At 42.0% G+C, this 60,948-nt stretch overlaps 1 protein-coding gene across 1 annotated transcript; it reads left to right on the plus strand.

Moving 5' to 3' along the window:
- The first annotated feature begins 14,739 nt into the window (after nucleotides 1–14,739).
- Nucleotides 14,740–60,622, plus strand: LOC136124994 (tumor necrosis factor receptor superfamily member 10B-like). The gene is made up of 9 exons (XM_065879854.1): nucleotides 14,740–14,922; nucleotides 22,899–23,001; nucleotides 40,253–40,366; nucleotides 41,134–41,245; nucleotides 42,277–42,530; nucleotides 43,062–43,134; nucleotides 43,596–43,749; nucleotides 59,048–59,123; nucleotides 60,309–60,622. Exons 1-9 carry the CDS (start codon nucleotides 14,740–14,742, stop codon nucleotides 60,620–60,622), a joined length of 1,383 nt encoding a protein of 460 aa, XP_065735926.1.
- The last annotated feature ends 326 nt before the right edge of the window (nucleotides 60,623–60,948 follow it).

Consider the following 60,948-nt stretch of genomic DNA (forward strand, 5'->3'; position numbering starts at 1 on the left):
AGACTGGACATGGCTGAGGAAATAATCTCTGAGCTTCAGGTTACCTCAGTAGAAACCCCCAAACTAAAAAGCAAAGAGAAAAAGACTGAAAAAAACAAAACAAAACAAAACCCAGGAGAGACTATCCAAGAACAGTGGGATAACTAAAAACTATAACCTAAACATAATGGTAATACCAGGAAGAGAAGAAAGAGAGCAAGGAACAGAAGAAATATTTGAGACTATAATGAATGATGATTTTCCCAAATTATTGCCAGACACCAAGCCACAGATGCAGAAGCTCAGAGTCTACCAAACAGGATAAATGACAAAAACTATACCTAGACTACAGAAAATCAAAGTTAAAGAAAAAATCCTGGAAAAAACCAGAGGAGAAAAAAAAAAACCTTACCTGTAGGGGAGAGAAGATAAGAATTACAGCTGACATCTGAGAACCCATGCAAGCAAAAAGAGAGTGGAGTGAAATGCTTAATGTGCTCAGAAAAAACCCCCACCAAACTAGAATTCTGTACCCCATAAAACTATCCTTCAAAAGTGAAAGAGAACTAGAGACATTCTGGGACAAACAAAAATTGAGGGAATTTTTTGCCAATAGAATTGTATTGCAAGAAATATTAAGATCTTCAGAGAGAAGGAAAATGATATACTGACTCCAAACACATGCATACACCTAAATCTTAAAGCCCTTTACTCCCCACTCTCTGATTTTGATAATGACTCAGCCAGCTCTCAGGTTAGGAAACCTTTCTCTCTCTTACGAAACGTATCTTATCACCTCCAGTGTTATAGTGAGCATCTCTCTCAGATCCGTATCTGCCTCCACTTTCCTCTTTCTCACTGGTGCAACCTAACCATGAGGACACAGGCCAAACAGTGCTCGGGACAAGTCCGAGTTCACACATCTAGTCCACCATCCACTGAGAAAACAATTTTGTCTTTATCAACAATTATCTTAGTGCTGGTTTGACCAGGGCCCACACAGTGAAAACTGGCTCTGGGAGCCTATAACCTGGGCAGTCCCTCAGCATGACATTCACTTGCCTCTGTTCTGTTGCCAAATTGTTGCAGGAGACAGAATGTGGGGCACGAGAGGATGGTCACATCCCAGGTCTCAGGTGAGTCCCTGGGACAGCCGCCAAGTGTGGGTTCTTGGCTTCAAGCAGGAAAGAATTCAAGAGTGAGCCGTAGTAATGAGAAAGAAGGTTTATTCAGGGAGATACCCACTCCACAGACAGAGTATGGGCCATCTCGGAAGGCAAGAGCGGCACCAGGGTATGGGGTTGTCAGTTTTTACAGGGGTGGGTAATTTCATAGGCTGGTAAGTGTGAGGAATATTCCAGCTATTTGGGGGAAGGGGTGCGGATTTCTCGGAATTGGGCCACTGCCCACTTTTTGACCTTTACGGTCGGCCTTGGAACTGTCATGGTGCCTGTGGGTGTGTCATTTAGCGTGCTGATGTGTTACAATGAGGGTATACTGAGGCTCAAGGTCTACTGGACTCGTCCGCCATCTTGGACCTATTTGGTTCTAATCAGTTTATGTTGTGCCCTCGGGCTATGTCATTCTTTTAAAGGCTGTGCCCTGCCCCCTTCCTGTCTCGAAACCATCGGTCATATTTCCCACCACCCACGTTAATACCCTCTAGAACAGGACAAGAAGTAGCCCTGTGCAGGGCCTGTGGGGCATCGGGGACAAGGCATGGCCTTTCCTTTCCTCAGGACAGTTCCAGCCACAGGGAGCTGAGGCAGAGACACAGAGACACCCCCCCCACCCCCGCCACCTCCAAGGTTGCCAAGGTGAAAAGAGCCTGGAGGGGCTGCAAAGCAGAGGTGACAATGCCACGGGTGGCAGGGACACAGGTGGACATGGAGGGGAAAGTCCACACAGACAGGATCACAGATAAGAACAAGGTCAGAGAGATGGGAGGGAGGGGTGAAGTGAGGGAAGAGGAGGCTTCCTAGTTTGAGGTCAGCCGTCTCTGCTTGAGGGATGCAGGATGTATACATCCTTGGATGTGTGTGTGTGTGTGTGTGTGTGTGTGTGTGTGTGTATGTGAGAGAGAGAGAGAGAGAGAGAGAGAGAGAACCAAATGTCAGAGGTGACGTAAAGGAAAGAAGGAAGATGAGAAGAGAGGAGGCCCTGTGTTCCAGTTCTTGGGCGGCATAAGACTCCATGGACCCTAGCTCTTCCCAGAGATGAGGGTCAGCTGGGAATTTCCTTGTCTTTTTTTTTTTTTTTTTTTTTTTGCCTCAAAGCAATGCATGCTTTAGACTCTTCTAGAACAAAATTTGATCCTCACTCTAGCTAGGTTTGTTGGATCAAGAATCAACTCAAACAATCTCCTTTATCCCCTCTAGAGCATACAACCCTTAAAACTGCCTTGCTTATCTTAAATTAAGCTGTAATTTGGTAAACTGACATCAGCTTCAGATCTGTCCTCAAGGTCTTCCTGTGGCTTGAGATCTGATTCTGAGGTTTATGACTTCTTTTTAACTGTGTAAAAAGACCACAGGGTGAGAATCCAGGCATCAGGCTTCTCATCCAGGGCCAGACACTAAACAGCTACACGATCCTGGGAAGTCATTTCCTTTCCTCTCCAACCTCACATTTACCCTTATTCAGGTAAATAAGGGTAAATGTGAATAAGGGTAATTATGAGGTTGGAGAGGAAAGGAAGTGACTAAATGACCTCTCAGGGACCCTCCAGTGGTGGCCCAGTGCTGCCTGACTGCACGCCTCAGAGACCAAATGTTCGCCTGGGGAGTGGTCAGCAGGGGACCCAGTTCCCAACCTTGGGGCTGCTCATCTGCCTGCCCCTCCACCAAAGAGCTGGGGGACCTCCAGCAGGCCACGTCTACCTATCTTCGTCTCACATTGCTCGTCGGACAAGGACAATCAGAGATCTTACCCAGCAGGGCTTTTGTGAGAATTCAATGAGTGTCTATGTGTATAAAGAGCTTGGCCCGTGGTGAAAGCTGTATTTCAGAACAAGCTGTCTTTAGTGTAATCATTACTCAGAAAGCTGATTTTAATTCAAAAAAACCCCAAAAAACAAAAAAACCGCATCCTCCAATAGTAATATCATAACCCAGGGCCTCACCTCTGTCAGAGGAAATCTATAGAGGAATCACATCACAGGCTCTCTGGAGGTGGGGCGAGGCGAGGGTGATGGGATCGCAGGCCATTTTCTTTTGGTTATTTAGGTCCCTGGTCTCACTTCCTCCACAGACGGTGAGCTCCCAGGAGCAGGGAAACATGGAGTCGTTTGTTTCCTTCCCCCAGGGCCCAGACTTTCCCAGAATGAAGAGCTCTTCAAGTATTGGGTTGACCAAAAAGTTCGTTCAGTTTTAAGTAAAAATGAGACACATTGTTTCATTTTCACCAAGAACTTTATTGAACAACATGTTCATTAACCAAATGAACTTTTCGGCCAACCCAATACTTGGTGGGTGAATAACAGCACCCTCCCCAGGACACAAAGGAGGTGAGCCTAGGGTTGGCCTCAGCATCCTGCCTAAGGACAGTTTCCAGGCTGAAGCTCAGGAAGGGACCCGACAGAGACCCCGTAGCCTCTTAAGGGAATGAGAGGAGTTCCAGGAGGCTGAATGCACGGCGAGAACTGGAGAAGAAAAGCTGCCCAGAGAGAGCTCTGGAGACGTGCAGTGTGTGGGTGCACGCGCGGGAGGGACCCACCCCAGGCTGAGAAGAGACCACTGGAAATCAGCCGGCTGACAAGGATCGAGGCTCGTCCGTGGCTGGCACTGTTCATGCTGCCATTAACCAGAGTGGACAGACTGCATAATAGGGGAGCTGCCTAGATATCAGTGGTTAACTACTGACTAACCCTTAATACTTAACTGAACTCCAATGACTTAGGAATGAAGTTCTTCTAGCTTAACACTGAAATTGTCTTTATATTTTACCTTTAAAAATAAACATTCCTATTTTCCCCCTCTCCCTCTCAGCTCCTCTCTAGAGACTTCAGACACAGTACACTTTTCCTCTCTGACCTATAGTTTCTCATCTGTAAACTGGAATTAGCTCCCCTCCCCTAAATGTCCAACGTGGCTGTCTAAAGTGTTAGCACACTGGGGTGTTAAGTACAACGCAGACCCTTTCTTCCTTTTCCCCCCTTCTCACATACACCTGAAGAGGAACCAGCAGGAGATGCTATTCCCAGGGCAAAATATACCTGCTATTATAAAGATGGTCATGGGCTTCCCTGGTGGCGCAGTGGTTGAGAGTCCGCCTGCTGATGCAGGGGACACGGGTTCGTGCCCCGGTCCGGGAGGATCCCACATGCCGCGGAGCGGCTGGGCCCGTGAGCCATGGCCACTGAGCCTGCGCGTCCGGAGCCTGTGCTCTGCGGCGGGAGAGGCCACAGCAGTCAGTGAGAGGCCCGCGTACCGCAAAAAACAGAAACAAAAACAAACAAAAAGATGGTCAGGCCAGAAATATCAGAAATGTATTCCTTCTGAATCTCATTTTCTCTATATTAAACACAGGTTAAAAACCATCCCTATCTCCCTGAGTTGTTAGGAAAATTACACTGAATCGCAGGTGCCCAATCCCTGGGTGAGTGCAGGACACAGCTGCCCAACGGTACATGCTCCATGCATGTCACTGGCCCTACTCCTCCAGCCCTGACACAGAAGGTTGGAGCCACGCTTCTCTCCATCCCTGGCTGAGGGGAAGTGGTCCAAGGACAGGGACTGAGGCCTTCTCAGCAGAGGCCGTGGTGACCAGCCACGTGCAGCCTCATGGATGGATACCTTTACCCTCCAAACAGCACCTGTGCAAGGCGCTCACCAGAGGGACAGCTGAGAGCACTTGGGCTCACCAGGCCCGAGACCCTGCACTGCCATCCCTGACACCACCGGATGTTGGGCCCCTCTGAGTTCCTCCATGACACCCCCCCCAGCACAGCACTCCACCCTGTGCTTCAGAAGCTCCTGCCCCACCCCAGGGAGCCCACAGCACGGTGCCAATACATGCAGGTGGCAGCCACTGCGGGGCTGGGGGGTGGGAGACCACGTACCCTGTGGCCCTCCCAGCACCAGCGTGACCGACACCAGCCCTGAGGATGGGATTCGTCCTCCCACACAGCCTCACATAGCGCCCACACAGCTCTCAGCAGCTTCAGAGGGCCCTGCAGACGTTCACTTCCTCCCGTTTTACAGCAGGAAGCAGGGGTACGCAGGGTCCCAGAGCTGGAAGGGGCAGAGCAGGCCTGCAGTCTCCAGCTGCAGTCCCAAGACTCCTGTGGCCTGACTGAGCCTCTGAGCCTCTGAACCTCACAGTTCCCACTTTGAAAGAGAGAGAAACCTGGGGTAGAAGACCTACAACAGAAATGGGGCCCCATCACATGTGCAGAACGGGGACCTGGGTGAGGACCAAGCTCAGCTCTGCAGCTCATCTCATGTCATCCTTCCAAGAGCCCAAAGACATGGGCCTCATCTCATGCCAGGCAGGGCTGGGGGCGGTAACTGGCCCTGGGTGACACCATTCAAGTGCAGAGCTGGGACCGCTGTCCCCCTGTCCCCTCCCCTGCTGCCTAACCTGGGGTCTTCTGGCCACCCACTCCCAGTCTCAGAAATCTCATGGATCCTTGGAAATCTCTACTGTCACCGAGGAATCAAAACCACAGCACTGCGGTGCCCCATATTTACTTTAGACAAGCAGAGAAGTAAAGTTCAGTGTGGCAAGGGTGCAGGGAAACAGGCACACTTGTGGACTCTTGATGTGAGTTAAAATGGTCCAGCCTTCTTTTGGAGAACAGTTTGTTGTTATCTAAACAATTTTAAAATCATTTATGCCACTGATGAAACAATTCCACTTCTAAGGAGTTATGTAATAGACTGGTACACAAGTCTATATGGATGTGTGATATATACAAGTGTATTTACTACCACGCTGTTGGAATTAGCAAAAACACAAATAGGATATAGTTGAAACAACTATTCAGAACAGGGGAGAGTAAAAGTGTGGTTCATTCAAACAATAAAATACTCTGCCGTTATTTAAAAGAATAAGAAACGGCTTCCCTGATGGCACAGTGGTTGAGAATCCGCCTGCCGATGCAGGGGACGCGGGTTCACGTCCCGGTCCGGGAAGATCCCACATGCCACGGAGCGGCTGGACCCGTGAGCCATGGCCGCTGAGCCTGCGCGTCTGGAGCCCGTGCTCCGCAACGGGTGAGGCCACAACAGTGAGAGGCCCGCGTACTGCAAAAAAAAAAAAAAGAATAAATCAATGTACTTATAAAAACATCTAATATAATTTGTTATTGGCTTCAGATTTTCCAGAATGATGGCGCATATAAATGCATAGAAATGGCAGGATTTATTGGGGGCCCAAGTGGAATTTTTTTCCATAGACATTTAAAATTATTTGTTAATTAATGACCAATTTACCACTGAATTGCTAAGACGATTTTATGTATAAGCAAAGGACTGTATTTTACTATTGTGAATTAACTTTGGCCTCTACAATTTTATAAATTTAAAGCTCTACATCATAGAATATTTTGGACATGTTAGACAGTTATTTTTCTTTCTTTTTTTTTTGAATTGAGGTAACACTGGTTTATAATATTACATAGGTTTCATGTGAACTGCATTATACTTCTACTTCTATATACACTACAGCAGGCAAGTGAGATCCACAAGAAAGAATGTGGCCTGGATGTGATTACAGAGCTCAAACACTATTTTATAGATAAATAAACTGTGTATTATTTGTTTTCATGACTCTCTGAATGTCTCTCCATGGCAATAGGGCCCTGATTTCACAATTCCATGTCACTATCCACATTGGGGCAAGGCTGTGCTTCCTGCCACCAGGCTCAGACATATGTCCAGGTCACCCTAGACTGCCCCATCTCTCTAGTTTATCAGGACTAAGCTGTTTCCAAGCCCCCATCCCACTCCTCACAGTTCCCAGCATCTTCCTCTATTCTCCATCTCATCCACCAGGATCAGGGTTGGGCCTCTGATATCTGTAGGCTGTTGCCATGGACTCCACAGTGCTGTTCCCAAGCTCATGTCCCTCTCCTCTTCCTCGAGCCGCACAGAATCATGGGAGGCATTTTGTTCACTGAAAGGAACTTGGCATTGGCCTTGAGTAAAGTGCAGAATCGGTGCCTGGGCTCTGTGAGAGGATTTGAAGACAATGCGTGAGGGAAAAAAAACTCTGTTGCTATGTCAGGGATGATATTATCAACATAGTTCAGAATTAACAATGCAAAAAATTTTTTAAACAAAAAAATCTTTATTATACAATCTTTCTCCTTTGAAAGAAAATGCAATCAGGAGTGAGCGTGGAATCAGAAGCAGGACTGGTGTTTGTTGGGCTGTGAGCCTCAGCTACTTTTGCCAAAACATGCTAACTGGATGGGTCTGGTGCCCTGTGCACTGGACTGCTGGCCCGATTCCATAATACAGGGCAGCTCGCATGGGCCAACCGTGCCTGTGCTCAGCGGGCAAGGCTGACCCACCCTCCTGTCCTCATGGGGCAGTGGGAGGGGCAGATTAAAGACATATTTCCATGGATTACACTTCAGAGGGGTGCTAGGCAGGAGAATGGTGCTGATTTTCTTGATTGCAGTCCAACCCCACCTCCTCTTCCATCTTCCTGGCCTCCTCCAATCCTCCTGGATTTAACACCAATTAATCCTCTACTCCAGCCCCTTACCTAGTTCTTCCAAGAATTTGTTTTGTTCTTGGCTAGAAATGGGAGGGAAAAAAAAACCCCAAAAAACTTTCTGGTTTGTTCAAATACTCTGATCAGGGATTTCCTGCTTAAAAATACAGGATGTAGCAGCAGAACACTACATTTTATTCTCTTTTACTTCCTTTTAATAGTTAAAAATATCACGAGGTGCTTTGGCCGAAAGCCAAACTTGTTCAAACTCTGTGACTCTACCCTATAAAGCGATAATCACACAGAGACTCTGCAGAGCTCCACCCTCTCACCCCACCTCACACAAACCCCAGACCCTAGCTGGGACCTAGGCCAGGCTGCATTTCTTGGTCAGTCTGCTCAAGATGGACACTTATGTAATTCTTATCTTCTTATAAGCAGAAGCAGAAAATCTGGAAATTATTTTTCTAAAGCAAAGCAAGGCACATTCAGGGGATGGTTAAAACGGCAATAGTTTCCTACTAATTACTTTTCTAGATCATTGTTTTTCTAAAATCATGATATTGGATGCTTAATACATGGTACCATTCAGTAAATTCATTCTGTTACTGCTGAATCACAGTGATTACTGTAAATGTTGGTAAGCAGTTGACTCTTCAGGAAACTGGTTGGAATTTCCCTTTCAAAAATGTTGTCTCGGGTCTAAAAAAATTTAGTATTTTTCACGGTAGTGCTTGCTTACAAGCATTTGGTTTGTTGGGAGAAATAATTACATTAAAGTAGATTCTATCATACTTAAAAGGCTTCTCTTATAAACAGGGTAGAGCATTGTATATTTAAAAACAATATTTATATTTTAAGTTAGACATATTTGCTGTGGAAGATTAAAATGATACATATATACAGAAATCTCACTGTTTTTCCATTATCTAGATATATCACCCTCAGCATCTTAGTGCATTTCATTAGACATAGATGAATAAACAGAAGGGAGGGACAGAGGTGGGAAGGGAAGAGTGAGGTTGAGTGATTCAATGGTATCCGGTCCTCATTGCATCATGTACACTGTAATTGTTATCTATTGCTGCCTACATATCTCCTGAAAATGTTGAAGCTTAAAACTACAAGCATTTATCTGACTAGGGCTGGAGGTTCTACTGCCCAGATGGCCCATCACATGGCTACTAAAGAAGCCTCCATTGCTTGCTGGCTCTTGGCAGGAGGACTCAGTCACTTGCTGCAGGGATTTCTCCATAGGACTGCTTGAATATCCTCATGTCAGGGTAGTTGGCTGCCCCAGAGAGAGTGATCCAACAGAGAGAGGAAGGAGGAAACCACAATGCCTTTAATGATCTAGTCTTAGGAGTCACACACTGCCACTTCTGTTGTACCCTACTCATTACAGGCAAGTTACTGATTTTAGCTTATGCTCAGCTGAACCATTTGAAGAGAATGATAAAAAAAAAAATCTGAACTTCTCCTAAAGCCACAAACTATATACTCTATTCAATCCTCTCATGTTTTCCTCCTGCCATATTTTGATCATGCTGTGTATCATTAGTTATCTTGCTACAACATTATTTTAATAACTCTCTAATATTACACTATCATTTACTCAACCAGAATCCTATAGGGATTCTTGCAATGTGCTTGATATTTTATATAACGCTTCAAGAAACATTTTTGTACATAAATGTTTTTATAATCTATGATTATTTCCTTAGGTTAATTCTTTAGACTAGTAGGGTAGAGCAAAATGGTCATTAGTGTGAGAAAGGTTTTGGTGACCCAGAGAAATGAAGCAAGAGCCACTTGACAAGACATTGCCTGAACACTCTCTAGGAGGCTTGGAGAGGGTTAGAAATCCTGGGACGTGATTTGTTATTTATTTATTTTGAATTTTATTTATTTATTTTTTATACAACAGGTTCTTATTAGTTATCTAGTTTATATATATTAGTGTATATATGTCAATTCCAATCTCCCAATTCATCCCACCACCACCACCCGTCCCCCACTTTACCCCCTTGGTGTCCATACGTTTGTTCTCTACACCTGTGTCTCTATTTCTGCCTTGCAAACCAGTTCATCTGTACCATTTTTCTGGGTTCCACATATATGCGTTAATACATGATTTGTGGAAGTCATGTAGAAATAGTAGAAATTAATAAATCGGGTCTACAAATGACCCAATTTCATTCCTTTTTAAGGCTGAGTAATATTCCATTGCATATATGTACCACATCTTCTTTATCCATTCATCTGTTAATGGGCATTTAGGTTACTTCCATGTCTGAGCTATTGTAAATAGTCTGCAATGAACATTGGGGTGCATGTGTCTTTTTGAATTATAGTTTTCTCTGGATATATGCCCAGTAGTGGGATTGCTGGGTCATACGGTAATTCTATTTTTAGATTTTTAAGGAACCTCCATACTGTTCTCCATAGTGGCTGCACCAATTTACATTCCCACCAACAGTGTAGAGGAGGGTTCCCTTTTCTCCACACCCTCTCCAACATTTATGATTTGTAGACTTTTTGATGATTGTCATTCGGACTGGTGTGAAGTGATATCTCTTTGTAGTTTTGATTTGCATTTCTCTAATAATTAGCAATGTGGAGCATCTTTTCATATGCCTGTTGGTCACCAGTATATCTTCTTTGGAGAAATGTCTATTTAGGTCTTCTACCCATTTTTTGATTGGGTTGTTCCTTTTTTTTGATATTGAGTTGTATGAGCTGTTTGTCTATTTTGGAAAGTAACCCCTTGTTGGTCACATTGTTGCAAATTTTTTCTTACAGTCTGTAGGTTGTCTTTTCATTTTGTTATGGTTTCTTTTGCTGTGTAAAAGCTTTTAAGTTTGATTAGGTCCAATTTGTTTATTTTTGCTTTTATTTCTTTTGCCTTGGGAGACTAATCTAAGAAAATATTGCTATGATTTATGTCAGAGAATGTTTTGCCTATGTTCTCTTCTAGGAGTTTTATGGTGTCATGTCTTATATTTATGTCTTTAAACAATTTTGAGTTTACTTTTGTGTATGGTGTGAGGGAGTGTTCTAATTCCACTGATTTACATAAGGCTTTCCAGCTTTCCCAGCACCACTTGCTGAAGAGACTCTCCTTTCTCCACTGTATGATTCTTGCCTCATTTATCAAAGATTAACTGATTGTAGGTGTGTGGGTTTACTTCTGAGCTCTCTATTCAGTTCCATTGATCTATATTGTCTGTTTTTGTGCCAATACCACACTTTTGCTTACTGTAGCGGTGTAGTGTTGTCTGAAATCTGGGTGAGTTGTGCCTCCATCTTTGTTCTTTTTCCTCAGGATTGCTTTGGCAATTCTGGGTCTTTTGTGGTTCCATATAAATGTTAGCATTATTTGTTCTAGTTCTGTGAAAAATGTCACAGCTAATTTGATAGGGATCACATTAAATCTGTAGACTGCTTTGGGTAGTATGGCCATTTTACCAGTATTAATTCTTCCAATCCAGGAGCGTGGGATATCTTTCCATTTCTTTAGATCATCTTCAATTTCCTTTATCAATGTTTTACAGTTCTCGGCCACCTCCTTGGTTAGGTTTTGCATATATTAAATATAAATGGCCTGAAAGAGGAACCAGAGGAAGGAAGTGGATGAGAGAAAAGACACTGAGAGGGAGTTGATGATTCTGCCTTGTTCTTGAATGAGCTTAGCCCCTGCCTCCCATTTGCCCCACCCACCACTCTGGCCACCTTCATCAAGGACCTTAACAATTAGAAATAACAGCCATGGGGGCCTCCCTGATGGTCCAGTGGTAAAGAATCCACCTTCCAATGCAGGGGAACAGGGTTCGATCCCTGGTCAGAGAACTAAGATCCCACATGCCACGGGGCAACTAAGCCCACGTGCCACAACTACTGAGCTCACGCACCTCAACTACAGAGCCTGTGTGCTGCAAACTACAGAACCCACGTGCTCTGGAGCCGGTGCACCACAACTAGAGAAGAGAAAATCCTCACGCCGCCACAACTAGAGAGAAAACGTGTGCGCCGCAACAAAGAGCCCGCGTGCCACAACAATCAGCCAGAGCACCGCAACAAAAGATCCCGCATGCCGCAACTAAGACCTGACGCAGTCAAAAAATAAATAAATAGTAAGTGAATAAAAAAATATTAAAAAAAGAAATAACAGCCATATGGGAAGCTTAAATAGTCCCAGTGAAGAAAAAATGTATTGGGCCAAGCTTATGTCTCCATAAGATCAAGATCTATGATCAGTGAGCAAACTGTGTTAGACAACGTATGTAAGACACAATGTGGAAATTAAAGAGATAGCTGAAGTAAAAAATAGGGAGGTGGAATAAGAAAGATTTTATAGTAACAGAGTTGTCTGGTCAGAATACATGCAGTCTGCAAACGGAAAATAAAATAGAAGGTAATACATGTTTGTGTCAAGTGAGTAGGAGAGATAATAGCTACTATATTTCCAAGAAAGAAGAAATCTTTTGAATGAGATGGAATAAAGAATGAACCTTAAGGTAAATGCCATCATGATGGAGAAGATAAAATAGGACACTCCCTTTAAGAACGAGGTATAAAGTTCCAGTTATAAAGTAAATAAGTCCTAGAGATGTCATGTACAGCATGGAGACTATAATTAATAATACTGTATTGTATATTTGAAAGTTGCTAAGAGAGTATGGTATGGAATGGCCATCAAGGATCCCTCTGAAAATGTGGGCACAGGATCCAGAGAAGTCTGCTAGAACTCTTGATAGCCTGATGTTCCATTATGCCAGGAGCAACTTCTGCTCTAACTCTAAAACAGAAAGCAAGTGTGAAAGATACGACCATGTCCATTTAAAGAAGAAAACTGAGGATCAGAGAGGCCAAAACTTAGTCCCAGGGAGTAAAGAAGGTAGAGCAGGTGCACACCACTTCACTGCCTGGATGTAACATGCCCACTACATGAAATTTCATTAAATAGTTTATATATATGTATATATATATATTTAGTTTTATTGAAAACCCATAGTATCTTGAGATTGGACAAGTCGTGGTATTTCTAGCACGTGTTCTGAATCCATTACTACAATAGTGTATTTTCATCCACCCCTTTCCTGAATCCCAAGTCATCTTTGCCCTTTTTCCTAGGCTGTACATATTCAGGTTTTATGGTCTTCCATTACTCGTCTGTGGTTTCTCGGGTTTCCTCTTTCTTCTCTACTCCTGTGGGCGCACTTCGTCCTTTCCCTGCTGAATCACTGTAAAGGGTCTGCTATTTGACAACTGTTCCTTTCCTCTACATATTGAACCCAGGACACCGGATCCATGCATTTAGCGTGTTTTGCTGCCACCAGCTGAGGACCATAGCCAGACAGCCACCAACCCTGCTCTGAACCAGGCTCCTTCTTATAGATTTTTCCTTTTAATAGAGAAGCATTTCATAATAAGGGTTCTTTTCTCTTTCTTTTTATTTTGTGTCATCAAGTCTGAAATGTACTGTAACAAACTTTCCATGGAGCTTTTTAACGAAGTATTTGTACCTGCATTGTATTATCAAATGTTCACACCTCCTATAGGATAGAGAGCCCAGGACCACCAAATCACACAGTGTCAGAGCCAGCCTTTTCCTCCCAGTGCCAACTGACAAATTATTTTCACTGGAGCCGCCGGTTTCCCACTTCCTCCTTGGCATGAAGAAGAGAGGAGGGACGTGGGCTTGAGAACAGCACAATGGAGTCCTTGGCAACAGCCTACAGATAGCAGAGGCCAAACCCATTCCAGGATGAGATGGAGAGCAGAAGATGATGGGAACTTGAGGAGAGGCATGAAGGTTTGGTAACTACTTGGTCCTGACAAACTAGAGAGGTGGGACAGTCTGGAGTGACCTGGACATATGCCTCTGAGCCTGATGGCCCAAAGTACAGCGTTGCCCAATGTGGATGGTGTCCTTGGATTGTGAAATCAGGGCCCTGTTATCATCAAAGGACATTCAGAGAGTCATGAAGATAAAATAGGCCAGGCACAGAGCTGGAGGAATAGGGACAGCTGAAAGGGCCTGACCCACGTGGGGACCCCCGTCTTGGCCCATTTGGTTTAATGTGCCAATTAGTCTCCAGCAGTTCTGTTTCCCAAGGGCTTTATGGAATCTACAGGGAAGGAAAATCCTGAAGAAAGGCTGAAATGGGTTCCTCCAGCTTGCCTGACTGCAGGAGCAGTAGGGCTGAGACAAGATAACATGAAGTCCTGAGTGTGAAAGTCAGATGATGGACCTGAAACTATCAGAACATGCAAGGTGGTGATGGGGGAGGTCGGAAGCCTAATGGTGACCTGAATTCAGACCCAGCGATCAATGCCTCTGTGAACTTCATTCGGTCGACTCACCTGTTCACTGAGTGTCTGCTCCAGCCAGACACCTGGCTACAGAGATGCTAAGATCAAGGCCCTGACCAAGAAGCTTTGCACTGGGACAGAGCTGCAAAGTGACCCTGGGTGCAGTGAAACATATCAACTCAGTCAATGAGACTCTTTGCGGTGGGGGGGGGGGGGGGGGGGGGGAGGGAGCAGCAGTGTGAGAAAAACGCCAAAGTCAGGGCAGGTTAGTTCAGAGTTTATAAACACGGGAGGCTTTGGCTCAGGAAAGGGGACGGGATCAGGACAGGTCCTGGGTTCGGACTCAACCTCACTACCCTGGTCACAGCTGAGGGCACAGCTTCTGGGAGTGGTCAGCTCCCACTTCGTCCCCCCAAACTCCTCACCACCACCTTCTGTGCCTGTCCTGGGAAGGACAGGATCCAGAAACAAACCACGTGCCCAGGGTAGCCAGAGGGTTAGTTCTATGTCCAGCCCCCCACCTTCCGGAGGTGTACCTAGAAGACGACGGCCTTTTATTCAGAGCCTCTCTGCCAACACATCACGTGTTTCAACAACGGTGTGCCTATTTGCTTGCTGGCTCCCGTTCTTTGCCCCGCCCCGGTGACTCAACGCCGCCAAGAGTACAGAAGTCAGGACGGTCCACCCTCCCAAGAGTAAAGAGAGAGACAAGAGTGAGCCCCCGCACACCCCACGGGCGGCAGGGACGATCCAGAGCCCCACGAAAGACACTGTTGCTTCCTGATGGCTCTGCAGGCTGTCACGCCGCGGCGGCTGGGACAGCGAGCGCCCCGCGACAGCACGGGTCAGCGGGGACAGAGCCCACCGGCCGCCTCGGGTTCCCGAGCAGGGCACCCCCCCGGTCCCAGGCCTCGGCTCCGGGGGCCCTTGGCTCTCATCTTTGTCGTCCTGGGTGTCCTGCTATCGGTGAGTCCCCGCCGCGGGTCCTGGCTGGGGGGAAGTATCGTCTGGTGGCCGGCAGAAGCGGGGGAGGGAGCGGGGCGGGGGGAGTGGGCAGGCGGACATGGCTGGGTGCCTGCCCGGGTCACCCGCCCAGGACCAACAGTGGGCAGAATCGGGGGAAGGAACAGGGTCACGGCCCGGCAGGACCGACCCGAGCCCAGAGGGAGAAGAGCTCGCGCTCCCCTTCCCGGTCCGTGGCCCGGCTTGCCTTCTGAGCGGTCCCAGCAGTGTATTCCAGGCAATGGAGGGGGCAGTGTCAAGCTGGAAAGTCCCTGGCAAGCTGCCTGGAGCGACAGAGAGATTGGCTGTCTTTTTACTATTTTACACTTATGCTTAAATTCTAAAACATACTCATGGCAAATTGATTAAACAACAGCCCACGAAGAAGGCTGCCTTCCACACGTTTTGTTCTGACCCTTGAGTTTCAGCAGGAAGGAGGTTCCCAGTTCCTTCTGGTCACATTGCCTGCGAGGCTGCCCTTAAATGACCATCAGGCAGCCAGGAACTGGAGCCGCCCCTCCTTCCTTAGAGGTGGGTGATGCAAACAGGAAAACCCATGGTGATGCACATCCTAAAGACACTCCAAGTGGAAAGGCTCCACCCCTGCATGTTCCAGGTTCCTTATACGTTTAAAAAAAAAAAAAACTAAATGTGAAACCAACATTACAGGTGTCATGAAGTTTTAAATACTTTCATTTAACAAATTAATTCAAAATTCAGAGACGCAATAACATATAATCACAAAATGATTACAGAATTAATTTTTAAAAAAATTATACTAGATGAGACCCATGTTTAAGGCTGCTGCATGAATGACTCACTTTGGTACAACAGGTGTTTTTCCAGGTGAATGTGAGAATACCTGTGTAGACAAGGTCAAAATATGATCTTGATGGTTTGGGGAATGTGAGACCTAGGCCTCTGACATCCCAAACTCCCGTTCTCATCCCTTCTCATGGCTTTTTTAAAAATGCATTTACAGTCATGATCACTTCTGTTATATTCTGAGTTAATAACCAATTCCATTAGATGTCTTAGGTCAGTACATGCAGATTTATCCTATTCTTTTTAACAGCATAACATTTTATTGTATAGGTAAAGCAGATGTGGGTGAACCAGTTTATTTCATTCTTGTCTTTCATGAATATCTTTCTAGATTATATCGTTTTTTTTTTTTTTTTGCTAATTCCAACTGTACTGTAGTATGTACCTTTGTATGTGTCATACATGCATGTGTACCGTCTACTGGGTAACTCCTTGGAAGTGAAATTGTTGTGTCAATGGGTTAGGTAATATTATACTTTCGTTATATATAATGGCAAACTGTCCTCAAAAAGAAGGCCGGACCATTTTAACTCACATCAGGAGTCCACAAGTGTGCCTGTTTCCCTGCACCCTTGCCACACTGAACTTTACTTCTCTGCTTGTCTAAAGTAAATATGGGGCACCGCAGTGCTGTGGTTTTGATTCCTCGGTGCCAGTAGAGATTTCCAAGGATCCATGAGATTTCTGAGACTGGGAGTGGGTGGCCAGGAGACCCCAGATTAGGCAGCAGGGGAGGGGAGAGGGGGACAGCGGTCCCAGCTCTGCACTTGAATGGTGTCACCCAGGGCCAGTTACCGCCCCCAGCCCTGCCTGGCATGAGATGAGGCCCATGTCTTTGGGCTCTTGGAAGGATGACATGAGATGAGCTGCAGAGCTGAGCTTGGTCCTCACCCAGGTCCCCGTTCTGCACATGTGATGGGGCCCCATTTCTGTTGTAGGTCTTCTACCCCAGGTTTCTCTCTCTTTCAAAGTGGGAACTGTGAGGTTCAGAGGCTCAGAGGCTCAGTCAGGCCACAGGAGTCTTGGGACTGCAGCTGGAGACTGCAGGCCTGCTCTGCTCCTTCCAGCTCTGGGACCCTGCGTACCCCTGCTTCCTGCTGTAAAATGGGAGGAAGTGAACGTCTGCAGGGCCCTCTGAAGCTGCTGAGAGCTGTGTGGGTGCTATGTGAGGCTGTGTGGGAGGACGAATCCCATCCTCAGGGCTGGTGTCGGTCACGCTGGTGCTGGGAGGGCCACAGGGTACGTGGTCTCCCACCCGCCAGCCCCACAGTGGCTGCCACCTGCATGTATTGGCACTGTGCTGTGGGCTCCCTGGGGTGGGGCAGGAGCTTCTGAATCACAGGGTGGAGTGCTGTGCTGGGGGGGGGGCGGTCATGGAGGAACTTAGAGGGGCCCAACGTCAGGTGGTGTCAGGGATGGCAGTGCAGGGCCTTGGGCCTGGTGAGCCCAAATGCTCTCAACGTAGGATCTGTTTTATTTCTCTCTCATTTTGAATAGTTTCTATTGCTTTCTCTCCAAGTTCACTGATTTTCTACACATCCTAATCTGCTGTTAACCCCATCCAGTATATTTTTTTCCTTTGTGTGTGTGTGTGTATTATCATGCTGTTTGTTTTGTTTGTTTGTTTGTTTTGTTTTTAAGACTTTATTCTTTTAGAGCAGTTTTAGAGTCAAAATAAAATTGAGAGGAAGGTACATAGATTCCCCGTATACCCCCTGTCCCGACACATACATGGTTTCCTCCATTATCAACATACCCACCAGAGTGATACATGTGTTATAACTGGTGAACCGACACTGACACATTCTAATCACCCAAAGTTCATAATTTATATTATGGTTCACTCTTGGCGCTGTAAGTTCTATGAGCTTGGACAAATGTATACTATTGTTACGGTATCATACAGAGCATTTTCACTGCCCTAAAAATCCTCTGTGCTTTGCCTATTCATTCCTCCCTGGCCCCAACTGCTGGAAACCATTGATCTTTTTACTGTCTCCATAGTTTTGCCTTTTCCAGAATGTCATGTCATTGGATTCATACAGTACGTAGCTTTTTCAGATTGGCTTCTTTCACTTAGTGATATGCATTTGAGGTTCCTCCATGTCTTTTCATGGCTTGATAGCTTATTTCTTTTCTGGCCTGAATAACATTCCATTGTCTGGATGTACCACAGTTTATTTATCGATTCACCTACTGAAGGAAATCTTGGTTGGTTCCAAGTTTGGGCAATTGTGAAAAAAGCTGCTATAAACATCTGTGTTCACGTTTTTGTGTGGACATACATTTTCAAGTCATTTGGGTAAATATAAAGGAGCACAATTGCTGGATTATATGGTAAGAGTATGTTTAGTTTTGCAAGAGACCACAAAACTATCTTCAAAGTGGCTCTTCCATTTGCATTTTTACCAGCAGTGATTGAGAGTTCCTGTTGCTCCACCTCTTCATCAGCATTTGGTGTTGTCAGTGTCCAGGTTTTGGCCATTCTTATAGGTGTGTACAGCATCTCATTAGTGTTTTACTTTGTATTTCCGTGATGACATATGATGTGGATCAACTTTTTGTATGCTTATTGGCCATCTGTATATTTTCTTTGGTGAGGTATCTGTTAAGGTCTTTTGTCCATTTTTTAACAGAGTTGTTTGTTTTCTTATTGTTGAGTTTTTTTTTAAGTTCTTTGTATATTTTGGAAAACAGTCCTTTTTATTTTTTTTTAATTTTTTTTTTTTTTTTGCTTAGTACGTGGGCCTCTCACTGTCGTGGTCTCTCCCGTTGCGGAGCACAGGCTCCGGACGCGCAGGCTCAGCGGCCATGGCTCACGGGCCTAGTCGCTCCGTGGCACGTGGGATCTTCCCGGACCGGGGCACGAACCTGTGTCCCCTGCATCGGCAGGTGGACTCTCAACCACTGCGCCACCAGGGAAGCCCCTGGAAAACAGTCCTTTTTAGATGTATCTTTTGCAAATACTTTCTCCCAGTCTGTTACTTGACTTCTCATTCTTTTGATATTGTTTTTTTCAAAGCAGAATTTAACTTTAATGAAATCCAGCTTATCGGTTATTTCTTTCATGGATCATGCCTTTGGTAGTTGTATCTAGAAAGTCATCACCAGGGACTTCCCTGGTGGTCCAGTGGTTAAAAATCTGCCTTCCAGGGGCTTCCCTGGTGGCACAGTGATTGAGAGTCTGCCTGCCGATGCAGGGGACACGGGTTCGTGCCCCGGTCTGGGAGGATCCCACATGCTGTGGAGTGGCTGGGCCCGTGAGCCATGGCCACTAAGCCTGCGTGTCCGGAGACTGTGCTCCGCAACGGGAGAGGCCACAACAGTGAGAGGCCCACGTACCAAAAAGAAAAAAAAAAAAAAAATCACAACCTAAAAGTTGAGAGTTATGTTTTATTCAGTGGGAATTTTTATTTAATTTAATTTATTTATTAGGTTCTGGCCATTCCGCATGGCATGTGGGATCTTAGTTCCCTGACCAGGTATCAAACCCACGCCCCCTGCATTGGAAGCATGGAGTCTTAACCACTGGACCGCCAGGGAAGTCCCTCGGTGGGAATTTTTAGGACTTCAAGCCCAGGAGGCAGCATCTCAAGTAACCCTGAGAGAACTGCTCGGAGGAGGCGAAGGGGAAGCTAGGATATATAGGAGTTTGCAACAAAGGGCAGGTAGTTGGGAACATCAAAAGATTATTGTTAATGAAAGAAAACCCAGATATCCCAAGTTAAGGAATTTAGCACCTTTCTATGTATGGGAAGATGCAAGAGTCAGGTCTCATGGAAAGCATTCCTTTAGTATGCACCTAACCTATCTGGGGCCAGAATCCTGTGTTTTCAAATCCTGAGCTTCCTCAGGCCACAGGTGGCCGCAGGTGAAGCCTGCTAGATGACAGGTATTCTTTCCTTCCTGAGGTCTGTATCTAGATTTGTTTTTTGCATGTGGACATCTAGTTGTTCCAATCCCAATCACTATATCTGTCATTACAGATATGGTTACTTTTTTAAATTTCTAGAAGTTCCATTTGGTTCTTGTTTGTCTTTTATATGTCATCCATCTCTCTCCTGATTGTGTTCATTTTATTCTTTTATGTCCCTGAGTATAAGATTCAAATAGCTGTTTTATAGTCTTTGTGGATTAATTCAATGGTCTCTGTCACTTTCTACAATTTCTATTGATTGAATTTTTCCTACTTATGGTGTTTTCCTGCTTCCTGCTCTGTCACTTTTTATTAAGTGATACAGACTGTGAATTTTGTTTTCTTAGGTATTCATTTTTGTTGTGTTCTTTTAAAGAGGGCTGGATATTGTTCCAGTCATAGTAAAGGAAATTGAATATCAGTCCGATCTTCCAATATTTGCTTTTAAGTTCGATGCCTGGGCTACACTTGCCTTATTTGGGCATTAAATTCATTAACTACAAAGGACATAGTAGTTAACCACTGATATCTAGGCAGCTCCCCTATTATGCAGTCTGTCCACTCTGGTTGATGGCAGCATGAACAGTGCCAGCCACGGGTGAGCCTCGATCCTTGTCAGCCTGCTGGTTTCTAGCGGTCTCTTCTCAGCCTGGGGTGGGTCCCTCCCGTGCGTGCACCCACACACCGGATGGGTCCCTCTGCACGTCTCCAGAGCTCTCTCTGGGCAGCTTTTCTTCTCCAGTTCTCGCCGTGCATTCAGCCTCCTGGAACTCCTCTCATTCCCTTAAGAGGCTACGGGGTCTCTGTCGGGTCCCTTCCTGAGCTTCAGCCTGGAAACTGTCCTTAGGCAGGATGCTGAGGCCAACCCTAGGCTCACCTCCTTTGTGTCCTGGGGAGGGTGCTGTATTTTTATTCTGACATATTTTCTTAATTTATTAAAACACTCAAAATTACAGAAAATTTGCATATATTGTACAAAACACTTTATCCCGACCATCTGAAAACTAGATGCTAACATGATGAATATCATTCCTGAACACTTTGGTGTGTACTCCCTACAAACAGGAACATTCTCCCCCATAGCCACAATACAACCTTCAAATCAGAACATTAACATTGACACATTACCATCTAATTCGCGGACCTCATTCAAATTTCTCCAATTGCTCTTATGTCATTTGTAGCTCAGAGATTGTGACACAAATTGTCACTTTTCTCTGACTCTCTGGTATTTAATAGATCATTGACAGGCTCCATTAGGGACAGCTTGTCAGGCACCTTGAATTTTTTTAAAAAATTGTGGTAAAATATACATCGCATAAAATTCACCATCTTAACCATTTTTCAGTGTATAGTTCACTAGCATTAACTATATTCTCATTGTTGTGCAACCAATCTCTAGAGCTATTATCCTTTTGCAAAACTGAAACTCTCTACTCGTTAAACAACAACATCCAAATTCTCCCCTCTACCCAGACCCCGGCAATGGCCATTCTACTTTCTCCATGAATTTGACTACTCTAGAGATCTCATGTAAACGGAATCATACGGTATTTTTGTGATTGGCTTATTTCACTTAGGATAGTGTCTTCAGGTTCATCCGTGTTGTAGCATGTGCCAGAATTTCCTTCTTTTTTAAGGTGAATAATATTCCATTTTACGTATATACCACATTGTTTATCCATTCATCCACTGATGGACGTTTGGGTTACTTCCATCTTTTGGCTATTGTGAATAATGGTGCTATGAACATGGGTGTACAAATAACCCTTTGAGACCTTGCTTTCAGTTCTTTTGGATATATACCCAGAGATGACATTGCTAGATCATATAGTAATTTTATTTTTAGTTTTTTGAGAAACCCCCAAGTTTTATGGAAACTGTTTTCCATAGGGGCTGCATCATTTTACATTCCCACCAACAGCGCACAAGACTTCCAATTTCTCCACATCTTTGCCAACACTTGTAGTTTATGGGTTTCTGTTTTTCTTTCCTTTTTTAATAGTGGCCATCCTAATGGATGTGCAGTGGTACCTCATTGTGGTTTTGATTTGCATTTCCCTAATGATGCGTGATGTTGAGCATCTTTTCATGTGCTTATTGGCCATTTGTACATCTTCTCTGGAAAAACATCTATTCAAATCTTTTACTTATTTTTTAAAATGGTTGTTTATTATTATTATTGTTGTTGTGTTGTAGGAGTTCTTTATATATTCTGGATATTAACCCCTTATCAGATATATGATTTGCAAACATTTCTCCCATTCTGTGCGTTGCCCTTTCACTCTGTTAATTGTGGGTTTTTTTGAGGCACAGAAGTTTAAAATTTTGATGTTAGCACAATTTATCTATTTTTTTCATGTTACCTGTGCATTTGGTGTCATATCCAAGAAGTCATTTCCAAATTTCAGTTCATGAAGAACTGCCCCTATGTTTTCTCCTAAGTGTTTTATAGCTTTAACTCTTATGTTTCTATCTGTGATCCATTTTGAGTTAATTTTTGTATACGGTGTTAAGTAAGGGTCCAAGTTCATATTTTTGCATATGGATATCCAGTTTTCCCAAGACTGTCCTTTCTCCATTAAATGATTTTGGTACTCCTTGTCAAGTCATTTGACCATATATGCAACAGTCTATTTCTGGGCTATCTGTTCTATTCTATTGGTCTAGAGGTCTGAGGCACCTTTTTAAACCAGAAATTCATCATTTAATCAGTATTTGGTGAACAAAAAATTATTTAACGTTTGATTCTGTATCCTGATATTTTTAAGTTTGCATATTATATAACCCTCATTCGTAAATGTGTGTATGTAAAAGAAAGAGAATATTCACACATATGGTGAAATAGTGGAACTAAATGAGACAAAACATTAATGGATGCTATTTCTAAGATGAGGGGATCATATATAGTTTTTGTATCCTTATAAAAATTTTACCTCCTCATATTTTCTAGAATAAGCACGTTTTCTTCTATAAGAGAAAAGGATAAAGAGGAGTTTTTCAAGGGTATGTTACTTGGCTAGCCCCAAATCATGAAAGTTCAAACATAAATACTGAAGAGTATTTAAGACTTTGGAGCTGGGAGAAAGGTGTAAGTTCTGCTTAGTTTTGGAGGTGAGGTGAAAGGATTGTGGAATGGATTCTGGGAGGGGTGAGAGTCTGGAAGCCACTCATGCCTGTCCCTGTTTTGTCCCTATAGGTCACAGCTGCCTCAACCATGCCCACAGGGAAGGATGGAGTTCACCAGCAATTAGCTGCCCCACAGGGATGGCGGCGCAGCTTCTGGGAGTTGTGTCCACCAGGTAAATTCTACAACTGATCTCCAACCCTTACCTGACCCTTGTTTGCCTTATCTTCATGTCCTTCTGGGCTTCTGATTCCTGCAGTTCCTGGTTCTTATTCCACAGGCATTTACTGGAAGTCTTCTGTGTGCCAGGTGCTGTGCTAGTGGAGGACATGAGGCCCCCGCCCTCCTGGAACACTCCTCCTAGGATGATACCCAGACAGATGGACAAACGTGACAGTCAGAGAGATGAGCTAGGAACCGTGAGGATAATTGAATGATGGGTGGGACAGACATGGTGTTGGTAAGGCCTCCTGGGGTTGGTGACTTTGGTGCAGAGAGCCAGGTAGAGTGCTCCTGAGGGGGCCCCCAGGAACTGTCACCCCAAGGGGCAGGGCTGGGCTTGTTTTAGCAAAGCTAGGGGGCAGCTCGGGTGAGTGGAGGGTGGAGAGGTCAACAGGACAGGTGGGAGGAGATCACACGGGGTCCTGGACACCGTGGAGGGAGCATGGGTTTTATTTTGTTAGTGAGGGACAACTCCAAAAAGTTTTAAGCAAAAGACTGAAGGAATCAGCTTTGTTTTAGGCAGAGCACCAATGGAATAAGAGCACACTCTTGGATTGAAAGGGGGCAAGACCAGAAACAGGTGGAGAGCCTTCCAGGGCATGTCTGTGAAGTGCACCCCTGGTTCTTCTACCTGGTGTGATGTCTGTTCCATGTGGTTCTATGAGCCACAGGAAAACAGCAGAAACCACGCCTGGCAGGGTGGTTGACTGGGGTTTTTGCTTTGCACGTGTTTCCTTTACCCCAGGAAGGAAAGTGAGTTAGAAATTGATTTTCTGCACAAGGGCTTCCAGAGCTGGCAAGAGTAGCACTGAGGGGTGCTTAAAAACCCTTTAAGACTGTGCATTTCCATGAGCATCATAAGAAAGACTCTTGTGCCTTTCCATTTGATGTTCAGTGTGGGCTTGTCAAAGTGTCAGGATGTGGACAGGGAAGAGCTTAGCCCCAAACAAACACACAAACGAAACTGTAAATGCACAAGGCTTCCAGCACCTGTTGCTGTGGTCCAGGGTCAAGATGGGTGGGCTTTAATATGGTGGTGAACAGAGCAGATTAGGAAGGATAAGGGATATACTGAGATAATTCTCTTCATAAAATTGTAAGAGAAATTTCTCATATATATTTGCAGTAGTTTTGCTATTTTCTATTTTATAATTAAGTTATTGATTCACCCAGATTTTATTTTCTTATAAGAAGAGAGTAAGAAAGACATTTCATTGTTTTCCAGTAGTCTTCTTAGTTGCCCCAGCACCATTATTAAATAATCACATTTTAATCATTGATATAAATTGTCATCATGATAATACATTATTAAGTTTTCTGTAAGGTAGGGTTTTTAGAGTATATTCTTTTTTTTTTTTTTTTTTTTTGCGGTACGTGGGCCTCTCACTGCTGTGGCCTCTCCCGTTGTGGAGCACAGGCTCCGGATGCGCAGGCTCAGCGGCCATGGCTCACGGGCCCAGTCACTCCGCGGCATGTGGGATCTTCCTGGACCGGGGCATGAACCCGTGTCCCCTGCATCGGCAGGCAATATTGATAAAAATATTGATAAAAATAAATCAGGGAACTCACGGACAACATGTAGAAGAATTATGGTTTTGGTTTTTCTTTCCCCAGTCTGACCATCTCTACCTTTTAATTGGAGAGTTTAACTTATTTACATTTAACACTATTACTGATAAGGTAAAACTTACTTCTGGTCTTAGGTATTTAATTTCTTTATGTCTTATGTATTTTGTTCCTTAATTTCTCCATTACTGCCTTTTTAAAAATTTGGTTGATTTTTTTAGTACTATTTAAATTCCCTTTTTTCCTTTTCTGTGTATTTTTTAGTCATTTTCTTAGTGGTTACCATGGAGATTACAATTACCATCTTTTTTTTTTTTAAACATCTTTATTGGGGTATAATTGCTTTACAATGGTATGTTAGTTTCTGCTTTATAACAAAGTGAATCAGTTATACATATACATATGTACAATTACCATCTTAAACTGATAAAAATCTAGTTTTTATAATTCTGACAACATTTCAATGGAATCCAAATACTGTGCTCCTATACATCTCCATCTCTCCCCTTATATATTGTCGTCAGAGATCACATCTTTGTACATTGTGCGCCCATTAACAGGGATCTTCTGGAGATGTGTATGGGTGTCAAGTTGACAAGGGGTGGGCTTGTGATGGTTAATTTGATGTGTCAACTTATTTAGGTCACGGTACCCAGATAATTGGTCAAATACTTTCTAATGTTTCTGTGAAGGTAGCTTTTTTTTTTTTTTTACATCTTTATTGGAGTATAATTGGTTTAAAATGGTGTGCTAGTTTCTGCTTTATAACAAAGTGAATCAGTTATACATATACATATGTTCCCATATCTCTTCCCTCTAGATATGATAACATTTAAATCAGTAGACTTTGAGTGAAACGTATTACCCTACTTAATGTGTGTGAGCTTCATCCAATCTGTTGAAAGTCTTAATAGAAAAAGATTCACCTTTCTGGAGAAAGAGGGAATTCTGCCAGTAGACTGCCTTCAGAATCAAACTGCAACTCTTCCCTGTCTGCCTACTCTGTGTGAACCAGTTCCTTAAAATATCTTTTTCTTTCTATACACACACGAGCACACACACACACACACACACACACACACACACACACTCCGTTTCTCTCTATTGGTTCTATTTCTCTGGAAAACAAATAGAAAAATTTTTAAGATTTAAAATCTTTTTGACCATACTCAATCTTCAGATAAAGACAATAACAAGGTCATAGTTCTAACATGATCCAACACTGCTGCATACATCTGAAAACACACCTATATTTTCTTTAGAAGAGGATGCAATGTCCTTGGGTGACTTTTACTCTTCTCCATGTTATCTCATAACTTAAATACTATGATGTAAGTTAACAATACTTAAATACTAATGATATAAAGTCAATATATCTTATATGATAAGGGGATAAGAGAGGAAAGAAAGCAAAGATATTTGCTTAACATATATAAATACAAAAGCACAAGCATAACATAGTAAAGAAGACATTTATAACAATTACAACCCTTGTTTCCATAACTGGTCATGCAGTCATAGCTGGTATTTAAACCATCTTCTACTACCCGTTCCATTTTCCCTGCCCTCAGCAAGCATCTTAGCTGATCATATGCATATATGCTGTGCATATGAGAGTGAGACAAGCCTTCATTCCTGAGGGGTCTAAGCCATTAGTCCTGCCTGAATCGAATTGTTATAGATTTCCATTGACTTTAATCACAATGCACGGTAATTCTAAGAAATACTCTAAGGGATCTTTTGGATTCTAGACACGATCTTCCTTACCTTCATTGTGTAGTAGTAGTTCAATTTCCCCTTGGCAGTCAGGGTCAGTATAGTAACTTCTTTGCCTGCTAATTCAGAGACATGAAGAGCCCTACGTGGCTGGGTGGCATTCTTAACTGCCAGTTCGACTGAATCATCGTTGTGTCTTCTGGTGGAAGCATTCCTCCCTTTAGAACTAAACCTCTAGGCCAGCAGAGCATAAAGTCACGGGAACAAGAAGCAAAATTTTGGCTACTGTATAGTTAGCGGTAATAGTGAGTAGTAACACTCCCATTTCCACTCCTTGGTTCCTGGATCCATGAATGCTGGCCATGGAAGAAAATATTACACACTGGATGCTGATTCAGAGCATATATGGCCTTATGGAAAACCTTGTCCCAATCTTACAAGGTATTGCCATCTAGCTGGCATTGTAACTGAGTCTTCGAAAGGTCATTCCACCATTCTATCAAGCCAGATGATTCAAGATGGTGGAGAGCATAAGACCAGGGAATTCCTTGAGAATGGGCTCATTGCTGCACTTGACTTACCGTCACGTGAGTTCCGTGGTCAGATCGATGGTGTGAGGCATACCACCGTGGTGGATAGGTATTCTGTAAGTCCATGGATGGTACTTTTGGAAGAAGCATTGCATGTAGGAAAGGTAAATTCGTCTTCAGAGTGTCTGTTCCAGTAAGAACAAAATGATGCCCCTTTTCATGATGGAAGTGGTCCAGTGTAATCAACCTGCACAGCATTCTCTTGTTCTGGGCACCACTCAAAATTAGCAGCTTTTTGGGTCACTCAGTAATAGGCTGGAATAACACATCAAAATGAGGAATATGTTGCCTCTAAAACTGAAAGAGGCCCATTAAATGTTGTACCTCTTTCTCGGTTGTAGGGGGAGCCAGAGGGAACAGCTTATCCTTTACCTTAGAAAGGATATCTCAACATGCCCCACACCACTGGACCCCTAGACATTTCAATGAGGCAGAAGGCCCCTGAATTTTTGTTGGATTTCTTTCCCACTCTTTAATATACAAACATCTTACCAGAGTACCTACTACTCCTTGCTCACTAGATCCAATCAGCATAACATTACCAATGTAATGAACCAGTGTGATGTTGTGTATAAGGACATCAAGGACATCAAGACCTTGTGAACTATATTATGACATAGGACTGGAGGGCTGATGTACCTCTGAGGCAGGACAGTGTAGGTATATTGCTCGACTTGCTGGTCTTTACTAACAAATATGAAGAAAAAAGCATTTGTCAGATCAATGGCTGCATACCAGGTACCAGAGGATGTGTTAATTTGCTTTTGCAATGAAACCACATCTGGTGCTGCAGTTGCAATGGTTAAGCTTACAATAATCCACTGTCATTCTCCAAGATCCATCTGTCTTCTGCACGGGCCAGATAGACAAAATGATTGGGGATGCACCCTTCAAGTCCTGGATGGCGGCACTGATTTCTGCAGTCTCTCCAGAAATGCAGTATTGCTTTTGGTTTACTGTTTTTCTAGGTAGAGGCAGTTCTAGTGGCTTGCGCTTGGTCTTTCCCACCTAATAGCCCTCATTCTACATCTCAGGAAACATTAATATGGGGATTCTGCCAGTTGCTGAGTATGTCTCTTCCAATTATGCATTTCAGAACTGGAGAAATCATGGCATGATGTATTTGGGGGCCCACTGGACCCACTGTGAGATGGACCTGAACTAAAACTCCATTGCTCACCAGACCTTCATAAGCCCCTATTCTGACATGTGGACCATAGTGATGTTTTGGGTCTTCTGGAATTGGTGTCAGTTCAGAGCCAATGTCCAGTGATCTCTGAAAGGTCTGATTATTTCCTTTTCCCCAAAGCACAGTCAGTCTGGTAAAAAGGCTGTAGGTCCCTTTGGGGAAAGCTCAGAGAAAGATTAACAATATAAACTTTTGGCAGTATACCAGGGTTTTTCCTCAAGGGTACCCAGATTCTCCTTCATTTGAAGAGTTCTAGGTCTGTAAACAGGATGGGAATTGATTGAGGGGACATGACTCTGTTTTTATGATTCAAGTTAGACTTTTGAGCACTTGACCTAGAATTTTTCTACTTATACATATCATGTACAAATTTAGTAGACTTTTCTACATATTTCAGTTCTAGGAATGCCATGATCAACCCACCAATGTCATAGGTTTCTGCGAGTAAGACTATTCTGAGCACTACTTTGACTCTGCTGTCCATTTAATAACCACACCCAGTTTACGTTTGGCCATTGAGTGCCACCACTTGGCCCCTGCCACCCTGGGATCCAATTACCCTCATTACATTTAGATTTCCCAGTTCAGTAGCACAGTTCCCACAGTACTTTCTGGTCTACAGAGAAGAGCAGTCACAGAGCTCTTCAAGGATGCTAGGGATCCTTCACAAATTTATTTCCCAGAGTACTAGTGAAAGATGTGTCCTCTGGAACATCCCAGAGTGTGTGAGCAGGTCTTAAATGTCAAACCCACTCTAACATTCCCATCTCTTTGAGTCTTTCCCTTCCTCTGTAGTATACCAAGGCAGGTCTGGCATTTCAACTTCATTTACCGTGAGCTACTTTTTAGTCAATGTTTCAGCCAGCCAACAAACTGAAGAAATAAACAATTAGAGCCCTTTGTAACTCCCAAATTGCAACTTTAGTTGACCCATATCAATAAATGTGGCCTAATCCAACTTTATGTTCTTTCTACCATTATTTCACAACCTTAATATCCATCCCACACATATTCCCGAGATTCTGTTTAAATTGGAAAAATCAAGCAGCTCTTTTGGCATGTACTGAACAATTTGTATTATGATTCAGCCACTAGATACTGGGTTTGGTTTTCAGCACATTCACCTCTGCAGCTACAGGAAATAAGTGTCTCTTTCAGGGCAGACACAGAAGCTCTCATGCTTAAGCTGGGAATTAAAATCCTTGAGCTTATTGTTTTCTACCCCCATTGTGTCCAGCAAAATTAAAAGCAGGCAGCCAATCTCACTTTGTTCATTAGTCTTATAAAATGTTCAAAGGAATCAGCAACAAAAACAAAAAAAAGACAAATGGAACTACATAAAACTCTGTGCATCATAGGAAACAAGAGTGAAAAGACAGCCTACTGAATGGGAGAAAATATTTGCAAGTTGTATATCTGATAAGGGGTTAATATCCAGGGTATATAAGGAAATTTTACCACTCAACAACACAACAAAGATAACCTAATTTAAAAATGGGCAAAGTTCTTGGATAGACAATTCTCCAAAGAAGGCAAAAAAAAAATGGTTAATGAACATATGAAAAGATGCTCGACTTCACTAATCATAAGAGAAATGCAAATCAAAACCACAATGAGATATCACTTTACATCCATTAGGATGGCCACTATCAAAAGAACAGAAAATGACAAGTGTTGGTGAGGATGTGGAAGGACTGGAGTCCTTGTGCACTATTGGTAGGAATATAAAATGATGCAGTCATTATGGAAAACAGTATGAAGACTCCTAAAGAAAGACTGAAATAGAATCACCATATGATCTACCAATTCCACTTCTGGGATTATAACCGAAAGAATTGAAAGCAGGATCTCAAACAGATATTTGCATACTCCTTCATATATGAGCTGCATTATTCACAATAGCCAAGAGGTGAGAGCAACCCAAATGTTCACCAACAGTTGAATGGATAAAGAAAATGTGTTATATACACACAATCGAATATTATGCAGCCTTGGAAAGGAGGGAAATCCTGTCACATGCTACAACAAGTAGCCAGTCACAAAAGGACAAATACTGTACGGTTACACTCATAGAAAGTATTTAAAGTACTCAAAATCATAGAAACAGAAAGTAGGAAGATGATTGCCAAGGGCTGGGGAGAGTGGGGCAGGGAATTAGTCCTAACAGATACAGAGTTTCTATTTTGTAAGATGGAAGTTCTAGAGATCTGTTGTACAACATACACTGTGAATATACTTAACACTACTGAAATGTACACTTAAAAATGGTGAAAATGGAGCTTCCCTGGTGGCACAGTGGTTGGGAGTCCGCCTGCTGATGCAGGGGACACGGGTTCGTACCCCGGTCCAGGAAGATCCCACATGCTGCGGAGCGGCTAGGCCAGTGAGCCATGGCCGCTGAGCCTGTGCGTCCAGAGTCTGTGCTCTGCAATGGGAGAGGCCACAACAGTGAGAGGCCCGCGTACAGAATAAAAAAAAAAAAAAAAAAAAAAGGTGAAGATGGTAAATTGAAAGCTGTATATTTTTACCACAATTTTTAAAAGAAGTTCCAAAAGTTATTAAAATAGTAAAATAAAATATACCTTTAAAATATAAAGATATAAAAGGTATTATAAATATAAATGGTCAACTAGAACTTGTCTCTTTTATTTTTCACTTTTAACATTTTATTAGAGTTTATAATAAAAAAAATTTTCCAAGTTACCATCTTCATAGCTGGATCACAGAAGGGAAGTGTGAAACTAAACTATGAAAATGCAAGTGTAGTAAAGCTATTCCATGTCTATTGATATTTTTAATACCTTTTTTTACTTATAAAGGTAGTACACATAAGAGAAGGTCTAAAGGGGATTCCCTGGTGGCACAGTGGTTGAGAGTCCACCTGACGATGCAGGGGACATAGGTTTGCGCCCCGGTCCAGGAAGATCCCACATACGGCAGAGTGGCTGGGCCCGTGAGCAATGGCCGCTGAACCTGCGCATCCGGAGCCTGTGCTCTGCAACCGGAGAGACTACGACAGTGAGAGGCCCGTGTACCACAAAAAAAAAAAAAGAGAGAAGGTCTAAAAAGGATATTCATCAAAAACTCTTTATAGTGTTAACCTCTAAGACTTTGTAAAGGGGAGAAATTGCACTTTTACTTCTGAATTTTTATTTTTTTTTTACAGTAGGTTCTTGTTGGTTATCTATTTTAAACATAGCAGTGTGTACATGTCAATCCCAAATTCCCAGTCTATCCCTCCCCGCTGCACCCTTCCCTGCAGTAACCATAAGTTCATTTTCTAAGTCTGTGAGTCTGTTTCTGTTTTGTAAATAAGTTCATTTGTATTGCTTTTTTTTTAAAGATTCTGCATATAAGTAATATAATGTGATATTTGTCTTTCTCTGTCTGACTTACTTCACTTAGTAAGATAATCTCCAGGTCCATCCACGTTGCTGCAGATGTCACTATTTTGTTCCTTTTCATGGCTGGGTAATACTCCATTGTATATATGTACCACATCTTCTTTACCCATTCATGTGTTGATGGACATTTAGGTTGCTTTCGTGTCTTGGCTATTGTAAACAGTGCTGCAGTGAACATTAGAGTGAATGTACCCTTTCGAACAATGTTTTTCTCCAGATATATGCCCAGGAGTGGGATTGCTGAATCATACAGTAGCTCTATTTTTATTTTTTTTAAACCTCCATACTGTTCTCCATAGTGTCTGTACCAATTTACATTCCCACCAACAGTACAGAAGGATTCCTTTTTCTCCACACCCTCTCCAGCATTTATTGTTTGTAGATTTTTAAATGATAGCCATTCTTACTGGTGTGAGGTGATATCTCATTGTTTTGATTTGCATGCCTCTAATAATTAGCAATGTTGAGCATCTTTTCATGTGCCTATAAGAGACCTTGTCTCTTATTTGATTAGAAGATCCAGTGGTGATATTTTGCATATCCTCTATTGTAACATCAATCCATGGACTATCCGTGCACTCTTTCTTCTTAATTTATTTTTTATTGAAGTACAGTTGAATTATAATGTGTTAATTACAGCTGTATGGCAAGTGACTCTGTTATACATATATATATACTTTCTTTTTCATATTGTTTTCCATTATGGTTTATCACCGGATATTGAATATACCTCCCTGTGCCATACAATAGGACCTTATTGTTTATCCATTCTATATATACCAGTTTGTATCTGCTATTCCCAAACTCCCAATCCAACCCTCTCCCACTCCCCTCCCCCTTGGCCATGCACTCTTTATTATAGGAAATAAAGGCATCAGTGTGTTTAAGTCTAATCAGATTAGAGAACCAATTCTAACCCATCATCCTTAAGATTCTGTTCTGCTAGAATCTCTCAAAGTACCAAAAATTTGTTTTAGTAAGAATTATCCAGAGAAAAAGATCCAATAGAGATTGTATGTATAGACAGAGATTTATTTTCAAGAATTGCTCATGCAGTTGTGGAAGCTGGCAAGTCCAAAATCCAGAAATCGGCTAGCAGTCTGCTGGATATAGAACTTCATGGTTGACAAGTTGTTTCTTGTTTTTTTCCCTTTAGCACTTTATATTTTTCCCTCCACTGCCTTCTGGCCTCCATCATTTCTAATGAGAAATCAGCTAATAACCTTATTGAGAATCCGTTGTATGTGATGAATCATGTCTTACGTGCTGGGTTTGTGTTTTTTTTACTTTTTTCGATACTACTTCCCCAGGTTGGGAGTGGGTAATTTGCATGCCTGCTGCTTTCCTTGGCTCCCTCTCTGGATTCAAACCCTGATTCCCCATCACCCATGGTCACCACTGTCCAGGCAGCTACTACCATCAAAAGTTGATAGGGCAGACATTTGAATGGGTCATGGCCCCCATGGGGCCTGCAATGGGCCGAGGTTACCTAGAGTCACCAAAGCTGGCAGCACTGCCCTCACTGAGGCTAGTGGGGAGGCTGACCTGGTTGCTTTTGAGCTGATAAATGCATGCACCACCCCCAAGGGGGTCAGCACTCATTGGTATGTATTAGTTTTTGAATTACCACAGTTATCCAAGTAGGAGAGGAGTGAGAGACCAAAGGAAAAATATATATATTTATATATATTATATCAAAAAATATATCCTAGTTTGATATAGTCCCGTTTATGCTTTTGTTTCCCTTGCCTGAGGAGATGTATCCAAAAAAATATTGCTAAGACTGATGTCAAAGAGTGAACCCCTGAAGTTTTCTTCTGAAGGTTTTATGGTTTCAGGTGTTACATTAATGTCTTTAAACCATTTTGAATTTAAATTTTTAGATGGTGTGAGAAGGTAATCCAGTTTATATGTAGCCTTACAGTTTTCCCAACACCATTTATTGAAGAGGCGTGTTTGTTCCCATTGTATATTCTTGCCTCTTTTGTCATAGATTAATTGTCTATATAAGTGTGGGTTTATTTCTGGACTCTCTATTCTATTTCACTAATCTATGTGTTTTTGTGCCAGTACCATACTGTTTTGATGGCTGTAGCTCTGTAGTGTATTTTGAAGTCAGGGAGTGTGATACCTCCAGCTTTGTTCTTTATCAAAATTGTTTTGGCTATTTGGGGACTTTTGTGTTTTATTAAAATTTTTAGAATTATTTTTTCTATTTCTGTGAAAAATGTCATTGGTGTTTTGATAGGAATTGCATTGAATCTGTAGATTTCCTCAGGTAGTGTTGTCATTTTAACAATATTAATTCTTCCAACACACGACCATAGTATATCTTTCCATCTTTTTGTGTTGTCTTCAGTTTCTTTCATCAATGTCTTATAGTTTTCCAAGTACATTTCATTTACCTCCTTACTGAGATTTATTCCTAGTTATTTTATTCTTTTTGATGCAATAGTAAATGAGATTGTTTTCGTAATTTCTATTTCTGATAGTTCATTGGTAGTGCATAAAAACAGAACAGATTTCTCTATAGTAATTGTGTATCCTGAAACTTTACAGAATTCATTGATGAGCTCTAGCAGTTTTTTGGTGATGTCTTCAGAATTTTCTATGTATAATATCATGTCATCGGCAAACAGTGACAGTTTTGCTTCTTCTCTTCCAATTTGGATGCCTTTTATTTCTTTTTCTTGTCTGATTGCTATGGCTAGAACTTCCAGTAGTACGTTGAATAAAAGGGACAAGAGTGGGCATCCTTTTCTTGTTCCTGATCTTAGAGGAAATGCTTTCAGCTTTTCACCATGGAGTATGATGGTAGTTGTGGGCTTGTCATATATGGCCTTTATAATATTGAGGTGTGTACCCTCTATATCCACTTTGTTGAGAGTTTTTATCATATATGGAGGTTGAATTTTGTCAAAAGCTTTTTCTGAATCTATTGAGATGGTTTTTATTCTTCAGTTTGTTAATGTGGTGTATTACATCGTGTATTGAACCATCTTTGCAACCTTGGGATAAATCTCAATTGATCATGGTGTATGATCCTTTGAATGTATTGTTGGATTCAGTTTACTTATATTTTACCGAGGACTTTTGCATCTATGTTCATCAGTGATATTGGACTGTAATTTTTCCCATATATTTGTCTGTTTTTTGTATCAGGGTAATGCTGGCCTCATAGTACGAGTTCAGAAGTATTTCTTCCTCTGCAATTTTTTGGAATAGTTTGAGAAGGATGAATGTCAACTCTTCTGTAAATGTTTGGTAGAATTCCCCTGTGAAGCTATCTGGTCCTGGACTTTTGTTTGTTGGAATTTTTAAATTATTGATTTAATTTCATTATGGGTAATTGGTCTCTTCAAAATTTCTATTTCTGCCTGATTCAGTCTTGAGAGATTGGACATTTCTAGGGTTTTTTCTTTTTTTTTAGGTTTTTCTATTTTATTGCTCTATAACTATTTGTTGTAATCTCTTGTAATCTTTTGTATTTCTGTGGTGTCAGTTGTACCTTTTCCTTTTTCATTCCTGATTTTATAGATTTGGGCCCTTTCTCTTTTTTTCTTAATGCGTTTGGCTAAAGGTTTATCAATTTTGTTTATCTTTTCAAATAACCAGCTCTTAGTTTCACTGATTTTTTCTATTGTTTTTAAAATCTCTATTACATTTATTTCTGATCTGATCTTCATGATTTCTTTCCTTCTACTAACTTTGGGTTTTGTTTGTTCTTTTTCTAGCCCCTTTAGGTGTAAGGTTAGGTTGTTTATTTGAGATTTTTCTTGTTTCCTGAGGTGAGGTTGAATTGCTATAAACTTCCCTCTTAGACTGCTTTTGCTGCATCCCATACATTTTGGGTCATTGTGTTTTCATTGTCACTTGTCTCCAGGCATTTTTAAATTTCCTCTTTGATTTCTTCAGTGACCCATTGCTTGCTTTGTATTGTATTATTTATCCTCAACTTGTTTATGTTTTTTGCAGTTTTTTTTTTCTTGTAGTTGATTTCTGGTCTCATAGCGTTGTGATAGGAAAGGGTGATTGATAAAATGTCAATTTTTGTAAATTTACCAAGAATTCTTTTGTGGCCTAGCATGTGATCTATCCTGGAGAATGTTCCATGTGCACTTGAAAAGAATGTGTATTCTGTTGCTTTTGGATGGAATGTTCTATATATATATCTATTAGATGGGATCTAATGTATCATTTAAGGTCAGTGTTTCCTTATTGATTTTCTGTCTGGATGATCTGTCCATTGATGTAAGTGGGGTGTTAAAATCCCTTATTAAATTTGTTACTGCCATTTTCTCCTTTTGTGTCTGTTAATATTTGCCTTATATATTTAGACGCTCCTATGTTGAATGCATATATATTTATAATTGTTATATCATCCTCTTGGATTGATCTTTTGATCATTATATAATGTCCTTCTTTGTCTCTTATAACAGTCTGTGTTTTAAAGCCTATTTTGTCTGATATTAATATTGCTACCCTGGCTTTCTTTTCTTTTCCATTTGCGTGGAATACCTTGTCTCAGCCCCTCACTTTCAGTGTGAATGTCGTTAGTGCTGCAGTGAGTCTCTTGTAAGCAGCAGATTGGAGCATTTAGTCCATTTACATTTAAAGTAATTATCAATAGATATGTATGCACTGACATTTTGTTAATTGTTTTGGGGTTGTTTTGCAGTTTTTTGTTCCTTTGTTCTTCTTTTCCTCTCTTCCCTGTGATTTGATGACTATCTTCAGTGTTTTGTTTGGATTACTTTCCCTTCGTGTGTGTATCTAATACAAATTTTTGAAATATGGTTACCATGAGGCTTATATACAGCAATCTGTGTGTGCGTGTGTGTGTGATTAAGTTGCTGCTCTCTTAAATTTGAACACAGTTTAACAACAGTGCAACTGTATTTTTACTCCCCAACCCCCAATCTTTACTTTTTTTGACATCATATTTTACATCTTTTTGTTTTGTGTATCTCTTAATTACTTATGGTGGATATAGATGATTTTACTTCTTTTGTCTTTTAGCCTTCCTAGTGGTTTTATAAGTAGATTTACAGCCTTTACTGTATATTTGCCTTTACCAATTAGCTTTTTACTTTCAAAATTTTCCTGTTTCTAGTTGTGGTCTTTTCTATTACGCTGAGAGAAGTCCCATTAACATTTCTTGTAAAACTGGTTTGGAGGTGCTGAAGTCATTTAGATTTTGCTTGTCTGTAAAACTTTTGATATCTCCTTCAAATCTGAATGATAGCCTTGCCAAGTAGAGTTTTCTTCATTGTAGTTTTTTCCCTTTTATCACTTTAAATGTATTGTGCCACTCCTTTCTGCCCTACAGAGTTTCTGATGAAGAGTCAGTTGATAGTCTTATGGGAGTTCCCTTGTGTGTAACTTGTTGCTTTTCCCTTGCTGCTTTTAATATTCTCTCTTTATCTTTAATTTTTGCCATTTTAATTTCAGTGTGTCCTTATGTGGTTCTCTTTGCATTTATCCTGTTTAGGACCCTCTGTGCTTCCTGAACCAGGATGTCTGTTTCCTTTCCCAGGTTAGGGAAATTTTCAGCTATTATGACTTCAAATATGTTCTCTGTACCTTTTCCTCTTTCTAGTCTCCTTCTGAGACCTCTATAATGCAAATTTAGTACACTTGATGTTGTCCAAGGTCTCTTAAAATGTCCTGTATTTTTAAATTCTTTTTTCTTTTTTGTGCAACTTGAGTGATTTCTACTACTGTCTTCCAGTTCACTGATCCATTCCTCTGTATCATCTAATCTATTGTTGCTTCCTTCTAATATATTTTTTATTTCAGTTATTATATTCTTCAGCTCTGTTTGGTTCTCCTTTATATTTCCTAACTCTTTGTTAAATCTCACTGTGTCCATTCATTCTTCTCCCAAGTTCTTTTATCATCTTTGTGATCATTACCTTGAACTCTTTATTGGGTAGGTTGCTTATCTCTATTTTCACTTAATTATTCTGGGGTTTTATCTTGGTCCTTCATTTGGAACATATTCCTCAGTCACCTCATTTTACTAACTCACTGTTTTTATTTCTATATATTTGTATGTTGGTTACATTTCCCAGTCTTGGAGAAATGACCTTTTGTAGGAGATGTCCTATGTCCCAGCAGCACACTCCCCTATCATCACTGGAGCTATATGCTCTAGGGGTGCCCCCATGTGTGCTGTGTGGGCCCTTCTGTTGTGGCAGGCTGACTACTATGGGTGGGCTGGTAGGCATGGCTGGCCCTCAGTCCACTTGGCTGCTAGTCCCTGCCTAATGTGGTGTCTGCTCGCCACTGGTGGGCAGGGCTGGGACACAACGTGGCTGGCTGTGGAGCCCCAGGAAGTCCAGGCCTAGTTCTGGCCCACTGGTGGTTGGAGCAAAGTCCCAGGGTGGCTGGTTGTGGGACCAGGGGTCCCAGAGCTAGAGTCACCTGCTGAGAAGTGGGACCAGTTCCTGACATGGCTAGCTACAGGGTCTGGGGTGTCCCAAAGCTGGTGTCAGCCCACTGATGAGTGTGGCTGGATCCCAGAGAGTGTGGCTGAGGGGCCTAAGATGTCTCAGAGTTGATGTCAGCCTGCTGGTGGGCAGGGCTGGGGCCCAGGTGTTCACAGGGCTAGTGCCAGCCCACTGATGGGCAGAGATCATTCCTGGGGCCTTTGGCTGCAGGTTCTCTTTCCTTGATAGATTTAATTCTAGCTACCCTCTTGAAAAACTGATCTGGTGATGTCTGGGTAGTAGCCCTTTTTTTTTCTCATCAGAGATGACACAGTAGTCCTGGATTGCACTCTGAACGGCTGCTGCAGCCTTTGTGTACCAATCTACGTTCAGATCCTGTGCCTCAAAAACTAACAGTGCCTCCTCAAATAAAGAAAATCCCCTTACCATTTCCTGCATCATGAAACTCTTCAGTTCTTCAGTTACTTCTTCTTCGTCTTGTTGCTCCACTCTCTCAATTATTTTCACTTTTCTTTCCATCATTATCGCTTGGCGCTTCTTAGTACCAGATACATCACTGCTGCTTTTACGCTTGCTTCCGGACATCCTGGGCTTGAAATAAAGATACTGTACTACTGTATTCTATACAGTATGTAGAATAAAGTACACAAAAGTACAACCACTTGTAGAGGATGCACGCACGTGACAATGTATGCCAAACACATGAACTAACTTACGTGATTGGACATGCAAAAGCACGTTTGTATCTTTGAAAGTTCGCAACTTGAATGTTCGTATGTAGGGGACTTTCTGTACATCAAAATTTAAAACTGTGCATCAAAGGAAACAATCAATAGAATGTGAGAAGATATTTGTGAATCAAATAACTGCTAAGGGTTTAATACCTAGAATATATAAATCAATCCTACAACTCAAGAACAAAAAGACAAACATCCCAATTTAAAAATGGGCAAAGGACTTAACTAGACATTTCTTCACAGATGATATACAAATGGCCAACAAGCATATGGGAAGATGCTCAACGTCATTAATCATAAGAGAAATGCAAATTAAAACCACAGTGAGTTATCACCGCATACCAATTTGACGGTTACTATTGCAAAACAGAAAATAATCTGTTGGTGAGGAGGTGGAAAATTGCAATCCATGTACACTGTTGTGAGATTGGAAAAATTGTGCATCTGTTGTGGAAAGCAGTATGGTGGCTCCTCAAAATATTAAAAGCTAGAAATACCATATGATCCAGCAATCCTGCTACTGGGTATATATCCAAAAGAATTAAAAACGAGGTCTCAAAGAGATATTAGTACACCCATGTTCATAGCAATATTCATCATAGCCAAGAAGTGGAAGAAGTCCAAGTGTCCATTCATGCATGATAGATAAACTAAATGTTTTATATACATGCAATGGAATATTATTCAGCCTGAAAAAAAGAATGAAATTCCGACACGTTACAACATGGATGAACCTCAAAAACCTGTGCTATGTGAAGTAAGCCAAAAACAATTTTTGTATGATTCGGGACATACATTCCCAGGCAGCAGCAGCTCCTGCAAGGTCTCACCTCAGTGCCTGGAGAATGCCTCTGTATTCCAAGGCACAAAGCCACACTTTCTCTGGATCTTTCTTTGACTCTTTACAAACAGGACGCATTTTTCTTTCCATTGTTTTGGAGGATGGCATGAACTTTAACTGAAGCCTTGTCTGTTATTGTCATATTACTTCTGATCTTGTTTGTGTCTTCCACTGACCTGGACCTCATTGAGGACAGGGATTAAGACTTTCTTCTGTGACTCTCTAGGGACCTGATGGTGCTGTCCAATTTAGTAGTCACTAGGTCCATGTGACTATCGAGCACTTGAAATATGGCCACTCCGAACAGTGAGTGACGTAAGGGAGAAATAATCCCTGTATTCTAAGACATACTTTGAAAAATGAATGTAAAATATTTGACTGTTTTATGTTTATTACATCTTTAAGTGATATTATTTTGAGTATATTGATTAAAATGCATTATTTAAATTAATTTGAGCTCTTTCCTTCTGCTCTTTTAACGTGGCTCCTATAATATTTGAATTTTATATTGACTTGTAATATATTTATGCTGCAATGTTAGTCAAGGGTATATAGTGGATGCAGAATTGATGAACTGGCTGATGCCAGGTAAAATGAATTTCTCCGTTTGGATTCTGTCGATGGCCAAAAGAGGAGTCTCCCAGTCACCACTGCCAGCCCCTGGGAACCCTGTGGGGATTCATTTACCAGATTTTCTCTCCCTTCCCAGGATACCATGTATCAGAAGGTGGAGAAAACTGTATATCCTGTACAAATGGAGTGGACTTCACTAATCACTGGAATATGCTCCCTTCCTGCTTACCATGTACAATCTGTAAATCAGGTACAGAACATGGGGACCCATAACGAGTGCAGGCATGATGAGGTGGGAATTGTATCCAACATGGAATCAGGACATCTGGATTCCAATTCCAGTCCTTCTTTGCCTTCATCATACCCTGTTTTATGATTATGTCTTAGGTCAATACAAAAAATAGAAATTATTTTTATAATGCATGCCACATAGTATGTAAATCTTTTAAATCATCAGATGAAAGTGGTGGGAAAGTAATCTGTCCTTTGATGGGGGAGAGGGATGGGATATGTATAGTTACAGCATAAGAAAAGGCCTGGCCAAGTGGAAAAGTGCTAGGTTTGAGCTTTGACGTGGGTCTAGTCCTGGGCCAGGCCCCTCCTAGCCCTGTGCTCTGTGCTCCTGGCAGAGACTTGGCCTCTCTCAGCCTTTTCAACTTAGGGCCCCTCTACCTCTCCAGCAGGGCTAGGTTTTGGGAAGTCACCCAAGGGTTCCTCTCCATCCAGGGTCTCTCAGATTATACCTGGCCCTTCCTACTGACGCTGTGAGCTATAAGATTTCCCTCCTTGTCCTAATGCATTAAATAATGAATCATGGTCCTTTTCTCACACCTCTGAGTATTGGTGACAGGTGAACAGGGGCTGTCCTTTATGTGCCCCACATGTGTTGCTGCAGAATTTGACCCCCAAAGCTACACTGAACTGAGGAGAGCTGAGTGGGTGGGTGTTTGGTTGGTGAAGAAGGGTCGAGGGTCACGCAAGGGAAACACACCCCCAAACCTTATCCTTTGTCTTCAGGTGAAGAAGAGAGGACCCGTTGCACAGCGACTAAGGACACACAGTGTCAGTGCAAACCTGGAACTTTCCATGAAGAAGACTCACCTGAGTTCTGCCAGAAGTGCAGCACTGGGTGAGACGTGGGAGCCTAGGTGGTTCCCAACAGCTCAAGGGAAATACTACAGAGCCCCGCTTCCGCCCCAGGAAGTCCCTGTGCTGACAGTCCCTGTGCTGGTGGGGTCTCCTGAGCCTGCAGCAGCCCCTCCCCATCCATCTGCATGTCCCTGCACTGCCCCCTGCATCTTCCCACACCTCCTTAGCACCGCTTCCTTTTGGCCAGGTCGGCTTTTCTATTGGACACAATAGGCCACTGATTAGGATCCATGATGTAGTCAATAGAAGTTTTAATTTCTTTAAAAAAAAGATATCAAGAGGGGAAAAAATGAGTAGAATGCAGCTGGGCTTATATTCATCTTTGTAACAATTCAGTCATAAAATGGAATCTTTAATATTTTTTATGCAGGAAAGGGCCCATGAATACAAAAGTGCCCACAGCCAAGTCATAATAAGATTGAGCATGTAGCTCCTTCAAGGTTCCTTTAAAGCCCTGAGCCAACTCAGCTGACCTCACATCCAGCCCTCATTCCCTCAATAAGAGGGAATGAATCTTTCCTATTTTGGGACATAGGGGCCAATAGTAATTTGCTCTCCTCTGATGCTCCAGTGCTGGCTGAGATTCATATGAAGAGTCAACAGGTGGAGGACAAGAGGATCCTTGTATTAAAGCTTGACTGGAGGATGAGGCTTGGCTTGTGCCCAAACCCTTCTGACCCTTGACTTGGATGAGATGCCCCCTCACACAGGCTTCTCCTGCAGCCCAGGGAGGCCAGTGCAGGCCTTGCAGAGAAGGCCCAGCTCCTTAAGCGGCAGCTCTGAACACTCAGCAGGAGTGTTCAGAGCTCCTGGGGGCTGGAGTGCACAAGCCCAGATCCTTCTCCCCAAAAAGGGGGACTGAAGGGACCCTGCCCTGAAGACAGTAGGAGCCCGTCCCTCCTCCACTGTCTTGTCAGGGAATACTGGGTGAGAGATTGTTCCCTCTTTCTCCTCATCTGGCCAGCTTTCCCTGATGGATCCCCTCCATGTCCTCCCTGTGTCTGTACCCAGGTGCCCTGATGGGATGGTTGTGGCCAAGCCCTGCAACCCCTTCAGTGACCTCAAATGTGTGGACCAAAAATCTGATACCCAGGCCAGTGGGGAGGCCCTGGTTCCTGGAAAGACAGTGACCATGAGCCGGAGACTGCCCACCACTCCCTCTCCTTCCTCGGGCAATTCACAGCTGGAGATCGGAATTGTAACTGCCGGTGTCCTCCTGCTGCTGGTGCCGATCGCGTATGTTTTCTGGCGGTTCTTCATTCAAGGTGAGGTTCTGGTAGGGAAGAGGGAGGTGCTGACCCCCTCCTCCATCTCCCCAATCCTCCTGTTCCTCCTGGCTTGGCTCTGATCTTGTTCCCCGGGATCCCCCTCCGCCTCCCACCTCACCTGCTCCTACGAAGCCGGGATCACATGAGTCCCCCATCTCAGCTGACGGTCCCCTCTTCCCCCTGGCCAAGTATGGTGGGCAGGGAGCAGGGTCAGTTCTTAATGTCTTTAGGACCCCCAGCCAGGGCAGACAGGTGGTCAGCACCTTGACTGGGTGACAAGAGTCAGGGGAGAGGGTCGTTCAGCAGAACCCCACAGAGATTTTACATGGGTTTCATTTCCCCCTTCTCTTCTCCCTCCCCGCGGGTTCTCCAGATTTGGAATGGCCCGCTCCCTGTCACCAGGCCCGGGGCTCCTTGTTCAGTGTCTGAGCCCCCAGCCCACACCCTGTCCCTGGCACTGTCCCTGGGGAGGGAGGTGTTGCAGGAGGGCGCTCCCCACAGCTCAGGTTGATGCCTCTTCTCTTCTAGGTTACGGTGTGGACCCTAAGTGCATGGACAGGGTGAGTTGGTTTCTCCAGGACCTGGTGGCATCAGGCCCTCAGTAAGTGCTTCCCATGCACAAGAAGGCCCTGGGTGGACACGGTCCCCAATTTGTCCTATGCTATTGTCCCTGGCTCTCTCAAGTGGCCTGAGGGCTCTGGGCTGACAGTAGGAGAGCAACTGGCCTGTTGAGAGCAGCTCTAAGGCTGGTTGGCAGTGCTAGCCCTGTCCCTCTTACTGCTTGTGAGGCACCTCACCCCATAACCCTGGATGCACCCTGGGGTATGGGGGGTGTCAGGCAAGGGTGCTGAATCCTCCTTAGCACAGCACTAGGGTCCTGGTGCCATCAGCAGAACCATGGATGTGTTGAGTCTGTGCCTACCTCAGGGGGGACAAACGGGAGTAGGTGAGGAGGCAGAGCCCACCGTGTTCCCCCAGATGCTGCAGGGATCTGTGGGTATGGACTCCTGAATCGGCTCCTTGCCTTCCCAAGGTCTTTTTCTGCTGCTCCTGTCCCCCAAGAGGCCCTGGGGCTCTGGACAATGCCCATAACAACATGCTGGTCAACAGAGATCTGCTGTCCATTCTGGTGGCCAAGAAGGACCTAGAAGACCAGGAGCAGGACAAGCTGACAGGTGGCACAGTACAGTCTCCAGTGGAAGCAAAGCATTTACTGGTGAGTGTGTGGTGAGCTTTCTTCTTGCCCAGGACTGAAGTAGAAACAGAGAAAGACCAATGTTGGTCAGGTCTCCTGTCCCATGGGGAAGTGGTGATAGAGGGATATCAGGGTCCTGAAAGGGAAAGGAACCTGCTACCCTGATATGGTAGACTGTCAGCTCTATGCAATATTGTGCTGTTTATTATCTGTCCAGTTCTCACTGTTTCCTCAGTCTAGAACAAGGAGGCACAGAGTGGGCACTCCCATATTTGTTGAATGATTGAATGAGGGCTGCATAGTTGTAAAATAATATAGTAAGCCATTCCTCCTAATAATAGGAATATCAAATTTGTTACAAAATTATTATTGCACTGAACATACATGAAAATAAATCTTAGTCCTGATAGCTGATCATATTTGTATAGTGGCTTCTTAGAAGAAGTAGAATTTGGGGGCCAACTTGTAGAAGTGCTTTTCTACTGTCTACACACACATGCACATCCAGTTTGGGTTCATATCTGTCCATCAGTTTTGACATTGAGTAGTCAACCTGTGCAAACATTTCTCATTCTTCATAAGGTTGGAAAGCCATTCCCCACAACATAAGATGAAATTCTTTAATTTCTTAGAGTTTTTAAATTTAATGATGATTTTTAGCATTTAACAATTTTAGCTAACTGGAATGTATTTTGTGGTATGATATGATGTGAGGAGCTCCCTGAATTCTGAGTCACTGTCTCCTTCCTATAACCCTATTTAGCAACTGCTTCTCCCACTTCCCTCTGTTTTTGGCCTCTCCTTTATCACATGTGAAATATTTACACGGACAATGATCTCTTTCCATCTAGAGTGTTCTTTTGGGGTTTTTTTTCCTGCATGAACAGTTGACCCTTGAATAAAGTGGGGATAGGGACACAGACCCTCCAAAATCCACACGTCTGTGGCTCTGCATCCTCAGGTTCAACCAACTGTGTATCATATAGTACTGTAGTGCATATATAGTGAAAAAAATCCACATGTAAATGGACTTGTGCAGTTCAAACCCTTGTTGTTCAAGGGTCAACTATATACTGCATTCTTTTTAAAGAGAAAGTATAAAAGGAAGCAAACAAACAAAAAAGACAAATAATCCCCCCATCCTGATTAATCACTTGTCACATTTTTTCACAGTAGTTAATACATATCCACAGTGAGAAAATTTAAACAGTATAGAAAGTTTCTCAGTGAGTCATGAAAGCCTCATCCTATAATCTTTCTCCAGCCACCTAGTTCTTTTTATTTCAGCTATTAACCATGAGGTATAATCTTCTCTGATCCTTTGCTGAAGTCGTTATGCATGTCATCTATATACTATACCAACGAAACTGTTTAATATGTTTTAATATCTGAGAGAGCAATACCTCTTACTTTTTCAAAATTTATTGTTTACCCAGATAAAATTTAGATTTTATAAGATATCCTCCACACCTAAAAAAATTATTGAAATATTTTGTATTACCTTAAATTCATAAATTAATCTAGGAAGAATTAAGATCTTGTTAATATTCAATATTGCTCTTATCAAAGAAGATAACATTGAGAGATTAAACATAATGGTGGAGTAGAAAGACCCTGAGCTCACCTCCTCTCACAGGCACACCAAAATTATAACTATTTACAGAGGAACTATTGGTGAGAAATACCAGAATCTACCAGAAAATATCTTCTACAGCTAATGATATAAAGAAGGAACCACAAGATGGCTGAGACATAGTACAGTAAAAACCCATATTGCCGGGTGATCAACCCACAGTTGGGAGGCTAATTACATTTGCAGAGGTTCTGCCCAAGGAGCAAGGAATCTGAGCCCCACATCAGGCTCCCTAGCCCAGGAGTTCTGCACCAGGAAAACAATCCCCTAGAACATTTGTCTTTAAGGCCAGTGGGGCTTACTTTCAGGAGACCCAGAGGGCTGTGCGATATAGAAACTGCATCTTAAAGGGTGCACATAAAATCTCACAACCACTGGGACCCAGGGAAGAGCAGAAATTTGAAAGAAGTCTGGGTCAGACCTACCTGCTGATTTTGGAGAGTCCTGGGGAGGCAAGAGGCAACTGGATCTCATCCTGGGGACACTGACACTGCTGGTAGCAATTTGGGGGAGTTCATTCTACCACATGGACTCTGGTGCTGGCAAGCACCATTTTGGAATTCTCCCTCTAGCTTATTAGCCTTGGGATCCAGCCCTACCCCCACCCACCAGCCTATAGGCACCAGCACTTGGATGCCTCAGGCCAAGCACTTAGGCAAGCAGGGACACAGCCCCACCCACCAGCAGGCAGCCTGACTTAAGACCACCAGAGCCGACAGTTGCCCCTGGACGTCCTTGTCCACCAGTGGGCCCAGGACCCAGCCCTGCACACCAGTGTGCGGGCACTAGTCCCAGGAAATCATAGGGCCCTGCAGCCAGAGACCCAGCTCCACCCACCAGTGGGCAGACACCAGCCCCAGGATCTACTGGGCAGCAGCCCCAGGAACACTGCAGCCCCTCAGCTACCTTGTCAGGACCCAACCAATACATCAGCAGGCTGGCATCAGCTCTGGGACCCCACTGGGCTCCAGCCATGCACAACAGCAGGCCAACTACAGGCCAAGGGGACACTTTGAGCCCCTCAGCCAGTGGCCCCAGGATCCAATCCCACCCACTAGTGGGCTGACACCAGCTTCGGGACACCCATAGCTCTGCATCCAGAGATCTCAGGATCTGGTTCTGCATACCGGTGACTGGCACTAGCCCTGATAACCCCTGAGGGGGACCACATCAACATACATTGTAATTAAAATAGCAAAAATTAAAGATAAAGAGCGAATATTAAAACCACAAGGGAAAACAACAAAAAACATACAAGGGAACTCCCATAAGGCCATGAGCTGACTTTTCAGCAGAAATTACAGGCCAGAGGGAGTGGCACAGTATAGTTAAACTGTTGAAAGGGGAAAACCGACAACCAAGTATACTCTAACTGGCAAGTCTCCCATTCATATTTGATGAACGTATCAGAAGTTTTACAGACCTAATGAAGCTAAAAGAGTTCAGCACCACCAAGCCAGATTTACAAGAAATGTTAATGGGACTTCTCTCAGTGGAAAAAAAAAACCCACAACTAGAAACACAAAACTTACAAAAGTAAAAAGTTAATTGGTAAAGGGAAATACACAGTAAAGGTAGTAAATCAACCACATACAAAGGTAGTAGGAAGGTAAAAAACAGAAGTAGTAAAATTATCTATATACACAATAAGTAGTAATGAAATATAGAAAACAAAATGATATATAATATGATGTCAAAAACAGAAATTGAGGCACAAGAGGAATAAAAAAGCAGGGTTTATAAAATTCTTTTGAAATTAAGAGATCAGCAAATTAATCACACAAATACATATAGATAGTTTGATTATATAAACCTCACAGTAACCAGAAATCAAAAATCTATATTACATACACACACAGAAGAGAAAGGAATACAAACATAACAATAAAGAGAGTCATCAGTCACAGGGAAGAGAACAAAAGAAGAAAAAAGGAAAACTAAAAAGAATTACCCCCCAAATCTGAAAACAATTAACAAAATGACAATAAGTACACACTTATCAATAACTACTTTAAATGAATAAAGACTAAATGCTCCAATCAAAAGACATAGAGCGGTTGAATAGCTACAAAACAAGATCCATATATATGCTACTTCCAAGAGACCCACTAGCTCTAAAGACACACATAGACTAAAAGTGAGGGGATCGAAAAAAGTATTCCATGCAAATGGAAATAAAAAAAATCCAGGGTAGCAATACTTATAGCAGGCAAAATAGACTTCAAAATGAAGACTGTAACAAGAGAGAAAGAAAGACATGACCTAATGATCAAGGGATCAATCCAAGAAGAAGATATAACAATAGTAAATATATATAGACTCAATATAGTAGCACCTAAATACATAAAGCAAATATGAACAGACATAAAGGGAGAAATTGACAGTAACACAAGAGTAGGGGATTTTAACACTCCACTTACATCAATGGACAAATCATCTGGACAGAAAATCAATAAGGAAACACTGGCCCTAAAAGACACATTAGACCAGATGTACTTAATTGACATATATAGAACATTCCATCCAAAAGCAGCAGAATATACATTGTGCTGTACAGAAGTGCTCATGGAACATTTCTCCAAGATGGATCATATACTAGGCTACAAAACAAACCCAATAAATTTAAGAAATTTGAAACCATATCAAGCATCTTTACTGACCACAACACTATAAGACTAGAAATCAACTAGTAGAAAAAAAAAACTGCAAAAAACACAAACATGTGGAGTCTAAACAGTATACTGCTAAGCAACCAATGGATCACTGAAGAAATCATAGGAGAATTTAAAAAATATCTGGAGACAAATGAAAATGAAAACACCACGATCCAAAAATCTATAGGACACAGCAAAAGCAGTTCTAAAAGGGAAGTTTATAGTGATATAAGCTTACCTTAGGAACCAAAAAACATCTAAAGTAAACATCCTAACCTTACACCTAAAGGAACAACAACAAAAAAAAGAAGAATAAAACCCAAAATAAGTAGAAGGAAGAAACATCCTAAAGATCAGAGAATAAATAACTGCAATAGAGACTAAACAAAAAAATAGAAAAGATCAATGAAATTAAGAGCTGGTTCTTTGAAAAGAAAAAGAAAATTGAGGAACCTTTCACCAGACTAATCAAGAAAAAAAGTGAGTGGACCCAAGCCAATAAAAATCATAAGTAAAACAAAGAGAAGTTAAACCAACACCACAGAAATATAAAGGATCATAAGAGATTAATACAAACAACTATATGCCGATAAATTGGACAACATAGAAGAAATGGAAAAACTCCTACAAATGTACAATCTCCAAAGACTGAACTAGGAAGAAATAGCAACAGACCAACTACCCATAATGAAATCAAATCAGTAATCAAAAAACTCCACAAAAACAAAAGTCCAGGACCTGATGGCTTCAAGGGGAATTCTACCAAACGTTTAGAGAAGAGTTAACACCTATCCTTCTCAAACCATTCCAACTAATTGCAGAGAAAGGAATGCTTCCGAACTCATGCTATGAGGCCAACACCACCCTGATACTAAAAGCTGACAAAGATATCACAGAAAAGAAAATTATGGTCCAATGTCACTGATGAACATAGATGGAAAAATCCTCAACAAAATATTAGCAAACTGAATCCAACAATACAGTAAAAGATATATACACCATGATAAATTGGGATTTATCCCAGGGATGTAAGGATTTTTCAACATCTGCAAATCAATCAATATGATACACCACATTAACAAACTGAAGAATAAAAACCATATGATCATCTCGATAGATGCAGAAGAACATTTTGACAAAATTCAAAATCCATTTGTAATTAAAAAGTGGGCATAGAGGGGACACACCTCAACATAATAAAGGCCATATATGACAAACCCACAGCTAACAACATACCCAATGGTGAAAAGCTGAAAGCATTTCCTCTAAGATCAGGAACAAGACAAGGATGCCCACTGTCACCATTTTTATTTAACATAGTGTTGGAAGTCCTAGCCACAGCAAACAGACAAGAAGAAATACATATAAAAGGCATCCAAATTGAAAGGGAAGAAGTAAAACTGTTACTGTTTGCAAATAACATAATAATATACATAGAAAATCCTAAAGACACCCCTAGAAAACTGCTAGAGCAAGTCAATGAATTTGGTAAAGTTGCAGGACACAAAATTAATACACTGAAATCTGTTGCATTTCTATACACTAACAACAAACTATCAAAAAAGAGAAATTAAGGAAACAATCCCATTTACCATTGCATCAAAAAGAATAAAATATCTAGGAATAAACCAACCTAAGGAGGTTAAAGACCTGTACTAGGAAAACTATAAGACACTGATGAGAGAAACTGAAGATGACACAAACAAATGGAAAGATACACTGTGTTAATGAATTGGAAGAATTAATATTGTTAAAATGACCATGCTATCCAAGGCAATCTACAGATTCAATGTAATCCCTATCAAAATACCAATGGCATTTTTCATTGAAATAGAACAAATAATCTTAAAATTTGTGTGGAAACACAAAAGACTTGGAATAGCCAAGATAGTCTTGAGAAAGAACAAAGTTGAAGGTATTATACGCCTTGATTTCATACTATACTACAAAGCTACAAAAACAGTCACACAGACATACTATACTACAAAGCTACAAAAATAGAATAGAGGGCTTCCCTGGTGGCGCAGTGGTTGAGAGTCCGCCTGCCGATGCAGGGGACACGGGTTCGTGCCCCGGTCCGGGAAGATACCACATGCTGCGGAGCGGCTGGGCCCGTGAGCCATGGCCTCTGAGCCTGCGTGTCCAGAGCCTGTGCTCCACAATGGGAGAGGCCACAACAGTGAGAGGCCTGCGTACCGCAAAAAAAAAAAAAAAAAAAAAAGCCCAGAAAGAAACCCATGCACTTAGGGTCAAGTAGTCTATGACAAAGGAGGCAAGAATATACAATGTAGAAAAGACATTCTCTTCAGTAACTGATGCTGGAAAAACTGGACAGCTACATATAAAAGAATGAAATTAGAACATTTTCACACACCATATACAAAAATAAACTCAAAATGGATTAACAACCTAAATGTAAGACCAGAAACCATAAAACACCTAGAAGAAAACATAGGCAGAACACTCTCTGACATAAATCATGACAATATTTTTTTGGATCTGTTGCCTAAGGCAAAGGAAACAAAAGCAAAAATGAACAGATAGACCTAATTAAACTTAAAAGCTTTTGCACAGCAAAGGAAACCACTGACAAAACAAAAAGACACCCTACTGAATAGAAGAAAATATTTGCAAATGATATGACCAATAAGGGGTTAATATCCAACATATATAAATAGCTCATGCAACTCAATATCAAAAAACAACAACAACCAGACAACTCAATTAAAAAACAGGCAGAAAACCCAAATAGACAGTTTTCCAAAGAGGAAATGCAGATGGCCAAAAGGTACATGAAAAGATGCTCGACATCACTAATCATCAGAGAAATGCAAATCAAAACCACAATGAGATATCACTTCACACCTTTCAGAATGGCTAGCATCAAAAAGACCATAAATAACAAGTTTTGGCAAGGAAGTGGAGAAAAAGAAGCCTCATACAGTGTTGGTGGGAATGTAAATTGGTGCAGCCACTGTGGAAAACAGTATGGAGGTTCCTCAAAAAACTGAAAATAGAACTACCATGTGATCCAGCAATTTCACTACTGGGTAAATATTTTATTAAAAGTGAAAACACTAATTCTAATGTTCATAGCAGCATTATTTACAATAGCCAAGATATGGAAACAACCTAAGTGTGCATCAACAGATGAATGGAGAGGCAGAGTCAAGATGGCGGCTTGGGAAGATATAGAATTCATGTCTCCCCACAACTAGGGTGCCTGCTGGACTCTAGTGGGGGACCTTGATGCCCACGGAGAAAGGAGGAACCCCCAAGCAAACCAGTAGGACATGCAGGGCCTGAGTGGGGAGGAAAAGTGAAGGCTGGACAGGACCAGCACCCCTGAGGGGTGACTGAGAGGGAGGGGTTCCCATGCTTGGAGGGACCCTCAGGGACTTGGATCAGGGGGTAGCACACTGAGAGTTTCCCCTGCCCAATCGGCTGGGGAAGTCTGCCTGGCTCTTGGGCCAGGTCCTATCGCCTCAGAGGCCCCCTCTGGGCTGCATTGGTCCTGGGAGCATAGGAAGGAGGCCAGGGGGGAGAATAGGAGAGGCAGGCAGGAGGAGCCCTCCAGGACCAGAGGAGCTGGAAAGGAGCAGAGAGTGTTTGCCCCACCTACTCAGGCCTGGGAAGCCTGCTGGGCTTCTAGGTGGGGCCCCCACCCTCTGAGACCAGAGACCTGGGCCCCTTTTCAGGCTTGAGCCTAAGCCCTACCCTTCACACACCCCAGGGTGTGTTCCAGCCCTGTGAGTCCTAAGCATAGGCCCCACCCAGTGCCCAAACCCCACCACTGCTTAAGCCCTGATGTCCACAGCCAAGGCCTTTTCCACCTTTTATTTTTTCTTCTCCTCTTTTTTAATATTGTGGTCCTGTTTTACCTTCCAGTTGTTGTTTCATCTATATTTTTATTTTTATGTACTTTCTAACATATTTGTTAGTTTCTGAGTTTAATTTTATTTTTTACTCTTTATTATTGTTTTCCTTTTTTTTTTTTTCTTGAAACCCTCTGCAGCTTGTGGGATCTTGGTTCACGAGCCAGGGGTCAGGCCAAAGCTCCCGTGGTGGGAACTCTGAGTCTAAAACACTGGACTAACAGAGAACCTCAGACTCCAGGGAATATTCATCAGAGTGAGGTCTCATGGAGGTCCTCATCTCGGCACCAAGACCCAGCTGTACCCAACAGCCTACAAACTCCAGTGGTGGAAGCCTCAGGTCAAACAAGTAGTTAGACAATCCCACCAATCAAAAAAATAATAATAAGATGGCAAAAGAATAGGTCACAGATGAAGGAGCAAGGTAAAAACCTGTAAGACCAAATAAATGAAGAGGAAATAGACAATCTGCCTGAAAAAGAATTCAGAGTAATGTTAGTAAACATGATCCAGAATCTCAGAAATAGAATGGAGGCACAGATTGAGAAAATACAAGATATGTTTAGCAAAGATCTAGAATAACTAAAGAATAAACAAACAAGAGATGAATAACATAATAACTGAAATGAAAAATACACTAGAAGGAATCAATAACAGAATAACTGAGGCAGAAGAACAAATAAGTGAGCTGGAAGACAATATGGTGGAAATAACTCTGAGAAGCAGAATAAAGAAAAAAGAATTGAAGACAATCTCAGAGACCTCTGGGACAACACTAAATGTACCAACATTCGAATTATAGGGGTCCCAGAAGAAGAAGAGAAAAAGAAAGGGTCTGAGAAAATATTTGAAGAGATTATAGTGGAAAACTTCCTTAACATGGGAAAGGAAAGAGTCATGCAAGTCCAGGAAACACAGAGAGTCTTATATAGGATAAACCCTAGGAAAAACACACCAAGACACATATTAATCAAACTAACAAAAATTAAATTCAAAGAAAAAATATTAAAAGCAGCAAGGGGAAAACAAAAAATAACATACAAGGGAACCCCCATAAGGTTATCAGCTGATTTTTCGTCAGAAACTCTACAGGCCAGAAGGGAGTGGCAGGATATACTTAAAGTGTTGAAAGAGAGAAACCTACAACCAAGATTACCCACCAAGGATCTCATTCAGATTCAACAGAGAAATCAAAACATTTTCAAACAAGCAAAAGCTAAGAGAATTCAGCACCACCAAACCAGCTTTACAACAAATACTAAAGAAACTTTTCTAGGCAGGAAACACAAGAGAAGAAAAAGACCCACAAAAACAAACCCAAAACAATTAAGAAAATGGTAATACGAACATACATATCACTAATAACCTTGAGTGTAAATGCATTAAATGCCCCAACCAAAAGACACAGACTGGCTGAATGGATACAAAAACAAGGCCTATATATATGCTATCTACAAGAGACCCACTTCAGACTTAGGGACACATACAGACTGAAAATGAAGGCATGGAAAAAGATACTCCATACAAATGGAAATCAAAAGAAAGCTGGAGTAGCAATACTCATATCAGATAAAATAGACCTTAAACTAAAGACTGTTACAGGAGATAAGGACACTACATAATGTTCAAGGGATCAATCCAAGAAGTACCAATTATAAATGTTTATGCACCCAACACAGGAGCACCTCAATACATAAGGCAAATGCTAACAACCATGAAAGGGGAAATCGAAAGTAACACAATAATAGTAAGGGACTTTAACACCCCACTTATACCAATGGACAGATCATCCAAACAGAAAACAAATAAGGAAACACAGCTTTAAATGATGCAATAGACCAGATAGATTTAATTGATATTTATAGAACATTCCACCCAAAAGTGGCAGAATACACTTTCTTCTCAATTGCACATGGAATATTCTCTCCAGGATAGATCACATCTTGGGTCACAAATCAAGCCTCAGTAAATTTAAGAAAATTGAAATCATATCAAGCATCTTTTCTGACCACAATGCTATGAGATTGGAAATCAATTACATGAAAAAACCCTGTAAAAAACACAAATACATGGAGGTTAAACAGTGCACTACTAAATAACCAAGAGATCACTGAAGAAATCAAAGAAGAAATTAAAAAATATACATAGAAACAAATGACAATGAAAACATGATAAGCCAAAACATATGGGATGCAGGAAAAGCAGATCTAAGTGGGAAGTTTATAGCAATTCAATCTCACCTCAAGAAAGAAGAAAAATCTCAAATAAACAATCTAACCCTACACCTAAAGCAACTAGGCAAAGAAGAACAAAGAAACCCCAGAGTCACTAGAAGGAAAGAAATCATAAAGATCAGAGCAGAAATAAATAAAATAGAAATGAAGAAAACAACAGCAAAGATCAATAAAACTAAAAGTGAGTTCTTTGAGAAGATAAACAAAATTGATAAACGCTTAGCCGGACTCATCAAGGAAGAAGGAAGAGTACACAAATCAATAAAATTAGAAATGAAAAAGGAGAAATCACAACTGACACCACAAAAATATAAAAGATTATAAGAGACTACTACAAACAACTATATGCCAATAAAATGGACAACCATGAAGAAATGGACACATTCTTGGAAAGGTACATTTTTCCAAGACTGAACTGGGAGGAATTAGAAAATATAAACAGACTTATCACAAGTAATGAAATTGAAACCATAATTAAAAATCTTCCAACAAATAAATGTCCAGGACCAGAGGGCTTCACAGGTGAATTCTATCAAACATTTAGAGAAGAGCTAACACCTATCCTTCTCAAATCCAAAAAACTGCAGAGGGAGGAACACTCCCAAATTCATTCTACGAAGCCACCCTCACCCTGATACCAAAACCAGAAAAAGATATCACAAACATAGAAAATTATAGACCAATATCACTGATGAACATAGATGCAAAAATAACATAAACCACAGCAAAGAGAATCCAACAACACATTGAAGGATCATACACCATGACAACTGGGATTTATCCCAGGAATGCAAGGATTCTTCAATATATGCAATCAATGTGATATGCCATATTAACAAATTGAAGAATAAAAACCATATGATCATATCAATAGATGCAGAAAAAGCTTTTGATAAAATTCAACACAATTTATGAAAAAAACTCTCCAGAAAATGGGCATAGAGGGAACCTACCTCAACACAATAAAGACCATATATGACAAACCCACAGCAAACATCATACTCAATGGTGAAAAACTGAAAGCATTTCCACTAAGATCAGGAAAAAGACAAGAATGTCCACTCTCACCATTCTTATTCAACATAGTTTTGGAAGTCACAGCCACAGCAATCAGAGAAGAAAAAGAAATAAAAGGAAGCCGAATTGGCAAAGAAGAAATAAAACTGTTACTGTTTGCAGATGATGATACTATATAGAGAAAATCCTAAAGATGCCACCAGAAAACTACTAGAGCTAATCAATGAATTTGGTATTGTTGCAAGATACAAAATTAATGCACAGAAATCTCTGGCATTCCTATACACTAACAATGAAAAATCAGAAAGAGAAATTAAGGAAACAATCCCATTTACCATCATAACAAAAAGAATAAAATACCTAGGAATAAACCTACCTAAGGAGGTGAAAGACTTGTACTCAGAAAACTATAAAACACTGATGAAAGAAATCAAAGATGACATAAACAGATGGAGAAATATACCACATTCTTGGATTGGAAGAATCGATATTGTGAAAATGACTATACTACCCAAAGCAATCTACAGATTCAATGCAATCCCTATCAAATTACCAATGGCATTTTTCACATAATTGGAACAAATAATTTTACAATTCATATGGAAACATAAAAGACCCCAAATAGCTAAAGCAATCTTGAGAAAGAAAAATGAAGCTGGAGGAATCAGGCTCCCTGACTTCCAACTACACTACAAAGCTACAGTAATCAAGACAGTATGGTATTGGCACAAAAACAAAAAGAGAAATATAGATCAATGGTACAGGATAGAAAGCTCAGAGATAAACCCACACACATATAGTCACCTAATTTACAACAAAGGAGGCAAGAACATACAATGGAGAAAAGACAGCCTCTTCAATAAGTGATTCTGGGAAAACTGGACAGCTACCTGTAAAAGACTGAAATTAGAACACTACCTAACACCATACACAAAAATAAACTCCAAATGAATTAAAGACCTCAATGTAAGACGAGACACTATAAAACTCTTAGAGGAAAACATAGGGAAAACACTCTTTGACATAAACAACAGCAAAATCTTTTTTGACCCACCCTCTAGAGTAATGAAAATAAAAACAAAAATAAACGAATGGGACCTAATTAAACTTAAACTCTTGCACAGCAAAGGAAACCATAAACAAGACGAAAAGACAACCCTCAGTTCTCACTATGGAGAACAGTATGGAGGTTCCTTAAAAAACTAAAAATAGAACTACTGCATGACCCAGCAATCTCACTGCTGGGCATATACCCTGAGAAAACCATAATTCAAAAAGAATCATGTACCACAATGTTCATTGCAGCACTATTTACAATAGCCAGGACATGGAAGCAACCTAAATGTCCATCGACAGATGGATGGATAAAGAAGATGTGGTACATATATACAATGGAATATTACTCAGCCATAAAAAGAAATGAAATTGAGTTATTTGTAGTGAGGTGGATGGACCTAGAGTCTGTCATACAGAGTGAAGTAAGTCAGAAAGAGAAAAACAAATACCGTATGCTAACGTATATATATGGAATCTAAAAAAAACAAAATGGTACTGATGAACATAGTGACAGGGCAGGAATAAAGACGCAGACAGAGGAGGGACTTGAGGACACCGCGGGGAGGGGGAAGCTGGGGCGAAGCGAAAGTAGCATCAACATATATACACTACCAAAAGTAAAATAGATACCGAGTGGGAAGCAGCAGCATAGCACAGGGACATCAGCTAGGTGCTTTGCAATGACTTAGAGGGGTTGGATAGGGATGGTGGGAGGGAGGCTCAAGAGGGAGGGGATATGGGGATATATGTCTGCATATGGCTGATTCACTTTGTTGTACAATAGAACCTAACACAGTATTGTGAAGCAATTATATTCCAATAAAGATGTATTTAAAAAAAAAAAGAAAATGTGGTATATACATACAATGGAATATTGTTCAACCTTAAAAAATAAGGAAATCCCGCAATATGCTACAACATGGATGTGCCTTGAGGACATTATGCTAAGTGAAATAGGCCAGTCACAAAAGGACAAATACTGCATGATTTCACTTATATGAGATATCCAAAATAGTCATACTCACAGAAGCAAGAAATAGAATGCTGCTTGCCAGGGGCTGGGGAGAGGGGCAAATGGGTAGTTGCTAATCGACTTGTATAAAATTTCAGTTGTGCAAGATGGATGAATTCTAGAGATCTGCATTACCACAATGTGCCTATAGATAATAATAAATGTATTGTACTCTTAAAAATCTGTTAAGAGGGTAGATCTCATGTTAAGTGTTCTTACCACAATAAATACAAAAAAGAAAGAAAAAAACCCAGATTACTGGATACGAAGATGTGAGATATACATGTATACACACACACACACACACACACACACACACACACACACACACACACAATGGAATACTACTCAGCCATAAAAAAGAATGAAATTTTGCCATTTGCAGCAACATGGATGGACCTGGAGGGTATTATGCTTAATGAAATAAGTCAGACAGAGAAAGACAAATACTGTATGCTATCACCTAATGTGGCATTTAAGAAATAAAAAAACAAATGAATATAACAAGAAAGAAGCAGACTCACAGATATAGAGAACAAATTAGTGCTTACCAGGGGGAAAGGGAAGGTGGGAGGCCAAAATAGGGGTAGGGGATTAAGAGGTACAAATTATTACATACAAAACAAATATCTACAAAAATAGATTGTACAGCACAGGGAATATAGCCAATATTTTATAACTTTAAATGGAGTATAATCTCTAAAAATTCTGAATCTGCATTGTACACCTGATACTAATATAATATTGTAAATCAACGATACCTCAATGAAAAAATATATGAATGAAAAAATGAAAAAAGGAGATAGCATTTCAAGTCAAGGGTTTTTATTATGACTCAATAAGATTTGAGTTCTTCAGATAAGTTATGCCTATTTCTTGTCAAAGCTGTTTCTTTATTACTCTTAATGGTTAGATCCTCTTATAATCTCATTTTCTAATATGTTGTTTCTGCTATGTTTTTAACATTCATCAAGACATGCACTCATTTTTAAGTACTGTAGCTTAAACCTTAGGTTTTTAAAATGTACAGCCATATTAAAATCATAATTATTTTTTCTGCCCCCTTCCCCTAGTCTTGCCTCATTTTTGCTTCACATCTTGCTTGCTGCATAGTCCAGAACTTATGTTCAAAGATGCTTAGAGAAGGCAGATATTTTGGTCTTGATTTGATTTCATTGGGAATGCCTCCAACATTTCACCATTAGGAATGATGTTGACTCTTGTGTTCATATAGAAAATTTTATCATTGTGGATGCAGCCTCCTATTTTTAGGTATTTTTAAAAAGTCAGAGTTCATGTTTACTTCTACCAAATGCCTTTCCATTCTCCATGGAGGCTATCAGATGCTTTCATTCCCTTATTTAGGCTATTGATACGGTACATTATTGCTGATCAAAGCACCTTCATGTACATGGAATAGACACTTACTTTAGATTTTCCAAAATGCCCTTGTAAATACTCTTCATTTGAGTCACAAGAAGGCTGGGATGGAGTGCTTGTCTCCTGACGAGGTGGGTGGGAAAGGACTAGAAGCGCAGAAGGGACTATGTGGGTGCTGGGAATGTTCTGTGTCTTGATTGGGTGATGGCTACTCAGCTGTATACAGTTGTCAAAACTGGAGCAGATACTTAAGAAGTGAGCATTACTGCTGGGAACATGTCCCTCCATGAGTACATGAGCCTGTGAACTGCTCAGGGTGAGAGGTTCCTCTCCATCTCCATAGAGACCCGGGAGGGAAGGTGGCTGCCCATGTCACACAGTGGGCTGGTTGCCGGGCTCAGTTCTGGAACCCAGGACCCCTGATTAAGACCAAGGCTGTTCTGCACTGTGTTTTACAGGAACCAACAGAAGCTGAAGCGTCTCACACGAGAAGAAGGCTGCTGGTTCCAGCAAACGGTGCAGACCCCACTGAAAGTGAGTGCTTTCCCTAGGCACTGGAGCAGGAGAGGAGGGAGGAGGGACAGTGTCCTAACTGCCGTCCCCATAGCTGTTAGGGCAACTCAGAGCAGGGATGGCTTGTCACTGGACCTTTGGGACTCTAATTCCCTCTCTGACCCTCTTCTTCTCCCCACCCTGCACCCCTCTGTCCCCTAACAGTGTCCCCTAACACCTCCCTGTCCTTCCCTGCCCCCCATCCTCCCTCCTCCCCTGTTGCTCAGGGCCAGGTTGGCCCACCCTGAGGCATCTAAGGGGCTGTGCCGTCCAGCAGGGCACCCAGGGGCCGCAGGAGGCTGTGGAGCATCTGACCTGTGGTCAAATCTGATGAGCTGTAGTGTAACTCCATACTGTATTGCAAAGAATTGGTAGGAAAAAGGACTGTAATATGTCTCATTAACAGTTTGTTGTATATTGATTACATGGTGAAATGAAAATTTTTAGAATATATTTAGTACCCTATTTTATGAAAATTAGTTATTACTCGTTACTTTTTACGTTTTTCAGTGTAGCTGTTAGAAAATATAAATTTGTATCCGGGGCCCACCTTGTGTACCTATGGACGGTGGTGTGCACTGCATTTCACACACATCTCATTGAATCCCCAGTACAGTCCCGTGAGGTGGGTGGTGCTTGCTCCATTTTATGGGTTAAATTCTTGCTCCGAGTCTGTCCCCATCTAGCTCTGCCACAGTGTCAGTCAGCGAGGCCGAGCTGGGCGTGAGGCCAGAGACCTTCCTCCCTCCAGGCCCTTGCTCTGTCCCCACTGCAGAGGTGGCAGCCAGGTGACCTCACTCTCGTGAGAACGGCAGGTGCCCTCCTCTGAGGTCTGTTGCACCACTGTGTCCCACCCTCTGTCTCCTACCACAGACTGCCTTCTCCCTCCATGACGTCCATCTCCCCTCCCTGGTGGGCCCTCATCCCCGGCTTAGGGCAGGACTCTCTGGAGACCTGGACTCCCTGCAGTGCTTTGGGCACAGGTGAGGCCCATGCAGTGTGGCCTGATTCTCTGCTGATGGGAAGCATGTCAGGGACGCAGAGCAGCAGGTTCACCAGCAGGGGGCGCTCCTCAGATCCCACCCTGGGGTCTAGGCCTGACTGAGGGTCCTCTGCCCTTTCTGAAGCCTGTCCCAACTCTGTCTCTATGACTTTCCCTCAACCTAGGTCTGAGATTATTCTTCGATTACTTTGCAACCGCCGTGTCCCCTAACTCCTGGGACTCACTCATGAGGCAGTTGGGCCTCACGCGAAATGAGATCCTTCTGGCCAGAGAAGGGGTCCGGGTCCCTCGGGATGCCTTGTATGAAATGCTAGAGACCTGGGTCAGCAACAAGGGACGGGCGGCCTCAGTCAACACCCTGCTGGATGCCTTGGAAACGCTGGGGGAAAGACTGGCAAAGGAGACAATTCGGGACCACCTGTTGGGCTCGGGAAAGTATGTCTATGAAGATGGTGAAGCAGGCTCTGCTGTGTCCTGAGTCTAAAAGAATTTCTTTATGAAACTACAGCTTCCCTACTTTACCTTTTCTTCTGGAAAGGGACACATGATTGGACACCAGCCTGGATGAAACAGCCGGTACTTGACGAATACTTGAAGGAACACTATCATCCGATATATGCAGAAGTTGTAGAGTTCTAGAACTTTTCAGTAAAATGAGTAATTTTTATGAAATGTCATCGATAAATGATGGTGGAAACATTTATAAATATTTATGCTCGTGTACGTACTGAGAGTTGATTTAGGATGTCATTTAGTTCAGAGCACTTTGTCATCCTACCAGTACTGCACGTTTTACTCGTATTT

This window comes from Phocoena phocoena, chromosome 6 (assembly GCF_963924675.1).
Source record: "Phocoena phocoena chromosome 6, mPhoPho1.1, whole genome shotgun sequence".
Classification (NCBI taxonomy): domain Eukaryota; kingdom Metazoa; phylum Chordata; class Mammalia; order Artiodactyla; family Phocoenidae; genus Phocoena; species Phocoena phocoena.

What these genes read in the sequence shown, in the direction of transcription:
- LOC136124994 (XM_065879854.1), top strand. Translation starts at nt 14,740, where the DNA reads ATGGCTCTGCAGGCTGTCACGCCGCGGCGGCTGGGACAGCGAGCGCCC. An exon ending in TCCTGGGTGTCCTGCTATCG is followed by an intron (nt 14,923 to 22,898) that starts GTGAGTCCCCGC and finishes TTGTCCCTATAG; the next exon opens with GTCACAGCTGCCTCAACCAT. An exon ending in CTGGGAGTTGTGTCCACCAG is followed by an intron (nt 23,002 to 40,252) that starts GTAAATTCTACA and finishes CTCCCTTCCCAG; the next exon opens with GATACCATGTATCAGAAGGT.